Source organism: Aplidium turbinatum, chromosome 9, assembly GCF_918807975.1.
Source record: "Aplidium turbinatum chromosome 9, kaAplTurb1.1, whole genome shotgun sequence".
Taxonomy (NCBI): domain Eukaryota; kingdom Metazoa; phylum Chordata; class Ascidiacea; order Aplousobranchia; family Polyclinidae; genus Aplidium; species Aplidium turbinatum.
The window spans coordinates 7436260-7508348 of record NC_137480.1 but is presented as its reverse complement, the minus strand read 5'-3'; the positions used below and the strand labels follow the sequence as shown (position 1 = coordinate 7508348).

The window sequence follows — 72089 nt, the reverse complement described above, 5'->3', positions numbered from 1 at the left end:
GGCTTTTATTGAAAGCTGGGTACATTTAGCAGAAACGTTCTTCTGTATTTACTTTTTTCTGAATATATGCACATGAAATGGCTCTTATCTTCAAATACCTTATAGCATATCACATGTTGTATAATACGGTACTGAAATTGCTTAGATCCAAAACAAATATCATTCTTATCACAGGTGACTTGTTTATTCTTGCCACTAACCTAGGCTACCATACCCTAAAAACTTTAATGCCTGCATAAAATTATGAAAGCTTTGCCTTGGAATGAAATAATGTTGAATAAAAATAATTGAACACCTGATCCTCAAAACGCTTTACACTGCTTATGTTTACAATTACAATGTTTTCACCTTGGTTGAAAGAACAAGTAATGTTGCCAGATAAAACATAAAAATGGTGAACAACAATAATGACTAAATGTTACCAGATGACCAAATCTGAATGGAAATTAATAATTTCTAGTTTTGGATTCATCTTCAAATTTTATCTGCGCGGTGAAGTTCAAACAGTCAAAATTTTGCGCGGTACGGGGGTATTACCGCGTCGTGACCATACTCCATTGCCAGTATTTTTTTTATTAGAAGTTGGTAATTTTCTAATAACAAAGTTTTGGCTTTCATTTCTAGCAAAGGCTTAGCCTAGCTAAGAAATGATAGACCTGTGTTTGCGGTTACTTACACTTGTGTTGTTTTCTAAACTGGTGAGAAAGTCTATTGAAGTGAACCACATTTCCATATCGGTGCAGTGAAAATATACGCAATATTATAGGTCTGCTTGATGGTAGAGGGCCCAAAATTATTCTGGCCCCGGGGCCCACAAAGGGCTTAACACAGCACTGGGTATGATGTTCAACGGCTTTAGTTATTTCTACATCAGCAGATAGGCCTAAAACTAAACACTTTACCAAAATAAGCGACCCTCATTGACCAAATCCCGAACACTGATATATAAAATAGTTTAAAAACTCATAAGTTAGCCTACCCATGGCCTCATTGAATAAAAGTTTTATCGTAAGTTATGCCAGGCCTATACGTTTACCTCGCATGCAATGCCTCCGTTCAATCCGCTGACATGACTGTAAGACGCTTTATAACATGACATGACTGTACTTCTGCTTGTTATGCTTTAAGAGTCTTGAAGCTAGAGAGACATAAAGGAAACAGCTGCACATGATTTATCGTTTGTTTTGCGGATGGCTGATTGAGGTTTATCCGAGGCCCGGATTTTTACAATGGTAAACAGTTGTGGTAAACCGCTATGTCTTCACCTAAATGTTCTTTACTGTAGGTGTTTTTTACTTTTTGATTCTTTACAAAATGAACAATATTTTTTTTGAGAGCAATTGACGAGCTCAATAAGTCTCTCAAACAACGAAATCTATTAGGATTGCTTTTCTGGTAAAGTTAAGAAAAGTAAGTTAACAAAATAACCAAGAGCTGAGAACAACTCACGTCAGCGGTCAGCCTAACAGTTTAAGTGCTTTATACAAATTTACACAAGTTGCAATTTTTTAAAAGCATTGTTGTGCAATAGTTAGTGATGGACACATTATTACAACACAGTACGCTTATGATGCCATTTCAACTTGTAACCTAGCTAGCTCCCAACAGTAGACTACGTTAATTAGATCCAAATTCCATTGAATAGACGTTCTTCAATACATTCTGGAAAATCCCGGAAAAACGTAGGCCTAGTAGAGGAGAGTGGGGTTAGTTGTAAAATCATCATTTTTGCAACTCTCGATAACTTATTAAAATATTTACTGTGCCACTATGTGATGTAGTTTATGAAAACACATAGCCTATTCCATGTTAGTTTCGATTTGTTGAGTCATGGTATGCCTGTTTGCAGCGGCGCGGGAACTATTCTTCTCTAGGGGGGGGAGGGGGCTGAAGCTGCCGTAGTGTTGTGAGCTTCTGGGGGGCTTCGCCCCTCAGATCCCCCTTTTGTGGGAGAGCATTTAAATTTGGTAGTAGGTATTATCGGCCCCCTCCTGTGTGCAATAAGACGCCAAAAACAAACACATTGTAAGTTGTAAGAAACGAAAAACGGCAACAACAAAAGCAGCTGTTCAGGAAATTAAAATGAAAACGAACAAATTAGAAAGTGATGTGAAAACGACAGTTTGTGGAAATGAGTTCTCACACGCTTCCGAAGATTGCTTTTCGCTCAGGTTTATCTCTATGAGCTGTGTCATGAGTTTTTTGACATCGACAGTGTTCAAAATGTTTTGGTGGACATGCATCAACGCAAGACGAGTAGGCTAAGTCTTTTTGTGTTATTGAGCTTCTCAACCACGTTTTCAGGTGCCATAGAGCAGAAAAGGAACGTTCTGATGATGCAGCTGAAACCGGGAGGCAAAGGCAGAGCTCCACAAGTTTTCACGTCTCTTTGAAAAGATCTAGTCTTCGAGGATTTAGTTGCGATAGTATCTCAGCAACCTTTTTAACGGAGTTTGCGGTTTTTCCACTTACAACATCGCTGAGCAAGGTAAGTTCCGTTTTTAGGCGATCTTTTCAGATGGCATCGGGTAAGTTGATCTCAGTACCGTATCAGATCTTTCCTCGCCGTTTACACAGCTCAGAAGGGCCTTCTCTCGGCTGCTGTAGCCTAAGCAGATTCACTTGGTCGGATCTTCGATCAAGCTCAGCTTGAACCAAATCAAGGGCTTCGATGTATTGCCGTTTCCACGCTCCTTCTCCCGCAGACGACAAAACCATCCGATTCCTCTGTGTTTAGAAATGTTGCTAGAGTTTTGCTCACTTGGGGATTCTTTGGCGTCTTTAGGTTACTGGCAGACGCAAAGACGTTCGCTGCTTCCACAAGCATGAAAACGGATTAATCTTTTCTGAGATTTTTTATCCGTTCGCGGAAAATGGTGATGATCCAAAGATGAAGAAGCAGAGATCTTTTTGTTTTGGAGCTGTCTTGCGACGGCTTCTGCAAACTAAAAAACTTCACCTCTGCAGGTAATCGCAAAATAAAGCCACATCATGCGTGCTTATTTTACCAAGCTGAATATCTATGCACGCGCGTCCCCTTTCATTGCACTATCTTCTGTCATGTGGGTCAGACATTGCAACAGCCAAACAGGGTAGGGTAGTAGGCCTAGCACTAACAACATGAGCAAGGGCACAAGCAAAAACGCACCAACGAGTAGGAAACAAACCCAGCAAATTGCAGGCAACTTCATCGGAACCAAAAAGCGACATGAACGAAGATTTACGTTTAGACCAAGGGTCACCAATTGGCGGCCTGCGGGCCGCATGCACCCCGCCACGCTATTATGTGCGGCCCGCAAAAGGTATCAGCGTACAAGTATAACCAAAAATACTTTTCTTGAGGAGTTATTTTCGCTTTGCATACAATTCCACCGACCGACCAATCAGATTGTAGTTCTAGGTGGGGGTCGCTTAAAGTTATTGCAATGCGATGTCCATCCACATTGTCCCAGTAATTGATTCTGTTTTCGAATTTCGAAATTGTCTGTGAGCTTAGTAGGGTTGCTTATTTTAAGTTTGTAAATGTCATGTAAACATTAGTGTGCATTTCACAGTTATTGTGTTTCATGAACAGTGTTCCCTTTATGCAAGTTTTTGTTGGCAAAATAGGTCGTCGGTGTAAAATATCATATATATAAATTTAAATACTTTTTCTGGTTGTGTTATGAAAATATTTAGCTTAGTAGCCTACTGCAAAATGTTGTTAATCAACAATTCTTGCCATGCTGATAAGCACCGCAAGTGACAGTTGTCTAATAATCAAAGAAGGACGGTTTTATAGACTCTCACAAAAAGGATGAAAAACCAACTCATTGCTTTTTTAGAGGGAATACTGTTCATGAGTTACAATAAAAACGTTTTTCCGGTGATTTCCACAAGCGTTTGTTTCATGGTATACCTGGTTTCTTTCTTCCTGTTATTGGAGCCTATTTTTCGCTGATATGTTTGCAAGTCACTATTGTTGCCTGTATAGCGATGTATCAACCATTTCCTTGTTTACTGAAACTGTTAATTGCAAGATATCTTTTGTGAAGCGAAGTGACAACACCATACTCTTGCTTGGCGATAAATATTCTGATGAAACCGCTCGCCTCGCTATCAGTGCGCAAAACAAGTGACCTCGTTTATTAGGCGTTGTTAAAGAAGTAAACTGTGTTGTAGGAGCTTGGCCTGGCAGTAGCGTTGTTTGACTAATTTTGTTGCTGCGGTATTCTAAGATAAATAGTAACAACATGTAACGCTGGATACTGGGTACGAAATGCGTTCTTTTCTAGCATAAGAGTCAACTTACCTAAAATTTTATTAGTGCGGCCCGCCACAGCTCTCCTTAGTGCCAAAGTGGCCCGCATGCAAAAATTGTTGGTGACCCCTGGTTTAGACGATCGATTCACGAATTACAACTACAACACCTTGAACGAAGTTTAAGGCATCTGCAATAAGCCTCACCTATTTTACAACGTCTTGTAAAGTCAAATCGAGAGCATGCCTACTGCAGTGAATGTATAACGATCCAGGGCATAATGCTTTAAGTTTGGCCCGCACTCCGTTATAACAACCAGATCTCTTGCTGTTTTATGCTAAAAAGTGGATATTGCAGAATGATGTTCAATAAACGATGGACCGCCGTGTTAGTAAGGAGGGTGGCTGGTAGCCTACCGCTACTGCGAGGTATTATAGCTCCCTGTGAGGCTGTGATTGGCGACTCTTATTGCGAATGATGAGCGCGACCACACGTAACAGGAACTCGATTCACCGAAGCAATTATTGCTCGAATAATTTTCTGAAAATATGTTATGTACCTTAAATTTTTAGAATTTTCTAGGGGGGGTGAAGCAATTTTAAAAAATTCCATGGGGGCTGAATTAGCTCTAGGGGGCGCTGAAACCCCTTGAGCACCCCTACTTCCCGCGCCCTTGCCTGACAATTTATTTGTGTTCTCTTAATTCGAAGTGAAATTTTTTGGCGTCTTGGGAAGCATCGTATGCGTCGATGTCGTTAAAGATAGACAAAAGTTTTTTGTGTGTAGCCTACCAGCTGTAAGTGTTCTACAACACTCAAAAATAAACAAATTTTAGTCAAATGCACCATGCTTGAGTATTTTAGGAAAACTGTTTGCATATGCTAATGAGGCTGATTGAAAAATGGTTGATAGGGTTAGTTCGAAAATGTTTTGATAGAAGTATGACTGCAGTATGATATGAGTAGCCTATGTCGTCGTGGTATGACATTAAGTAGCCTAGTGTAGTGATCCATTATTTCGTCACATAGGCTAAGTTTCCCTTTCTTTTACGAAAGTGAACTACTTTAACCAGTGCTGTACTCGTAAAAAAAGCACAGGGTATAGCCTACTGTCTCAGATTTGATAAAATGATAAATAGTTACACTACTTGCAAAATACTAATCTTTATTCTAGCATAACATGAACAGTGCTGTGTTTGTAAAAAAAAGCACAGAGTATACTGTCAGATTTTCCAAAATGATCAATAATAATATACAACTTGCAAAATAGGGGAGGTAGGGGACCTATGGACCCAAGGGACCTATGGAACCATTGCAATATTTCGCCATCTAGTCTCCGTTTTGTTGCGCTATTTATGTTGTGGAACCGAGATGTCTCTCTTTCTTGTCAGCACGTGTTAGTTTAGCTAGCAGCAGCGAAAGTTACCTCTTCATCGTTAAAACGTTTTTTTAGGGCATGAAAGGCAAATAAACAATATCTCTTATATTTTGAAGTTTAGCAATCACAACAAGAATTTTCAGAAAGCTTTTGTAGTTATATCGAAAGCTTATTTGAGCTGTTTACAGGTACTAACAAGGTTATAGCTGCTAGTCTGCTCGTTAGTGCTAATCTGAGTGTACAATTGAAAATGGCTGCCTGGGGACCTATGGTCCACCATGGGGTGGGGACCTATGGGGCAGTGGTCCATAGGTCCCTGACTAAGGCGATGTTGCTTGTTGTTTATTTGTTGACTTTGTTTGTTCAGATATATCAATAAATTATTGTGTGTGCCCTTATAAATACTTCTCAACAATGCAAACTTTAAAAAAAAGTAAGAACATGAGAAGATTGTTTACTGACGAGCAACTAAAATTAGCTGTGAAAGATGTTATCGATATACGTCAAACTCTTAGAGGTGCTGTAGCTGTTTATGGTGTGCCCAAAACGACTCTCTCAAGATACATCCGACAAGCAAGAGAGCATGGTACAGAAGAAATTTTCAAGCAAAGCATGGTAACTAAACAAGTAAATGTCACCAAAGCATATTAACGAAACTAGCTAACATTATTGCGGATCTATCATAATTTTAGCATAAAGTAAAAGCAAAATTATCACACAGTTGTAACGCTAAAAGACTTTAATAGCGTGAGCTTTCTCCTATATACCATTTTAGAATAAAGAATTAAAGACCTACTGAATTTTTAAAACCGATATTTATTTTTAGATTTTCACTGAAGAGGAAGAACAGACGTTATTGAAATACATCACGCAATCTTCAAAGATGTTCTACGGCCTTTCTAAAATCAAAACCAGGCAATTAGCTTTCAAATTTGCAGTGAGGAAACAGCGATTCCTAAAAGTTGGGAGGTTCACCAGGCTGCCGGTGAAGACTGGCTTCGTGGATTCAGAAAAAGAGCTGGAAACATAAGTCTTCGACATCCTGAATCAACAAGCTTAGCTCGTACTATGGGGTTCAACAGAATTGCTGTAAATGCGTTCTTTGAAAACTTAAAAGAAGTATTGTTCCGTGGTCTTAGCTCTGTTCCTCCTCAAAGTATTTTTAATTTAGATGAAACTGGCATGTCCACTGTTGTGAGCTCTGGTAAAGTTCTTGCAGAGAAAGGCATGAAGCAAGTCAGCCGAATTTCTTCTGCTGAACGTGGCGTTAATGTGACCATGTGCTGCTGCATTAGCGCTACAGGACATGCTCTTCCTCCTGTCTACATATTTCCCAGGGTTCATTTTCAAGATCGTATGTTGAAAGGTGCTCCTCCGGGAAGCCTTGGATTGGCATGTAACTCCGGATGAATGAATAGCGAATTATTTCCACAAGCTTTAGCTAATTTTATTAAACATATGAACATCTCAAAAAGCAAACCTGGAGTGCTTTTAATGGATAACCATGTTAGCCATATTTCTCTAGAAGCTATTGACATTGCCAAAGAAAACGAGTTGTCGTTGCTTACTTTCCCACCGCATTGTAGCCACAAGCTGCAGCCTCTGGATGTTTGTGTGTACGGCCCTTTTAAAAAATATTATGGCTCTTTTATCGACTCGTAGTTGAGCCAGTACAGTGGACGCCCAGTTACTATTTACGAGACAGCCGAACTGTCTGGGCAAGCTTTTGCCAGAGCTTTCTCAATTCAAAACATTGTTTCTTCTTTTAGAGCTACGGGAATATATCCTTTCAATCCAGACATTTTCCCAGATGATGTTTTTTTGCCTTCAGTTGTCACTGACATTCCACTTGAAGAAGGAACTCCTGCTAATAATTTATCCGATGGCATTTGGGCAACCGATGTTGAAATTGATGATGAAACTCTCCTAACGTCTATTCTGCCTTATCCGAGAGTGGCATCCACAGCAAAGCGAAGTACCAGAACGAAATCAAAAACAGCCATCATCACTGACACTCCAGAGAAAGAAAGGATTTCATCACTGCGAAAGAAAAAAGTACCAGTGTCTTCCAATCGAGCCAAAGTGTCAGTGCTTACTAAACGGGCACAACAGCTCTCTTCCAGTAGCGACAGTGATCTGGCCATGTCTCTCCATTCCGACACTGAATATGATGAGGAATCATCAAACGCTGAAGACAGCGATTACCAGGAAAGGCAAACTGCAGAAGATTGTGGCCAAGAGTCGCTTACAGATCTTGTAAAAGTTGGCGATCACATCATCGTGAAGGTATTCACAAACGGAAAACGACACCAAAATTTTATAGCGGTTATTACAGATGGACGAGATGATGATGGTGATTTTGATGTCAAATATATGAAGCGCTCTCAGAAGATTACGGGTGTTTTTTTGTTTCCAGAGGAAGATGACCTGGCATCAGTAAAAGGTGCTGACATCGTCCGTATTCTGTCTGCGCCAATACCTTGTGATGCTACAAAGCGTTTGTCTGGAATTTTTAAGTTTGAAGGAAATCTTACACATTATGGATTGTAAATCTGTAACTGACAAATACTCTTCTCTGCCTTGCTCTTCTTGCTATGAGCTAAACGCATCAAGACGTGTTCCCCTTAAGACCATCAGCACTCTTGATAACGCACCATGGCCGATCTTCATAGCAACTGTCCATACAAATCTTAAATAGCCTATATCAGCTAAAGCTATGTGGGCTAATAAAGCTATAGCCCAAATTTATTTGTTTTTTAACATTTTCTTTTTTTTTATTTTCTTTTTATATCTTAAATTTTTCTGAAGGTGTTGCGACCGTGCCAAATTTTTTTTTTAACTCAATAACTTACTTCGGTCACAAGCACGTTTTTAACGTTCGCGTTTTGTCGCTTCTACCTTTTTCTCGACCTTTGCTATGTTGACGTGTATTGTGTTGATATGATGGTCAGAAATAAAAACAACTGAACTGAACTGAACTCTTCACTTTTGATTTTATTTTGTGCATTTATTGTCCAGTAATTACAACCTATTGTCGCAAAATCTCTATACGCTCTAATAAACAGAAGAAACAGTGATATTAAAAGTAAAAATCAAGTTAATTGTACAGCACCTTTAACAATATTTTTCTAAAAACGCGTGTTCCATAGGTCCCCGACCATGTCCCATAGGTCCCCATCTGTGGGGACCTATGGAACACTTGAGTCACGTTTTAAATACATAAAAAAATATAACAACTAGTTATTGAAATCTTCTTATTTTTCGCAGTTAGGTAGAGCGTGGACTGCAGTATTAGAAAAACACTGCTTTGGCCAACGTGTGCTGACATGTATCGCTAAATTTCAAAAAATCTGAATTTGGTTCCATAGGTCCCCTACCTCCCCTACTAACCTTTATTGTACCATAACTTGAATTATCAACATCAAAGTTGGACGAGAGGAAGGCCTACAAAACTGTATATTTTTCTATGAATACATTCCAAACAGCCTGCCGAGAGGAATCTAATCTTTATCCTCTTTACAAATTTGGGATCTAGTCTCCTTAGCTGATCGGTGGTTTAGCAGCCAGGATCTTACCTATTTTTAGCGGTAAATTGAGGCTTGAGCCACAGGTGGTCCATTGCAAATTGCAATTAATAAACATCAAACAGCTCACATTATCAATGAGCAAAGATGCTTTTAAACCTGTGATAATATTGTTCATTAAACTGAAACCACGTTCACACTCTGCTGTCGAACAAGGTAAAGTTGAAATAGCTGTCATTTTTCATATTGCAAGTTAGCAATATCAACCATTAGCTGACCATTGTCAGTGTCAGCATTAGCGCGAAGTCTCATTTGCATTCTGCTAACAATGCTCTGAATGAATTGATTCGCGTTAATTGGCACCATTTTAGAATTCTGTAGTAGGCCTAGTTGTCAAGAACCAGCAAGGATAGCATACGCATTCTCTTTGGAAAACCAGAGGGTATACTAAAATTGCTCGAAAAAGCAGAGGGTATACTGCGTATACCGCCGTATAGCGTCGAATACAGCACTGACTTTAACTTAAATTTATTTTCTAGTGTTTCTGTAATTTTCCATGTAGCCTAAACTGCTCCCGAAGTAATAGAAAAAAGGGAACAGAAAATAAAATGATTTGTTCGCATTTGGCGAAAGCTCAATCAGGCCAAATCAAGCTGAGCTCAGTGAGACCAGTTCAGCTCTCAGAAAACATTAAATTGATTGCACGTTTTAACGTCCGCGTTTTGTCGCTTCTACCTTTTTCTAGACCTCTGCTATGTTTGTCATATAGTGTTTTTTCGTTGTGATGGTCAGAAATAAAAACAAACTGAACTGAACTGAACTTTACCCTTTATGTGCTTTGTTGCCACATGGCTACATTATATTAATTGACACGCTTTATTAATTTTTTTTCTTCCAAGTCAAAGTTTTTGCCTGAAACAGACAAAGTTGACATATGGCTACATGACGCATACACGGTTTCCCGCCAAGTCCGCCATTACGCTTTCATTTCAGTTCGTTTCTGTCAGCAGCTCGTGGTACAAGCTTGTAGTCTAATTTAGCTGTTTGTTTTTATCTATTTTTAAAGGTTTCAATAAAGCACTGAAGGTGAGTAAATGTTGTTATTGATTACACAGGCCAACAAAAAAATTTTGGCACAAAAGGTGAGAGCCATTTTAGAGTATTTCAGGGCTCCTGATTCCGAAAATGCACTTAGTTTTTTCGAATTGGCTCTAGTTTTCGAGATATTTGACAATGAAAATAGTTTTTGAGTGAACCTAACACGTTAGATGTAATAAAAATGTATTTTGTTTGGAAATGTTATGTAGCCAATTGGCAACAATGGGCTTTTTGTGAAGTTTGCAAATTTTTCATCTACAAAAACTTTTCTAAATGAAAAGCATTATTAAGGTATACAAAAGCTTTTTTTGCTCGAATTCGAAATGTCGAGGTATATAAAGAGGGCCATGTGACACAATAGGCGTGACATCGTGGAATTATTTGCAATGAAAATGACAAAAAATCCTTTGGCTAAAGTGCATTCAGTGGCAAAAATTATCATTTCATCATCGGTTTGTTTTGTAAAGACCTCAGCCTATTTATGAAAGATAGAGATTTTGATCCGCTAAAGATTCTAGGTCGTTACTTCCCTTTTCATAAGTTTGTTGAATGAGTGTTTAAACGATGCTCCTGCTTCGTGTACCTCAATATCTCACATCAATTTTCTCATTCATTGCAATATATTTTTATTCTAAAACATGCCATTGCCAACAAATATTTTCTACAAAAGAAGAACAATTTCTACTGTTATTCCACCACCAGGAGATGTTTCCGATGACAATGTGTCTGAATCAGAGGATGAAGAGTTCATTCCACCGGTCGATAGTCTTATAGCTAATGATGATGTTTCAGAAAGTGAAGAGGATAGTAGTGATAATGATGCAAAACCACAACCCAGCACATCGACAGGTGATAGATCACACTCCACCAACAATCAAGGTGGCAACCGGAGGTCAAATTGGAACCAATATTTTTGGACATCTAATGACCATGACATCGTAGACAGATCGGATATCAATATACAGCATAGCGTTCCAGAAAAGGTCTTTGATTCAATGCACTATTTTAGCAATTTGTTTGGAGATGACACAATTGCGATGATAGTCGAGCAAACAAATTTGTACTCTGTACAGTGTAATGGTACTTCCATTAATACAAATGCTATGGAAATGAAAACATTTTTAGGTATGTTGATCAAAATGGGCGTGTATAAATTTACAGCATATCGTGATTACTGGAATCAACTTTCTCGACTGGATGATGTTGCAGGACGCATGGGTTTGAAGCGATTTGAACAAATTCGTAGGCACATCCATTTCACCGACAACTCAGTGCTTAACCCAGAGGATCGATATGCCAAAGTCAGACCAATTTTAGATGCGGTGCGACAAAATATTTTGAAAATTGAACCAGAGTTGGATTATTCTGTAGATGAGGCCATGATTCCATATAAAGGTAAACGAGCTGGTAATTTGCGACAGTAGCCTACATAAAAAAACAAACCAAAAAAGTGGGGGTTCAAATTTTTTGTTGGAGCCGGTGTTTCTGGAATTGTATACGATCTCCTTCCATATGCTGGCTCATCCACGTTTTGGAATGTGAACTTTGAAGAGGAAGAACAAAAATTAAGCAAATCAGCTCAATTTGTCACTGTACTTTGCAAGACAATTCCTGATGGACTACACTCTGCGGTATTCTTTGACAATTTTTTTAGCTCCTTGGAATTGATGGAGTATCTAAAGTCAAAAAAATTAGAGACTCTTGGCACAATGAGAAATAACCGGTAACGAGATTGTAAACTAAAAAGCGAGAAGGTGCTGAAAAAAGAAGGCCGTGGATCATATGACTGCCAGAGCCAGACTGACGAAAGAACAGGACTGACAGTTGTGAAGTGGGTTGACAGCAAAATTGTCACTATGGCCAGCTCATTCATGGGTGTTCAGCCTCTTAGCACCGCCAACAGGTATGAAAAAAAACAGAAAACCTCTGTAGATGTGCGTATACCAGCTGTAATAAAACATTACAACAAGCACATGGGTGGAGTAGATCTTGGAGATATGCTGATATCACTTTATCGAACACCGTTCAAAGCCAAGCGATATTATCTTCGTATATTTGCTCATATCCTGGATGTTTGTATCTGCAATGCCTGGCTATTAGCACGTCGCGATGCCACCATACTCGATGAAAGATACAAAAAAAACATTGAAACAATTCAGGCATAAAATTGCTGCAAGTTTATTCCTTAAAGACCGAGCACAAAAAAGAGGTCGCCCATCTTCAATTAGCTTGGCAATACCAAACAAAATCAGGAGGCCTATATGGCTATGCGGCCACAAGAAGATGTTTGTTTCGATGAAGTAGCCCACTGGCCGATCCACACCGACAAAGGAAGTTGCCGAAACTGCACTAGCGGATGGTCAAGAATGAAGTGCAGCAAATGCGAGGTGGTGCTGTGTTGGACAAATCAAGGGAATTGCTTTCTGGACTTTCACTCAGTCAAAGAACACTCATGAAATTGTGTGACCTTGCATCAGGTTTTTTCAGGGATGGACCATGGCTAGTTTAACTTATGACGCATTACATGTGTTCAAACCAATACCTTTCGAGTGCTTTTATTGAAAACAACATTTGTTTCACCTAAAAATATAGTCGTCTCTATTTACTGTAGGCTATATAAAAAAAATCAATTCGAATTGCATGAAATTTTTTTATTTTATTTGGAGGATAGTGGATACCCATATTGTTTTGAACAATGCTATCGAATGCCCCCCACAAATGAGTTTGCAAATAAACAAGAAAAATAATATTATTTGTGCTGGCAATTTCTGAAAGAAGTGAGACAAGTTTCTAGCAGGTAGTAATTACTTTTGTTTTTTCAAATGTGGGTATAGGCTACATTATGACAAAATCTCGCAATGTAGCCATATGGCAACAACTTGTAATAAAAAAAAAAAAAAAATTCTAAAAAAAAATGTAAAAAAGCTATCCACATCTTCAACTAATATCGAATTCGCAAAACATATTTTTTCATTGACTAGGTATAAGAGTGCTACATAAAGGGTTAAAATGTAATAATTCGTGATAATGTTTTAGCCTACTGTTCTGCAATTTCACTATTCTGTAATGTTTAAATTCAATTTGTGTTTTAAACCTACAATATTATATGAACACCTTTTGATAACTTAAAATTATAATTCGAATAACAATTGTGTGGAAATTAGTTCATGGAGTCAGATAGCTAAATTAGATAAGTTAGATAGAATATTTATCAGGTAGTCAGACAACCTTAATATTAAAATTCATATAAATAAACAAACCATTCTCATACTTAAATATAATTAAATAATTAAGCGTTGAATCAACATAAAATCATCATCATCATCAACAGTATCATAGCCGATGCGGCCTTTGATGAACTAGATGCTCAGTTCGTAAATTTTTCTAGTGTTCCCTTTGTCGCGCAGTGTCCCAAAGTGTTCTTGGTTGGCTGATTGATGTATTGAAATTGGATATAAATGTTGTTCGTTGTCTGCCACGAGCACGTTTCCCGAGAAGGCGGCCGCTTAGACAGAGATTTTCGAAATCTTCATTTCTGATAATGTGACCGAGAAATTTGAGTTGCCTTTGAGTTATGTTGTTCAATGGTTCCTTGTCTTGATGTACCTGGTTTAAAACTTCTGCATTTGTGATGTGATCAGTATATGAAATCCTGAGCATTCTCCTGTAAAACCACATTTCAGCTGCTTCATTGTTACGCCTAGTTTCTGTGTTGAAGGTCCATGTTTCACAACCATATTGGAGAACAGACCACACTAACACTTTGAGAAGTCGCACCTTCAGAAGAATAGAAAGCTTGCGATCCAATAGAATAGGTCGTAGTCTATTAAAAGCGTCTTTAGCTAGGCCTATTCTTCTTCGTATCTCTCTCTTACATCGTGCGTCCGCTGTCAAGAGACAACATAAAATAGATCTGGGTAAAACAATAATTTATTGTAAATGTGTGAAAACCTTAAAATGTAAACATGTCAAACTCTTTGCAAGTTTTTGCGTTTTTTAATGTTTTATTTCTTTGTGATTTACACATTTTTTTGATTGTCTCAATTTGTTGTTTAGTTTGTCCCAATTTTTTTTTTCATAAATTTGTTGATCAGATCTCCTCAAATGAGGAAATTCCCTCACAAGTAGATTTGCAGTTCCGCTCGCACTCATCGCTGACCACGATTTGGCTATAGGCCTACCAGTGATGTAGCTACGCGTAGCCTATACAAAAAATATTGACGCCGTCAGCGTAAACGTTTGAAAAACCATACGCCGTATGCGTCAAAATAACTTGTAAAAAAAGTTGGCGGTGTCAGCGCATACACAAGCGTAAACTCATTGTGTTTGCTAGGCGCCAAACATTCACACGGTATAAACCACTCGAAACAAACAAGTTTTATTTTTTATTTCCACGAAGAAACACAAGCATCTGAAAGTGTTCATCTTTTTTAACAACTTTGATAGGTGGCAAGTGGCCATTTTTCGAATTTGTTTGATAAAAAAAAGCAAACAACAAACAACAGCAAAGACATTAAAAAGTATACGTTCACACTATACGTTAAAAACCGCGAAAACTTTACGGCGTAGCCTCAAGCGACAACTATCCAAAAAAAATGTGGCCGTAAGCGTTAGAGTAAACAAAAAGTCTACGGCGTAAAATTTGCGGCGTAGGCTATACGTACATCTCTGCTATATACCTACGACAATCACAAAGCAATGTAGTGTTACAATGAACGTCTAGGATTGTTTAAAACAACAGATCAAATAGTACGCCAATGTTTTTTTGAAAATCTATAAATCAACATGTTGCATATGGGTGTTTTTTTTGCTGAGACTTTTCGGTCATTTGTACGAAATGACTTGAAAAAATTCGGTCATTTTTTCTGATGAAAATATTTCCTTTCAAGTAGCTGATACAAACCAAAATTTGCACTTCCTGCCTCAGGGCCGGATTTAGCTGATGGGGGGCCCGGGGCACTTTTAGATCGGGGGGCCCCCCTGCAAAAACTTTTTCAAGCCTACGGCGCGAAAAACCACCTCTGCGTCTACAGTAGCATCAATCCAGCACTGCACAGCATTTTGCAGAAACTTCAAAGGCTGAAAGGAAGAAAAAATAACACAAAATCACATTTTTTCCACGTAGGGGGGGCCTTCAAAAGTCGGGGGGCCCGGGGCACCTGCCCCCCCTAAATCCGGGCCTGTCCTGCCTAGCTACAACATTAAGTTTCGCTGAGAAATGTTGTCGTGTTTCTCAGCGAAACTTTAAAACAGCGTTGTCGTGTCATTTTGACCGAATTGACTATATATTTTTTCGGACATTTTGACCGAATTGACTACCGTATATTTTTTTCGGACATTTTGCTAAAAAATCGGTCAATGACCGAAAAAAACCCAGGTGTTGCATTCGTATAGAAATGGTTGAAAATTGCAAAAAAGTCACATAAATATGAAATCCTGTTGAAAATATGAGCAAGAAAACTGAAAATGTAAAAAAAGAAGACATTTGAGCATTTTTGGGTGTCCTCGGAGGACTATTTATTTTTCTTCAAAAAAGAGAACAAATCCTCTTAAAAGAGGACATATGGTAGCGCTATACGTTTTACAACATCCGAAAATTAAATAGGCTACTAATGATGAATTATTTTACAAAACCGTAACCTAGTTTGTAAACGCTTCACAAAAAATTGTTGGGGAAAATTTACTATTATAAAATTTATTAGTAGGCTACTATTAGACGTAAAACGTTTGTAAAAGAAAATTGTCGGGTTTACGTATTTACAAATTAATAAACTGCATTTATTGTCTGTCTTTGTGGTTGCCGGTCAGCTTAGAGCACTATGCAAACTACGCGTTTATGGTACAGTATTTGCATAGTATTATGTTTCCCGCGAATTTCTCACAAGGTCTTTGTTTTTATCGTGATATTTTTGTGCCTTTTCTGACCTAAACTTGAAGTCACTGTGCAGTACAAATATTGTCAAAGCCACATCGCTTTTTAGACTCGGTCTTCATTGAAAATCTTTTGTGTGGTGCATCATTTCAAGTAGTGTCTTCCCATGAACTGTTACACAAACCACTAAGAACCAGGTTGATTATATACTAGAGCCGTTGAGTGGCTGTTATTGTATGCGTGAAATTATTAGATGCAGGCCCGTAACTAGGGGGGGCGAAGCCCCCCCTGCAAAAACGTTGGCACCCCCTGGAAAAAATTATGTTAAATTAGCTCTGTTCGCTGACTTTTCAGTTTTACACTCAATTTTCTTGTGTTTAATTGTAAACATTGTGTGTTTAAGGGTGTGGTAGAATCAGTGGCGTAGCCAGGGGGGGGGTTGCACCCCCCCTTTGTCACACGTGTGACGTCACGATATTGAGATTGATGCTTAGTCTAAAAAAAAATTGCCTAATTTTATACAAAACTGTATTAAAAGAGCGAGTTTTGCCAATACCAAACATCTCAGCCAGGAATTAGCAACAAGAAAACATAGAGACTTAGCTTTATTTCCGAAAAATGCCGAAAAAAACATGATCTTATCCTTTTGCTATGCCACCGGACAGCACCATTTTACAGGAATATTTATACCCACATTTTTGTTGAAAATGCTCTCAGAATGCACCAAATTCAAAGTAATTTTTCAAAATTTTCTGGGGGAGGTCCCCCCAGACCCCTCGCTGCTGGTGTCGCCTTTGGCGAAGACGCTGTCGGGCTTCGCCCGCCGCCCGTCAACATCCCCCCTTTTTTTTCTAAATTCCTGGCTACGCCACTGACTGTTTCTATGATAAACTAGTCTAATGTAAACGTTGTATTAGGCCTACGATTAATGTTCTTGCGTGAATATACCCACATTGTGTACAAACGTCGTTTTCGTACATGATTTGGAAGGTAAAAGTTGGGCCCCCTCTAGAATACTTTTTGCCCCCCCTGCTGCTCCAAGCTAGTTACGGGCCTGATTAGATGTCTGACTAAATTCATGCCAAAGTCGAGCAAATGCTGATTTCGGGAACCCTGCCGTTATTTACGGTATTTTTTGTTGATAAGTTTAGGCAGCATTTTTCCAAGATAATTGAAGACGTCGAAATTGTTTGTCACTTTGATTTAGCTTTGTCTGCATTGTTTATTCATTCTTTGATCCATTAGTTTGTCCCACTTTTGGTATAATTGGACAGTTTATAAATGACGGGTCTTCACAATAGCCGGCCTCTTGTACATTGGAGCAACGTATTCAGATGTTGAATCAATGATCAAGAAAGCTGATTTGTTGTTTGTCTTATGTGACGCCGAACATTATGCCTCGTCTACACTACAAAATATTTTGTGGGGTAGACGAGGCATTATCATCTTTATTTTGCGCTCTTTGAAACAACACACAGTGCACGGTGAAACAAATATGCAGGACATAACAAGTAGGCTACATTAAACAGCGAAGGGACATGTGGTCATCGAGTTAGGCTCCATTTACATTACACGTAGCAGCTATCTCATAATTTTGAGTGTATCTCACAATTACTGTTTTTCTCCGGCTTCTCCCAAAAGCATTTGCAGTGATACTTTTCTTCAATTGCATGTTTTGTCAATGAGAGCATTTCCATAGAACGTTTATTTCGAAACCAGGTTTTCGTGTCTTTACCCAAGGGAAGATTTTTATTGTAACGTTTTTATTCGTCAATGGATATTTGCGGGTTGAAACAACTGTTTTAAATAGTTTGTGGCCTACATAGCCTAGTATTTTGATTGTAGATTGCTATTCTTTGCAGAGCTGATAACGCAAAAAACGCTTGCTATTATTGTTTCTAATTAACAACTTTGTGATCACTAGCTTTTCTATTGTAGCATAAGAAATAACGCGTTTTGTGTTATTGAGGTCAAACCACAGTATGGAAAAGTAGACGATGCGCCTCACGGCATGCGCATATTGATGCACGAAGCAATTATGAGCTTATGGCTTGTTATCGCAATGTAATCCATATCACGCTTTGCTGGAAGTTAGCTAGAAATAGCAAAAATTCACCAAAATCTAGAATTTACAAGAAAACTACACAACTTTTAGCATTAAATTTAATATCATCAGATCCACCTGGCAATTTTGGGAAAAGTAAAAAAAAAACAAGTGCATGGAGAAATATGAGGGGAGGGCAAATCTGGCCTCCCTTTGAGGAGCAAAGTGTTAATTATCTTGCCACGTCCTAATTACATTATTCATCTCTGCTTGGCATACACCTCCACTTTCCACTTAATTCCATTCTCTTCTTGGACGCCTTGAGGAACATCAGGAAACCTTCAAGACACAATAAGTTTCAACTTCCTGTGGGCAACAATGAGAAGCGCATTATTGCAAAGCAGAATCGATAACGTGCTAGATATAGGTTACATACTATTGAGAATTCTCAACGCACCATTGAAAACCGTATAAACTGGAATGGACGCTTTGGTTTACGCCGATTGAGCACTTTACTGGAGACACCTTGTTGTTGCATCGCATAAAGCTCACTGCTTGAAGTTCGATAGCCTCGTGGTCATAGTGTATACCAGTGATTCCCAACGGCTCTTAGAGCCGCTTGCGCACCGCGGCTCTTAGAGCCGCATGCGGCTCCAAGCTAGCCTTCTTGCGGCTCTCATTGACCCCTGAAAATTCCACAAAAAAAAAAATCTAATTATAATAATTAGGGCGATTACTTTTTGATTTGTCAAAATTATTTACTAAGTCAAAATTGTTAACAAACTGCATTGTCGTGGTGTCATAGAGGTTGCACTGTCAGTGAACTTTTCATCTTACACCTTGTAGCCTACTTTATAGGCCTACTGTTGTGAATGGCCCATTGTCGGCTTATTGTGAATCATAAACCATTAAGTGAAATAATTAGGTTGATATGGTGTGGTGCTCAACACACCTCAAAACGTGTAAAATTTCTGGTAGGTCCTTTAAAACAGACTGAGAAAAGCAGTAAGTTATTGCCGCTATAAAACTGTGATAGGATAATCAGCAATTCGCTTAAGTTTTAGTACATTCAACCAAAAATTATGTCAGATCAGCCTTCAAAAAAAAGCACGTACTCTTCAGCAGGAGAATCGGGTCTTTCAAAGCGCTTGGGAAGAAAAGTATTTTCAAATTGAGGTAGACAACAAAGCGCATTGCCTTCTATGTCCTGTGGTGATAAGTAGTGTAAAATCTTTACATTGAGAGGCACTACAAAACTCATTCTACAAAATATGATTGCTACCAAGGAGAATCAAGGAAAAGAAAGTTGGAATCTCTTAAGTCGGCACGGAATAAGCAAACAAGGATGTTCAAGGTTAGTAATAAATCTGAAGGAAAACGCAGCTTGCAGGTGGTGTTACAACACATTTCCCAACGCTATCTGACCATCGAACCAATGGATCATTTGAAGCATACAGCAGACTTACCAGTAACTTGATTGATGAGTTCAACCGCCGCATTAACGGAATGAATTTATTTTTGCCAATGGTGAACATGTTTGCAAATCCTATTGCAGTTAATGTGGTCACTGCTTCTGATAATTTTCGATTGGAGTTGCCAGACATGCAGTCAGATATCGAGCTCAAACAATTATTTTAAAGTGAAGACCTACCGTACTTGAATTTTGGAGTCGATCGAGTTCCAGAGGGAAAGTATCCCAACTTGAAAACCAATGCCCAGAAAAACGCCTCTGTATTTGCATCAACTTACGTATGTGAAGCACTTTTCAGGAAAATGATCAGAATCAAAAATAAATATCGCAATCGGTTGACCGATGACCACCTCAAGCAGCTACTGCATCCTCTGCATTTGCGCTTCGCTTTGACAAACTTGGCTCAAAGCCAATGCCAAGTTGGACATTAAATTGATTTGCGTTATTTTTCTTGTCAGTGTTGCTATTCGTTGGTAGCTTTCATGCTTTAAAATTTTCGTTATAATTACTTGAATGTTTTCATGCGGCTCCATATGTACTCTGAAGTTTCAAATTCGGCTCCGACACCAAAAAAGGTTGGGAACCACTGGTGTATACTGTATGGTCATTCCCCTAAACACGAATTTTTTTTCTGAAACACGAAATATTTTTCATCACCCACTCTTTAATTCTGAAGATATATTTTTTTGGTGGTAATCCACTTCTAGCTACTTGCGTCTACCTTACAAAACAATTTATTTCAGGCGAAAATTCCATCAACTTCGGAAATACGGAAGAAAATCGTGATATAGGAGAAGGATTTTCGTGGAAGGGGAAAAATCCCTAATGCGTAAATGCGCAGTTGGGAAAATTCGTGGATACAACAAATCTTTCAATTGCACGTTTATTTTGGAATTAATTTGCTTCCATTTGACATGGTTAGCTCCTGCATACCTACTGATTATTTTCACATAGTTTCATCCGAAAAAAAAAAAAACCTTGGCGTAATGGATCCCGAAAACAATGTTGGTCTGTAGGAAAATATATATAAATTACCACGTATCCGCAATTTTCCTGATTCTTATTTATTTAGTGAAAAAATATCAATCCAAACATTTTAAAGACTTGAGAACACAATAGCAGTGATGACATTACCCATCAATTGATTGATTGAATCTTTATCTTCGGACTGAGAAAGCTTCTAGCAGAGCTTAATCCTGGCAGTTTCGCATACTTGTAGGTAGAAGCTTTGAATCACTGACGCAGGCCCGGTCGCCGAGATTGACAGAGTGAAGTTTCCGATTGTTGAAGTCTTGTTGCAGGGAATTGCCAGGTGAAGGTAGTGTAAATTTACAGCTAAGCGATGAGCCTCTTGATGTGTCCGATTCCAGTGATAACGCGACAACCTCATCCTTTGATACAGCATCTGATGATTCCGATTCTGACAGCTGGTTCTATCAAACAGACTTTGTGTTGCTCGCAGTATCCCAATTGTGAAATTGAAATAAATCTCGATATTGAAAAGATATCGTATCGAAAATTTGATATATCGCCCAACACTAATTTCCACGTGTTTGGGAGGTTCTTGCCTTGGAAGACGATCAAGGATGGAAGAGTTTCACCGGCAGCACTGCAAGAGGCTAACACTGTTGTGTCAGCACGACCTGGACCGGAGGAGACCTTGGCATATCCACAGCCTATATTAATATACTTGCATATATCAGGCATGTACTATGTTCCTGTTCCTGACAAATAAACCATTGATTGATTGACATTTGTAAATTTGCCTCCGGGGTCATTGCATTATAATTCATCCAGAAAATTGAAATTTTGGAACCATAGAATTTAGAATTGTCCCATTTTTTCACAGTTTAAAATGCTTGAAATTCTGAGTTACTTGGCACAAATTTTGTCAAAATTGGTTGAGCGGTTTTTGTTTTATCGCTATTTTAATGTTTGACCACCAGGTGGCGATTTTTTTAGTGAACCGCATAAAAATGCTCATATCTTGGGACCTAGTTGTCCAATCTTCATAAAATTGGTATCTATCCCCCCATTTTCAGGAGTGGGCTTTCCAAAAATGAAGGTTAAAATGAGCTAGGAATTATACTTTTTGTGATATAAACATTTGTAGTGCTTCAATTGCATGGCCGATTTCGCCATGCGGCCACATGTTTTTTTTAAAATTTTAATGATCATTGTTATTAGCATAGATGATATATTCCAAAAATATCTTTTTAATCACTTACAATTCACAACCTCATAATAAAAATTGTGCACAAAAATGCAAAATTTTATAAATAGTCAAAAACATTGGATTTTAATTTTTGTTATTAGCCCATACTGGGCGGTCCGCGCTCCCCCTCCCCCCCTTACTACGCCACTGTATGTCAAGCAAAGCATAGTAGTATAATATATACATTATTACACAAAGTGAAGGAGTCAAGACATAAAGATGAAGGAGTTTAATACATTGAAAGGATGTAATGAGCTTGTCCGATGTAGGAAATAATTATATCATTTTCCAAACATGTCTCGCTGCTACTGATAGGACAGTTTGCATAGTACAATTGCGTTACTTTAATTTGTCAGAAGTTACATTAAAGAACAGCGACAGTCTTAATAGTAAAGTGAGGTATATGCAACAATCTGAGCAAGTATGTACATTGTACAACACCCCACCGGTACATAACATTGCAAAATAAAGTCACACTCGCACTATTCTGAGGATATAACTACAAGTCTATAGGGTAAGGTCGGGGCCTATGAGCATATAGGGTTCTATGATCCACCCCTTTATTTTTTTAAATAAAAAGTTTTTTTCCACTCCGTTTCAGTCGAGATCTTTTCCTCATGCTTAAATGCATTTCTCACAATTCCCAGGACAATCTCCTCTGAGAATTCGAAGCGAAAGGAGAGTTTCTTTGTTTTTATGTTGAAAAAGTAAATTTTGAGGGGTTCGGAAATTTTACTATAACTTCCTAGTTTTTCAACAGATATTCAAATGGTTTAATTTGGTGAGAAGTAGTGTCCTTTTTAAAGGAATAATGAAAGAAGTGCACTATTAAAGTTAATAGTTTAGAGTCAATAAACGTGAACTTGTCAATATGGAGAGTTGGAACCTATGAGCCACCTTGTGTGCTGATCCTATGAGGCCGGCTCATAGGATCCTAGTTGGTGGAAATTCAGATCACAATTAGTTAATTGTTAGAAAGTTGTTTATTTATTTTTTATATTTAAGCTAGTTAAGATTATAGTAAATTGTTTATGTGTATTTTTCAATTTTTGTTTAACAGTTTAAGATACGTTTGTACAGTAGGCTATATCTTTACATAAGAAATTTCAAAAATTAGTTCACAAAACTGACCATCATGCCTCGAACAACTGCTAAAAAAACTCATCGTGGTAAATCGCTGTTCCAGTTTCTTCTGTAGTCCACCCATCACTACTGGGTCAACAAAAAAAGTGAAGGGAATTAGAAAAATTTCGATTGACTTTTCTGCTTTTGACCTTGTGTAAATAGCCTGAATTAATAGCCTATATTCGATGGATCGATTTTGTAAGCTTGTGATCATAAAAATGATGGCACGGTTGTGGCATGCTTAATTTGTTTTATATTTTCTAGGCCTATATGATCTGTCACTTATAAAAAAAATGTAGGCCTAATGTGATTATTAGAAATTCTTATCTTTTTATTTAAAAGTTGTGGAAATCTTCCAGTTTCATGATCACTTAAGCCTTTATTTTCAACTTATCACGTCCAATTATCTTGTAAATGTGTTGTTGTGTATTCATGTAAATGTATTCATCAATGTATTCATGTAAATACGTTTATTCTTTTGATTGTACTGGTGGCTCATAGGACCCCACGCGTTGGATCCTATGAGCCACTTCAACAAATTTACATTTTTTGCTCCACATTAAAAATCTGAAAAGATACGAATTTTCTTTTTGGTGATTCAACAGGTTATATCACAAGTTATGCTAGCATGAAATATGAGTTGAAAATATTCAGAAATAAAAAAGTTATGGGGCTAAATCAAAAAGGGGGATCATAGGCCCCGACCTTCCCCTACACTTCTGCTATCATTTCTGAATTGGAATATATAGGCTTTGTCTGCACTGATCATTGTAAAATTACATACATACATCATTGTAAGATTATTAGTGCCAAGAAGTGTACAAAACATTAAAGATAGTTTTAAGTGACTTTCTGCAATAAAATACAATTAAAAAGGATTCAATAAACCTATAGTTTTGCATGCATAACTAGTGCAGTAGTGCATCCCATTTTGCATTTAACATTATGTGACACTGGACAAAATATGCTCACTGCAGAGCCATTACAACATGTGAGGGGCAACAATCGGAATGAATAAAAACGCAAGAACAAGGGCCGCCGCCATGCATGTAAATAAACCGACAACCACGGTTTCTACCATGTAGCTAAACATGTGAGAGGCAACATAAATTACTATCCAATTGAACACGGGTTGTCATGCATGCGAATAAACTTTTAACCACGGCTTCTAGCATGTATTGTACAGTAACTAAGCTCTGTGAGAGGAAGCAAAAATATAAATACAATACAACAACCCTAAATAAATTACAATACAACATAAATACAATACAACATAAATGAACAAAGGTTTTTTGCACACTTGGACACATAGAACAGCATGCCATTATTGTAACATTAGTCAAGACCTAGACGGCAATTTCAGGCAATCAAACCCAACATAATAGAAGCCAATCAATGCTCATCTTGAATGCAAATGAAGCGACGATTCACAGTTTCCATGTTTGGAGCCGAAAATGTGTATATTCTGCCAGTTGTAGTGGAAACTGTCCAAAATCATCAGGATTGAAGAAATTCAGGACCAGGCACTGTGCTTCCACGCTGGAATCTTTGTTGAGTATTTCTTACTGGCACCAGTTCCTCAGCTTTTATATAGAAGAAAGTTACACTTGTTATAGCTTCAGAGCAGTATTGATAGGCAGCTGCAGCAGCAGTCAAAATTTGGTTAGCAGCTGGTCTGCCTAGGCTTTCGTTACTCAGCTTCCTTTTTACTATTCCATCAATCCCGTCACATGGAAATTTACCATGACTTGTGGCAAAAAATGACCACTCTTGAACAAAGATTCCAGCGTGGAAGCACTGTGCCAGAGTGTGCCTGGTACTCGTAGATACCATTAATTACTTAAGTTCAAGTTGTATTGGTTCTTTCAGTTTTAAGCGCGTATCAGATGATTCACAATTTGCTAGCAGCCTAGTACACATTGTTTCTTCGATGCAGCCCCAATGATAAACATCCAAGATGTAAGTGTCATGTCTTATGTAGCATGTGTTTATGACGGACAGTGGTGGGTTGGGCTTGCTGAAATTGTGGACAAAGAAAAGAATGATGTTCTAGTCAATTTTATGCATCCTTGTGGCCCCTCTCCATCTTTCGATTGGCCTGGCCGTGAAGATAAGTGTTGCATGCACATTTCTTCAATCATGATGATTTTGGACAGTCCTTCCACTACAACTGGCAGAATATACACATTTTCGGCTCCAAACATGGAAACTTTAAATCGTTGCTTCATTTGCATTCAAGAAGAGCATTGATTGGCTTCTATTATGTTGGGTTTGATTGCCTGAAATTGCTGTCTAGGTCTTGACTAATGTTAGAATAATGGCATGCTGTTCTACGAGGTCCGGCTAAAAAGAAACGAGACTGGTGAATTTTAAAGTTTATTAAAACCCATAGCAAGTGAAGTTCACTTTGAATACGAAGTACAACTATAATGTGACCTCTAACGGTCACCTTCAAAATATTCGCCATTGGCTTCCATGCACTTTGTCATTCTTCTTGACCATGTCCTGAAGCATTCTTCAAATTCCCTTTTTTCTATTGATTTGATGTGTGCTGATTGGTGAATTCACAGTTTTCCATTGCCGGCTCTGTCTTTTTGTCTCAGGATCGTATTGAAAAATCCACGATTCGTCTCCTGTGATGACCCTTTCTAATATTGTTTCATCTGCATCAATTTGTTCAAGAATGTCTTGACACACGTTCAGACGACGAGCTTTCTACTCTTGTGTCAAGAGCCGTGGAACCATTTTGGCACACACTTTTCGCATGCCCAACTTTTCTACCAAAATGCTTCGGACTGTTTCTTTGTCAAGACCAAGTTCGCCAGCCATAATTCGAATAGTGAGCCGGGGGTCACTGCGAACCAACTGACGAACCTTTTCGATGTTTGCATCTGTCTTAGAAGTGGAAGGTTTTCCTGATTTGAGATCATCATCCACATCCTCCCTTCCCTCCACAAATCGCTTGTGCCATTCAAACACTCTTGCTCTCGACATGCAAGAATCACCATAAGCCTCACGCAGCATCTTCAAAGTCTCTGTTGCTGTTTTTCCAAGTTTAACACAAAATTTGATGTTGATTCTTTGTTCAGTTGTCATTTTGCAAAATTGAAAACAAAATCACTTTATTCAATAAAAAAGTGTAATGGAAATTGTTAACAGATACTTTACCACCTTCACTTCACTCTCCCTAAAAACAAACGCAACAATGTCATTGTGACAACACATCTGTTGAACACTCAACAGATGTTATGAAACTCTGTGAAAGCATTGATTCGAGTGAGACTTTTGTATTACGCAGTCTGTGGTGTCAGTCTCGTTTCTTTTTAGCCGGACCTCGTATGTGTCCAAGTGTGCAACAACCTTTGTTCATTTATGTTTTATTGTATTTATATTTTTGCTTCCTCTCACAGAGCTTAGTTACTGTACAATACATGCTAGAAACCGTGGTTTAAAGTTTATTCGCATGCATGACAACCCGTGTTCAATTGTATAGTAATTTATGTTGCCTCTCACATGTTTAGCTACATGGTAGAAACCGTGGTTGTCGGTTTATTTATATGCATGGCGGCCCTTGTTCTTGCATTTTTATTCATTCCGATTGTTGCCCCTCACATGTTGTAATGGCTCTGCAGTGAGCATATTTTGTCCAGTGTCACATAATGTTAAATGCAAAATGGGATGCACTACTGCACTAGTTATGCATATGCAAAACTATAGGTTTATTGAATCCTTTTTAATTGTATTTTATTGCAGAAAGTCAATTAAAACTATCTTTAATGTTTCGTACACTTCTTGGCACTAATAATCTTACAATGATGTATGTATGTAATTTTACAATGATCAGTGCAGACAAAGCCTATATATTCCAATTCAGAAATGATAGCAGAAGTGTATAGCCTTGTAGTTATATCCTCACAATAGTGTGACTTTATTTTGTAATATACTTTCTTTCTCAGATTGTTATGTATTTCTTAGATTGTTGCATATAACTCACTTTACTATTAAGACTGTCGCTGTTCTTTAATGTAACTTCTGACAAATTAAAGTAACACAATTGTACTATGCACACTGTCCTACCAGTAGCAGCAAGACATGTTTGGAAAATGATATAATTATTTCCCACATCGGACAAGCTCATTACATCCTTTCGATGTATTAAACTCCTTCGTCTTTATGTCTTGACTCCTTTACTTTGTATACTAGTGTTAGTGTATTATACTACTGTCCTATGCTTTGCTTGACATACAGTGGCGTAGTAAGGGGGGGGGGGGAGCGCGGACCGCCCAGTATGGGCTGATGAATTGTTAGTGATTAAAGTGGAATTATTGAAATAGGAGTCAGTTATCTACGTCAATATTAGCCTTGAGAAGAAAGCTTGACTACAGTTCTGCTCATAAAATAGTTGTAATACAAGTAGTGGTAATGAAATCTAAAGTCTTATCCCAAAATTCAAAAAAAAAAAAAATCCAATGTTTTTGACTATTTATAAAATTCTGCATTTTTGTGCACAATTTTTATTATGAGGTTGGGAATTGTAAGTGATTCAAAAGATATTTTTGGAATATAACATCTATGCTAATAATAATCATCAAAAAAATTTTGAAAAAAATGTGTGGCCGCATGGCGAAATCGGCCATGCTATCGAAGCACTACAAATGTTTATATCACAAAAAGTACAACTCCTAGCTCATTTTAACCTTCATTTTTGGAGAGCCCACCCCTGAAAATGGGGGTCTGCTACTATTCGGTGAGTCCGATTCGGTGAGAGCCTTTTTCGGTGAAATCCTTTTTCGGTGAGAGCCCTATTCGGTGAGTTTTTTTTTTTAAATTATTGCGCGCCGTAGCCTAATTATCATTGCCGTTATAGGGTTAGGGGATAGAGGTTAGGGGTTGGGGGTTTTTGGGGTTGGGGATTTTTGTGTTTTTTTTTGAATTTTTGTTTGAAAATTATCGGGTACCGTAGCCTAATTAAAACCCCAAACCCCCTAACCCAAAAACCCCTAACCCAAACCCCCAAAAAACCCAAACCCCCAAAAACCGCAAACCCCAACCCCCAAAAACCCCCACCCCCAAAAACCCCCAAACCGCCAACCCCAAAAACCCCCAACCCCCCCAAACCCCAACCCCAAAAACCCCCAACCCCAAAAACCCCCAACCCCAAAAACTCCTAACCCCAAACACCCAACCTCCAAACCCCAACCCCAAAAACCCCCAACCTCAAAAACCCCCAACCCCAAAAACCCCCAACCCCAAAAACACCCAACCCCAAAAACCCCCAACCCCCTAACCTCTATCCCCTAACCCTATCCCCTAACCCTATAACGGCAATGATAATTAGGCTACGGCACGCAATAATTTTAAAAAAAAAACTCACCGAATAGGGCTCTCACCGAAAAAGGCTCTCACCGAATCGGGCCATTCCGGAAAATGAGGGGATAGATACCAATTTTATGAAGATTAGGCAACTAGGTCCCAAAATATGAGCATTTTTGTGCGGCTCATTAAAAAAATCGCCACCTGGTGGTCAAGCATTAAAATAGCGATAAAACAAAAACCGCTCGACCAATTTTGACAAAATTTGTGCCAATTAACTCAGAATTTCAAGCATTTTAAACTGTGAAAAAATGAGACAATTCTAAATTCTATGGTTCCATGGCCTGGATGAATTATAATGAAATAACCCTCCGGCTCTGAACACCCCCACACTAGCCTGTATAATATACATGTTTAAATAAGTTTCTACATTCTCTAATGCATATATCTGAATTATATTTGCATCCTAGGCAAAGGCTAACTCTTCATTACACTTCCATACCTTTTCCATGACCAGATCAAAACGGATATAGACGCTCTTGCGCAATGGTAAAATTGCTCGAATGCGCGATAATTACTATCGCCATCTAGCGGTTGCTGTTTTGAACTTTTATTTGCCACATGGCGCTAGAGTATTATTTTCCGATTTCATTGATGTTTCAATGGCAATTCTAGGTTCACCAGAAAAGATTTAACAGCAAAGTTAGTGCAGATGCTCAGAAAGTTTTCAATTTTATTAGGGGAAGGGTTTTGGTACTAGGTCAAACATTTGCTGATTGCTGAAATCTGAAAAGTGGTTTTGGTCTAATTTTTAGTGCAGAAATAGGGATAGCAATCTTCTTGCCTGTGCCATTTCAGTTTTTGAGTTTGAACAAATATTAGCCTGTTTATTTTGAAATTCGTGTTTGCGGTAATTTTACCAAAAATTCGTGTTTGGGGGAATCACTTATATATACCATTATACCTACTGCACTGATGAGGTCATTTAGGTCGAAACAGTGTGCCACTGTCTGCAATTAAACATTAGAATGCATTGTTTAAAAACATTTTAGCCAACAAGGAAAGTGCATAATCTTTCATATCTTTTTTTCAAAAGCGTAACCTCGAATATTTTGCTGGCAACCCTGAAAGTGTACCTGGTATTTTTTGTTTGACAAACTGAAGGCAGAGAGCAGAAGTTATAGCAACGTGACATCCTGAATTTATGCTAAAAGTTCTCAACCTTTCCACTATTGTTATCCCTAACCTTGTCAAAGCCAAATTTTATCCCCACTAGCTAGATGACGAGTTTCTAAGAGAAAGAAGTACACTCCCTTCTCTAACTATAGACAGACAAAACAAAGTAGCTTCAACGGGTTTAACATGTTTTATTACACAAACAGACCTAACATAAATAAAACAAAGTCAAACCTTTTCGACACGTATTTGTGTTTTCATCAGGAATTACTTTAAATCTACAATATACATCAATAAAACATGTTAAAGACGTTGAGTTATATTTTTTGTCTGTCTATGATTCAACAAAGCAAACTCTCTATCAAACCTTTATCATTCTTTAACTATTATAAAATAAATACACAACTAAGTTACATAACTGCAGACAGTGCACACCGTTTCGGCTTTCCGGCCTCCTCAGTGCAGTAGGTACACTGGGTAATGGGTATAGCCATGGAGATATATAACTCCGTGTGACGTTTTCCCATTTGTAGAACCTAAGCTCCAAAAATGGTACTACCGCCAACCTTGCCAATGTGCTCAAACTGCAAGCAGTGAGCTTTGGGCAATGCACACTAATGCACAGCAAGGTGCCTCCAGTAAAGTGCTCAATCGGCATACGCCACGAGCGTCCATAACTGCAGACAGTGCACACCGTTTCAAATGCTTTTTTAGATGAAAATGATACTCAGTAAAACTTACAAAAACATGGTGTTTGCGTGAAGAGAAGCAGATAACTTTGGATTGTGCATAAGTACAGAGCTAAGTTACTTTTTCTGGAATAATCATTGTAGAATAAAAATATATCTAAAATTATAATATTAGTTATAATTATATATAGGCTAATACATAAAATTAAATTATCATTATATAAAATTATTATAATAATTATAAATCTAGAATTTATTGTAATATTAATAATTTATTTTCTTGTGAAGTTAAGCAAAAGCTGAAATCTGCTTACTTTTCAATAGGCATAGAAATAAACTCGTTTCCAAGAACAGGAAAGAAAGTGTCACATTTGAAATCCGCAAATATCCGAGTCAAGAAAATACTTCCACAATATGGCGAGTCTTTAATTAACTGAAAAACAAAATTTCTGAAAAAACATTTTTCGCTGGTCCTGAATCTATATGAATTTTTTCTGAACAATTTTCCCCTCTTAATGGCACCACTAGCTGGTTTAAATGGACCACCCTCCCACCAAAAATAGGGTTTATGATTATACGTTTTAATTTTTTTACAATCTTCAAGTGTTTAGCGAAAGGTTGATTATTTTTTTTAGTTTTTAAAATGTAGCAGTTTTTCTAAATTAAATTTAGCGAAATGCAGTGGCGGTGGAAGGGCAGTCTGATGACATATTTTTTTTGGTTAAATCTGTTCTTGAAGTGACACCATTTTTCAACAGCACAACTTGAATTTGCAAAGTAATGAGGTAATGATGCACCCTAACATGCACGGATTGCACGCATGCATTACAAGTTACCTTACTAACATCATCAAAGAATACCTGGTATATATAGGAACCGCCAACATTAAAAACTTCATGTATTTTGCCCTTCCATTCATTGGACTGCAACAATTCCACCAACTCCTTCAGTGAAGACACAACAGCATCCTACACATTAAGAGACTAGAGTTCAATTAAAACAAATGAACATGACCTTACAAGTTGCAGAAGTTGACCAATCTTGGACACTTCCCTGGAATTAACAAGTATTCCGGTGAGACTGCTTTTAACTTATGGGAATTGGAAAATGATTGATACCAAATGTTACATAAGATTCGGCTGTGTGTCGGCTGTATAGTTGAGTGGTGAGAGCCCTGGGACAGCACTCAAAAGGACGCTGGTTCGACACCGCTCAAGAGCATGTGGCTGTGTCTTTGGCAGGTCGCTTAAAGGCGTGCCTGAAGTGGACACGAAGATTGGCTTCCTTGCCTTCCCATTCACTTAATCTAAATCTTCAACCAGCCGACGCAAGCCTGGATATGACAACAACATGTCACTTATATATTTTTTAAAACATAATTGATGTTTTAAAGATGAAGGACACCAATAACACACTGCTGTTTTCATTTCAATCGGCCAAGTATTCCTTTCCAACCAATATTCTTTTATATGATTTACTTTATGTACATTGTCAAAAAAGTATAGTGTAAACTTACTGCTCCATCACACTTTCTATCTGATGTGCGGCTGAGTACAAAATTGTAACGATTCTTTAATGGGTGATTTGAAGGTGACAGAGAGTCCCAAGTTTTACGTCCCATTATAATTGCATTTTGTTTGCCTTTAGGAGGATTTCCGACAGTCAAGTTGGCAAAATGCTTGTATTCGTTTCTGAAAAAAACAAATTGACATAGCTAGTTAGCTACGGTACTCAACAAAGTCTTGTACTTGCAATTGTGATAAGCTTTGTTAATTAAACCAAATAACTTAGCATTTACGATATAACAAGACAACCTTAAGTTTATAAATCTAACATTGACAAGGAATAAGAAAATTAGATGTGCCAAATTGATGTCAGACAACAACTACTTCACACAGCTATCTACACATCGTAACAATATTTCTCAAAAAATACAGATAGACATTATAATAGGTTATGTAATATGTATGATTTCACACAACCAAACTTGAGTGCCTTTGCATGTTAGGCTTCTGCTAGTAGTTTTAATAAACCGGTGCTAAAGCTATTGCAGCATGTGGTTTTTCACTCGTTTCGATTTCGAACCCCATAGCCACTCGCCCACTCTATTGTGTATTACATTTACTTCCTTTTTATTTATAGCCATCACACTGCTAGTCGTACTGTGTTATAGAGGTCAGTGCTCGTGTTTCGATAACTTCCATGCCTGTATGTGAATATATAAGTTGCTTCCATTGGTCTGTTGTAGTTCATCTGTGATGGCAGTGTGCTGTATGATGTCACAATGAGTTTTGAAAAATATTTTGAGCCAGTCTGCACTCTATGTATTGAATGCTCTTGACATTATAGTAGGGTCAATATGCTGACCAAGACGAAAAAAATTGCAAGAAAACGTTTTTTGGTGTTTTCCAATAGTTTTGGTTCAGAGAACAACATATCAAAAGTTTTCCAAAATTCGAGCGTCACAAAGGGTCTAAATATTACGTAATTCAAGATGGCCGCCATTTTACCGAAATACTCGTGTATAGGTACCAAATCCAAAAAAACACTGATTCTTAACCAATAAAAATGGCAAATTTAACTACAAACTGCATTACTCCCGTAATCTTAACAGTTAACACCAGGGGTTCCCAACCTTTTTTACACCGTGGCCCCCTTTGAAAAGTTTGAAAAATCAATGGTCCCCCTATTTTTATCAACCTTTTGAAAAAATTAAGAAACGTCATTTTAATTAAAAAACTTGTTTATACAGTAACCGGTACCGGTACTTAGAATGATAAAATGATATAAATACAACACACAATAAATATGATAATACATTAATTAGTTATTAGGCCTACATATGCAGTTAATGTGATGGTTGAGCTTGTTTTTGCTGTGACATTGTCTTAATTTCTGGTTTGGTGGTGGAAAGAGCAAGCCGCAGGTCATATTGAATATCCTTGTTGAAAACCCACAGATTTGGGCAAAATGTACTAGTATTTTTATTAAATTTTTATTTATTTTTTTTGTTATATAGTGTTGGAGTGGACTTAGAGATAATAAATTAAAAAAATTATTATTTTTCAAATGTTTCCAAGGCCCCCTTGAAAATAGGATCATGGCCCCCAGGTTGGGAACCCCTGGTTAACACAGCACTCTAACGTTCACTTTTGACTTCATCTATTACATCATCATGACGTTTTCACCTATTTAGGCTACACGAATATTTACAATTTTAAAGTATTTGGAGATATATAATAGTAAAAGAATACGTGTGCGAAAGATTGACTTACAGAAAACTTAATCAGTTTGCCTCATCTCCGATGACATCAATATGCCAATGTCTTCATTTATATGTTGTTTATTCACACTTTTCCATCACTAAATACGTTCAAAGAAGACTTTGATATACCAGAACTCACGAAACTATCTTATCAGGAGTGAGTTATAAATCAGTCATCAGTATCTTCTAGAATATGGGTGCATTGTTAATATTTGCACAGTTGTCGTCCTGGTAAGAACCACATGCCCTTGTACACTCAAGTTTATACTTCTTACAATCGCACCTGAGTGTATTGCACCCAGTTGAACAATTACAGTGAACCATTTTTAGTAGAACGTCAGGAGCAGGGTTTTTGTCCGTCATCACTGGTAATAGCTTATCCCCTTGAATTTTCCAATCCCATTTTTCAGCGTCCATTTGAGTACTTAGGCCCATCCATGCCATCACTTGCAAGTGGCAGCGTAATGAATGGTACTTCAATGCATATTCTGTCGGCGGCAACTGCTCAGGCGTAACAAATGTGCTTGATGTCACAACTTTTTTGCAAAGATAGCCATCACGTAATAATGCAAGCGAGTCAGATGTTGTCCCATTAAATAGTGATACTAAAGCCTTACATTCAGCACTTTCTACACCTTGTTCAGAGTGTGGTGCACAAAAAATATTTGAGCATGATCGCAATACAGAGTCTCCCTTGATAACTTTTTGAAACACTGATTTTTTTCCAACACCAAAGATTCTGGAAGATGTAGCACATTCTGTAAATGCATGAACAAACAACAGGTCAGTGCAGACCAAATTCCAAAGTAAATTTTTCAGAACTCTGATGTTGTGGATAGTTGGCTTCCCATTGTCTGATCGGAAGTGCAGATCTTTACAGTCTACATCACCATAGTAGAGAAGCAGAATGAGGAGATCTGTATCCTCTCCAATGAGCGTGGTGTTTCTCAGTTTAGATGAATCCACCGTTGCTCGTACTATGTCTACATCTGCATCCCCTTCTGCTTTCACAACATAACAGTCACACTATTTTAGTCGAGTTGATATCATATCAACGAGTGACTGCTTGTTGGTATCATTTGACAGGAAGTCTTGCTTCACCCAACAAATTTGGTAGATTCGGTCACATTGACTTTCTAGCAGCAGATGTCTTCCGTCTTTGGTGTGCGTTATTCTTTGTACTGGGCCCTCCATAAATTATACATCGCAAACGACAGTTGCTTTACCATACAACCCAGTTGTGAAAGATACGTAATCATCCACAATTGAACTATATGTGCATCCTTCTGTCCATTTCAGTCGATGTAAGAGAGGACCCCCATCTAGGAGGACATAGTGCTCTGTCTTTGATGCAGTCCGAAGAACAGCACTTTCCACAGAAGCGGCATAGTTCCGTATTGCTTCCAGCAGGGCAGGTTTGTCTGGCTTGCGTATTAGATTTTGAGCTTCAAACAAAGATGGTGAGTATGGGCAGAGTTCGTACTGCATCACTTCATCCAAGCTTAGGTCTCCAGACTGCGACGCAACCATAAACCTCTGAAACAGGAGTGATGGTTCTATCAATCGCTCATCTGCAACCTTGATTGCCTTCGCAGATGCCAATGTTTTCACCTTTGTGTTCCGTCTATGTGAATACGAAAATATCAACTGGCCATCCATTTTGGCAACAATTTCCATACCAATAGCAAAAAGGTTGTGTACATTCATGTCAGCGCCAGCGTTCATCCCAGTAATGATATTGCGCAGTGTGATCTCATCTTTAAATGGCCTATAGAGTTCGAGTGTAGTAGCCAGTTTAGTCCGTTCTACTGTGTCCCTTGAAATTCTTGCTGAAGTTTCCTCTTTGGCTGTTTACTGCTTGTATATCTCATATCACAAAACTCTTGGCATAGCACAGTTGGCAGATGATACAGGAGACGACATCGTCCAGATGGTCCGCTGATGTTCCGTCATTCCACTGCCTCATGTAAGCCCCACAGTACTTTTGAGTGATCTCATTAGCGTCTGTTCGATCACCAAGTCGCAACCTAGTCCAGCCCACAATTTGTCACTTCGCCGAATGACATGGTATTCTTGCATGAACATCTGAAACACATCAAGGTGTTCAATCTCTAAGAGAGTAATCGTTTGGAGATATAGGTAAGTTGACTTCAGATAATTTGGGTGGACCGCGGCAGCAAATATTGGCAGAGAGTCGGATATGGTATGGAGATGCATTTCCCATGATCCAGTGCGATCGGCCTCGATAATTTCTCGGACAATTCCGAACATCCGCTGATAGTTCAACCAAAGCTTGCTAGTTTTCGAAATTTCAGACAACGCGTATTTCTTTGCGGAAACTGAACAAGCAAGCATATCCGTGCACGCTGATCTGGATAATGTGGCGACATCTATAATACCTTCCACAGTTTGTATAATTGCTCAAGTTTAAGCAGGCAAATCTCAAACTCTGGGTCACATTCAATGATCTCTGAGATAATTTGGTTGGTGAGACACTATGGTCTACTAGGAGATGTCCTCAAAGCGCACGCTGCACAGCCTTTCCCTTCATCATGTGTACCACAGCATTCTCGTCATAGATTGTTTCTAGGACTTCCTTCAGTCCACTTCCCTCCATCAATGTCCTGATGGTACCCAACATATTCATGAGGGGTATGGAAACTACCAAGTAACAAGATAATTTCTTTTAGTGGACTTGAGTCTTCAACTTCATTAACAATTTCAGAAGCCTTCCAAAATAATGGCTGATCAAAAGTTACAACAGGTGGAATGTTGTGCCTTGTTGCGAGCTTACAGGTGAAGTCAAGTGTGGCTAGAATACATGTTTTGTCGCCGGGGTACATATCGATCATTGGTAGGAAGAGAACAGATGGTTGACCTGGATGTTCACGCCTACTGTACATTGTGTTGATCATTCCTTAATAGCTAATCTTCTATAGCATTATATAATTTCACGTTTCCACAGTGTAGCTACCTGTCTTGTTCAACTTCACTAAATTACAAGTTTTGTTCCATATTTTAGTGTCTCAGACCTCTAAAAAGCAGTTTTTTGGAAATATTTCTATTTCTGAAGAAGATAGATAAGACTTCACTCTTACAACAGATAGAAACTTTGCATTTCTGCATCTTTTAAGACCAGTTTCACCTTTCTACCATAATTGGTTCAAAAGTTACGGCAATTTTATAAATTTGACCTTTTCGTGACCTTTATCGGCCCCGAGCTCGACCAGTTTAGCGGGCAACACCCCCAAACCAGTTTTAGGCTATTTTCCAGGTTTTTGGAGGGGGATTTTTTTAGAAAAAAAAATTTTTCAGTCCACCCTAGTAACAATCGCTCAGTGAAACTGCTTGCTTAGAGGCGGCTATCTCTTACAGGCATCATGACATAATAATGACGTCATAATATTAATTGTAACACAAGCAAAATCTATCTATATTCTATTATAATGGAAAAATAACAACACTAGACACTTATTTTATGAATTCATTGTCAACAAATTATAAATAAACAGCTATGTTGGTTCACAATTGACAGTCCAGAGAGATTTTTTACCTGCAATAGGCCACTTTTTGTGACGTCATATTTCAGACTTTGTGATGCTCAAATCTTGGAAAACTTTTCATATGTTGTTCTATTGAGGTTAAGCCAAAGGAAAAACCAATAAAACGTTTTCTTGCAATTTTTTTTGGGTCAGTCCATATATTTCCTATTTTGACCCTACTATTAAGAGATGGTGCAGCTCAGATTACAATATTGATCTCCAACTGGTCAAAGACATGAGGGCAGTAGAATTCTCTCTGAAGTGCATGCCAATGTATACGGTATCAGTTAAAGTGTCAGGCATCCATCTGCACAAAACAATCGCTTCACCAGTGGTAATCATCAAGATGACAACACCTCTTTATGTAAATTTTAAAGCATTTTATTGTTTTACGAGAAGCTTTTAAAGTTTAAGGAGTTTTAGATGTACTGAAGAACAGGTAAACCAAATTTCTAAAACTGCTATTTTAACAGGTGATAATAATCAGTTCTGCATAAAGGTTAACAAAAGTGTTTAACCAAGAATACTATACACTAAGTTTAAAAAATATCAACATACTGTACCGCAAATGCCATGGAAGTGCACCTTTGTATCCAATTCCCCAGTTGTTACAACAAGCAGCAACACTGTGTATTTTAATATTTTCAAGAACCATATCGAAAAAATTCCATTGATAAATAATAAACTATCAATATGCCAGATAACAAAATTTTGGAAACAATTATTTTAAGAATTTGCGATATTTATGACAGCATGTAGGGGGGTATGTTAAAATTAAAAAAATTTCAGTACCCCCAAAATTATGCCACTGGGTGTAAAAAAATATATTATAAAAAAAAATTTCGGTGGCCCCTCCGGGAACTTCCCGCTACCGGGGGGTCTAACAAGCGATTTTTAAAATGCATGGGATTTGACACTTAACTTTTGAACCGATGGCCATAGAAAGCTCGGACTAGTCTCAAAAGTTTTGTCTTGAAAAGTTAAGATAGGAACAAAACAGTTTCAGAAGTGTCAGGTGTATAGTTTGGCCCGTACAAGCCCATTTTGGCCCAAAATGACCCATTTAGCCTACCGCGATGGATGGTGCAAAATCGAAAATTTGGCAATAATTGGCCTTAATGAGTTGGAAATAGGCCTAAAATTTTAGATTAATAAGCTATGATAACGTTGCAATATTTTTGCATGAGTCATATATGCCTGACTTGACTGTGCTTCAGGCACACCATTTCCCGCAAACATCAGAGTGTGTTATTTCTTTTTCGTCAATTGATATGTTTAAATCGACTTTACCTAAACCAATAATTCTCAGCTCAATTGATGTTTGCTTGCAAGAACACTGTAATAACAAAGTTAAGAGCTTGCTTGCTCTAATCCTTCAACCTTTTGCAAAAGGCTTGACAACTCAAAAAGGGTCTCTGTTTGGTTTTGGTCCTGCTGCAAATGAGGACACAGGATCGCTGTTGAAAATTGGATCGGCAAGTGAGGATGACCTACAGAAACTGGATAATCTGCCAGTTCACAACCTAGGTGAAGAACGTAGTGCCAGATTAGTGAACTACAACATAAATATTTATGGTAAAAGAAATCTTGATCAGTCTCCAGAAGTGTAGTTCTCAATAAAAGCACGGATTTACTTGAAAATATTCAGAAGATTGACAAAAAGAAATGGGAAAAACCAGTACAAACAAGACAGCAAAAAAATTAGACTGCAATGGAATGAAAAGATGAAAGCTTATGAAGAAAAAGGTTACTCTGAAAAAGAAGCTCTTAATATCAGAGCAGAGCAAAGTAAACTTGCTGATTTAGATTTCCTGAAAGTGCAAAATCCACCAGGGCCTTTCACCACTTCTGAGGAAGTGAGTGCTTACCTTCAAAGCGATGCTGTAACACAGTGGCGTAGCCAAGGGGGGGTTTTGGGGGTTACAACCCCCCCCCCCCCCTTTGGCACGCGTGTGACATCACGATATTGAGAATGATGCTTTCAGTCTAAAAAAAATGCCTAATTTTAAACAAAATTGCATTAAAAGAGTGAGTTTTGCCAATACAAAACATTTAAACATCTCAGCCAGGAATTAGCAACAAGAAAACACAGAGACTTAGCTTTCTTTCCGAAAAATGCCGAAGAAAACATGATCTTATCCTTTTGCTATGCTACCGGACAGCACCATTTTACAGGAATATTCGTACCCACATTTTTGTTGAAAATGCTCTCAGAATGCACCAAATTCAAAGTAATTTTTCAAGATTTTCTGGGGGAGACCCCCCGCCGTTGGGTGGTCAAACCCCCCCCCTTTCAAAATTCCTGGCTACGCTACTGCTGTAACAGATCACATAAAGAACAAAAGACTTTGCACTGAAGTTCGCTATGCAAAGAAGACATGCCTCGTCCCTAAAATCAAGTGCTTCAATATTCCGACTGAAAGGAGACTATAAAAATTCCAGATTTGAAGACTACGCCAACAACCTTATCAGCTAGTTAGATAATTCACGTTCATGTGCAACTATACTATAACAATGTCAGACCTCCAAAGTGTACTTTCTGCTATGTATTTGCTCACAGAGGCAAATTCAAGCTCCACACCAAATGACCAGGAATCTGATTCTGCAGCACCAGCCTATTAAAGGGGCAGACAACCCCATTTTCAAATGCAAATTGAGAGTTGAAATACATAAAGGGGATATTCAAAAACACGTTGCACTTGTTTTTATGAAAAAGTACCCATTTGTTCTCGCGCAATCTTAAAACAAAGTTTTGGTTTTGCAATTCGAACACACGCCGCCTCAACTGTTGTCAAAATAAAATATTTGCTTACGTGACGTCATAACCAGACTTTGGCAAAAACATTTTGCTGGTTTAAGGTGTTGAGTGCAGCTGCAGATAAGGTTTGAAGCGTTGCAGCAGTAGATAAGATTATCACAAGTAAAAATTTTAGCTCAGATTTAGTTTATTGTAGCTTTGATACTAGATTACATCATTTTAGAGACCATACTACACATTTACACTAGGCCTTGCACTGTTTGCAGGAAACAAGCAAATGCGATTATTTTGCTTCAGTGCTACAGAATGGTTTTGATGGGATTTAGTAACAAGAGGTTTAGACAGTCAAGGGTTGTAGGGGCTTAAATTTATTTATTTTTCATCTTTAGTCATGTTTGTGTACTATCAGACATGTTTGTAGGCCTATCAGACAGGCTAAACTAATATGCCTAGCCTACCTCAATATACGGTACATGCTTTCCCAGTGCCATACCTTACTTGAATAGATTAAGCTAAACCTGTTACAGTTTTATACTCATCATGACAAGTCGATGTGTTGTGTATGACTGTTCAGTGTTCATCTGGTGGTTCTTCATACAAGAAAATTGAAATGGGACAAGTTTGTAAACACCACAAGAGTATGGCCAGGAGCAACAGAGACCAGCATAAGAATGCCGACTCCATTTCAAGGAAACAGATTTTCAAAATCTTCAATTTAACATGGGACTTGCCACACAGCATTAAACCGCAATGCATGCCCTTCAATTTTTTTCAAAAAAATCCATTTCAACAACTCTGCAACCTTTGGAGTCAAGGTCCAGTGGGGAGACAACTCCACAACAAAATTCCAATCCATCCATACGACCGGCTGTCAGGAAACGTCAAGTTCTTGAAGTAATTTTGAGTTAACAATAATGTTACTACATGTTTGTTATAAAGTACCATACCGTACATAAATTGGGGAATGGGGAGTACTGTACGGATGCAACCTAGTTCGTACCCTGAACAGTTCGGACCCTCAGTTCGTACCCTAAAAAGATCGAAAGAAAAAATTAAAAAAAGCGGAAGTCGCTGATCGCAGTTTCCGCAAACATTTTAAAATTTTCCCCCTGAAAAGATCGAGAGAAAGATAGCACAAAGTCGTAGTCGCTGATCGCAGTTTCCGCTAACCTTAACCAGCATAGGCTAATCTATGCTCTAACCCTAACCCTCGCTGATCGCAGTTTCCGCAAACATTTTCCGTAGATTCCGCTGACCGCAGTTTCCGCTAACCTTTACCCTAACTCTAACCATAGATTAATCTATGCTCTAACCCTAACCCTCGCTGATCGCAGTTTCCGAAAACATTTTTCCGCAGTTTCCGCTAACTTTTACCCTAACCCTAACTATAGAGCAATCTATGCTCTAACCCTAACCCTCGCTGATCGCAGTTTCCGCAAACATTTTTCCGCAGTTTCCGCTAACCTTTACCCGAACTATAGAGCAATCTATGCTCTAACCCTAACCCTCGCTGATCACAGTTTCCGCAAACATTTTTCAGCAGTTTTGCTAATTGCAGTTTCGGCTAACCCTAACTCTAATCATCGAGTAATCTATGCTCTGCTCTAACCCTCGCTGATCGCAGTTTCCGCAAATATTTTTCCGCAGTTCCGCGGTTTCCGCTAACCCTAACCTTCGAGTTTGTTTGCGGAAACTCCGATCAGCGACTTCGGCTTTTTTTAATTTTTTCTCTCGATCTTTTCAGGGTACGAACTGAGGGTCCGAACTGTTCAGGGTACGAATTAGGTTGCACCCGTACTGTACCATCCTTGAGAAATTGTTTTTCATATAATTTAGAATATCTTCCGGCTAAGCCTATTACATTTTAGTTGCTGCCTGCTGGCATAGCGATTCCTATCCTAGCTACATGTAATTTTAAAATGACCCATCTATAACTCACCAGGTATATTAACAAAAACAAGTCCTTGACAAACTGGTGTTTATTTCATTTACTGGCTAGCACGATATGCAACGGTAATGTAACAGTACATAAATGTGAGTTTTCTTTATTAGCCTACTGTCTTGTAATCTTGAGTTGTATTGTGCTGTTTTGTAATGTGCTTTTTGTGTTCATAGTTGTCCTGGTATTCTGATGGGTCAAGCCAAACAAAAATCGTTATTTGTTATGCCGCAACACAATACAACATATCGGATTTTCGTGTTTGTTTGTCAAAAGGATGCCATGAAGCCAAGGAGTGTGGCAAAAGGTAAGAAATTTTAACTCTATAATAAACTAACATATGAAATAACGGGTGGCGATGATGTCGTCCCCTCATACATCATACATTGCTTGCTGCTTTTGAGAATCATGCTGCCAAAATGAGTTTCATTTGTAAAACTGCTTGTGTCTTGGTTGGTTTTGAATCTTTATCCTCGGACTGGCAAAGCCTTGATTGGTTATTCCTGGTAGTTTCGCATACTTGTGGAGGCTCTTGACACAGGGCTGGTTACCGAGATTAGCAAAGTTGAAGTTTTTCGATTGTTGAAGTGTTGTTGCCGGAGAATTCACTAGGTGCCACTGAATGGGAAGCAGTCCTGAAAGTGCGTTGCTCAAGCGCACACTCCGAGAGTCGAACTTGAGCCGGGCGCGTAACCACTGAGCTAACGGGGCGGGATGGGAAGGCCTATTATTGGTCAACATTTTTGTTACGGATTTGTTATAATAGATGTAATAAAAGATAAGTTTTTATTGGCTTGTGAGTGCAAACATCCTTTTGGTCTGCATTTCTTTTATACTATGCATAGATAACTTGTAACTGCATTTCTTTTATATACCGCGAATTTTTGGTAAAATTACCCCAATCACGAATTTCAAAATAAACAGGCTAATATTTGTTCAAACTCAAAAACTGAAATGGCACAGGCAAGAAGATTGCTATCCCTATATCTGCACTAAAAATTAGGCCAAAACCGCTTTTCAGATTTTAGCAATCAGCAAATGTTTGGCCTAGTCCCAAAACCCTTTCCCTAAAAAAATTAAAACTTTCTGACCGTCTGCACTAACTTTGCTGTTAAATCTCTTCTAGTGAACCTACAATGACCATTGAAAGATTAATGAAATCAGAAAAGAATACTCTACCACCTTGCGGCAAATAAAGTTCGAAACAGCAACCACTACATAGCGATAGCAAGAAGCGCGGTTAGAGCAATTTTACCACTGCGCAATAGCGACCATGCTTTTTTCCAGGGATGCCAGGTTGGCATTTGTAATGCCAAATTTCATAAATTTGAAATTTTTTTATGTTGTTTGGCATGAAAAAAATCCTGTTAGGCATTTTTTCAAAATTGTTTTTCTGAAGAATACGGTACTCTCAAGAATGAAGATAGCTAGGTTGTGCAATAGCAGCAAGTGTAGGCTGAGCTTTTTTGCAGTTTTACCCATTTTTTACCAATTCCATTATTTATTAATGAAGAAACCTTTGATTTTGCTCCGATTTGCCTATTTGGCATTTTTTTTAGGTCATTTGGCATTTTTTGTTTAGTTGTTTGGCATTTTTTCCATAAGTGGACCTGGCAACCCTTCTTTTGTCATATCCGTTTTCTTCTTCGTCGTATGAGCTGTTCTTCCTGACTATATAAATATATCCGTTTTGATCAGGTCATAGAAAAAGTGAGGAAGTTGCATGCATGCACGAATAAATGCTTTGGGAGGAATTGTTTTACAAAGAATTAACTTTACGAAGAATTGTTTTACGAAAAGTTGCTTACGAACAATTGCTTTACGAAGAACTGTTTACGAAGAAAACGTCGGACACCGTTTTTGATTGATTGCTTGATTTTGATTGATTGTTTTTGATTGATTGATTTTGATTGATTGTTTTTCTTATGCTGTGTTGTTCATTTTAATTTCTTTAATAAATTTCTTTTTTCCACTGTTGCGTTGTGTAGTGGCGTCCGCCCGATAGCTCTGTTGGTTAGCGCGTGACTTCTGGAACGAAGAAGCTTCAAGATCAAGCGGTGCTGGTTCGACTCTCGGGATGTGCGCTTGAGCAACGCACGTCGCACGTTCACGACTTCTCTCCATTCAGCGGCAACTACTGGATGGAATAATTCCCAGCAACATGACTTCAACAATCGGAAACTTCTCTCTGCCAATCTCGGTGACCGGGCCTGTGTCAGTGATTCAAAGCCTCTGCAAGTATGCGAAACTGCCAGGATTAAGCTCTGCAAGAAGCTTTCCCAGTCCGAGGATAAACATTCAATCAATCAATTGATGAGTAATGTTAACTCTGCTATTGTGTTCTCAAGTCTTTAAAATCTTTGGATTGATATTTTTTCACTAAATAAATAAAAATTAGGAAAATTGCGGATCCGAGGAAATTTATGCATATTTTCCTACCGACCAACATCGTTTTCGGGATCCATTACGCCAAGGTTTGTTCTTTTTTTCAAATGAAACTATGTGAAAATAATCAGTAGGTATGCAGGAGCTAACCATGTCAAATGGAAGCAAATTTATTACGAAATAAACGTGCAATTGAAAGATTTGTTGTATCCACGAATTTCCCCAACTGCGCATTTACGCATTAGGGATTTTTCCCCTTCCTCGAAAATGCTTCCCCCATGTGACGCTTTTGTTCCGTCTATCCGAAGTTGATGGAGTTTTCGCCTGAAATAAATTGTTTTGTAAGGTAGACGCAAGTAGCTAGAAGTGGATTACCACCAAAATAATATATCTTCAGAATTAAAGAGTGGGTGATGAAAAACATTTCGTGCTTCAAAAAAAAAAATCGCGGTTGGGAGATTCACCCATACTATGCATAGACAACTTGTAACTGCTATTCATTCCAACAAGAATAGCAGCAGGTCTACCGCTAGGTTTCGGGTTAGCTATCCGAAAGCAAAGCATAAGGAATGAGGCTATTCTCTAAAAACGATCAAAGAAAACCCCACTTACCATAAGTTATCTATACACCATAATTTTATGAAATTAGCAATATTCCAAAACTGCTACTTTATAATATGTGTACTGTGTAGTTGTAGTATGTGATTACCCAGTCAGCAAAATCAATCATTTTTACATTGATTCAACGTTTTGCAGACGTTGAAACAATGTAAAAATGACGGATTTGACGCAAATTTTGTCATTTTATTATTCATTTATTTGACGCAAAATTCGTCATTTTTACATTGATTCAACGTTTGCAAAACGTTGAATCAATGTAAAAAGGACTGATTTCGTTGACTGGATAAGCATGTGCGTTAAAGTGAAATGTGTGCAGCAATCATTGTGACTACCATACATTTTTATTGATTTAAAATGCATTATCTTTTTTAAAGATCATGCCAAGAGCCTTTTGAAGATTGCATTGTGTGAAAGGGAAACATTGGCAGAACACCGAGAAGAATGGGAAAGCACACCTCTTTCCATGCATTTATGCTTAGACGTTTGCATCCAGATGTTTCTGATGCAATTGCATCTTATTTTTCACGGTTTTCTAACCAAAACCCGTCTTAAATGATGTAGCAAATGCAATACCTAAACGTGGGCAATCATGTTGTATTATATTCATGTAACCAAAAGTTGCTTTTAAATACGTTATAGGCACATTGTCTACAGACAATTTGTTCGGTGGATCTGGGGTTACCTTTGTCATTCAATCCGTGTGCCTCTGCCGTCATGCGTTGTTTCGGCTATTAGGTCGAAATTTTCAAGTGAACATAGAAAATATGTTGGATTTAAATTATCCTGATTTGAAATAAAAAGAAGTCACAATTCAAAGTCTGCTTCAAGAAAAGCTTTGCCGTGTGCATAGAGAGAGTGATTTTTGTACTTGTACACTAAAGTATACCTATCAGAGTTCTTGAGAAAATGTTCCTAGTTCTTTATAAACTAATATGGTGCTTGCCTGAAGCTAGTTGCTTTCGGTGTTCATTTTATCAACTACTAAGCTGCTTAAAATCGACATAAATAGTTCATTGCATTTGCTGGAAACGACACCATAAGCGATCTCTTACTCTGCATTTCAAATGCATCTTGCGTGAACATACGAGCAGCTTGTACCGTTATGACGTCACGTCCGATTATGGTACGGTTCAGTGAGCACGCGTCGCTCTGAAACTAAGGGCTAACTAAAACGGCCCTACAAAGGAAACGCAATGAAATTAAGGAAAAATTTCAACGACAACCACTTATTATACATCTCTAGAGCACTTACAAAGAAAAAAATCGAAAAGTATGGTTTGGGGTTTACTGCCCCTTTAAGTTGGTGAGTTCGTAGCTGCCATCTGGATTGAAGGAAGCGAATAACACTGGTACTTTGCTAACATTGTTGAAGTTGTGAATGATGATGCCTTACTACATACATACTTCAAGAAGGTTGGCAACAGTAGAGATGGAAAAATATGGATTTCCCCTGAAAATCCTAAACTTCTTGGTGTAGCCAAACCAGCAAATGCGCACTTACAACTGCTGCCAAAACAAACCTCAAAAGTGATTTCCAAAGGTTGTTGTTTTTTTTTGCTCCATTCCATCTCCTTAGACCTTCATAAATGTTTTAGCCGAAACAGCCATCAACATAAGGAATGGCGCATTGAAGTGTAGCAGTGCGCATTACATATCGATTTTGGAAATGCATCCGGACGCATTAGATAATGCGTGCCCGCATTAGACAATGCGCACCCGAATTAGATAAAGCAACACGCAGTGTTCAAACCTATAGAAATTTGTTTGTTGGCTGTGTGTAGCACAATAAAATTTGACCTGCTTGTTATTACATCGTATAATTATGTTTCACCATTTACACAAACTTGTTTTTATAGACCACTCCAAGCAAGAATGCAGAATTCCAGCGAAAGATAAAGTGCAAGCAATTTTGTTCTGTTCAGTTTATTAAATGGAAGCGATCACAAGAGTGCAGAGTATCAATATTTATAACTACTAAAACTATTGCAGCGTTCTTTTAGTCAAGATATATACCAGTGGAAGATGCGAGCTATGTTTTTCAAAAATTAAAGATTGTATAGAAAATATACTGAGTGTTTTTTTGAGCAAAGATGTAGTGATGAAAAGTATAGCTTCCTGCTTATGAAACGGCAGTTTATGCGATTCCTTCCAATCGTTGCAGCCAGTGAAGGGTGTCATCGTTGAGGTCTGTCAGGTTAGCATCTCCAGCAGGGCCGAGAGTGGCACAGTGAAAAAGTATAGCTAACCGCGTGCAAACACTTGTCATTTGTTTGTAAATCGAGTGATTCGTACGATTAGCATAAGCTAACACTCTGTAAAGCTCAACCAATATAGGCTGTGAAGCTCAGATGGTTAAAGCGTTAGGTTAGTTTACCCTTTTGTGTTGACCCAGTCTGACTTGCTGCCTTCACATGATATGACAACCATAAAAACAGTCATTTAATTAAGTGTTGAAATTTTAAGCACGAAGACAAACGCAAAGCATAATAGCACAGGAAATAATTTGCGAGTCGGAGACGTAGCCATAAGCAACAGGGAAAAACCATCCATTTCAAAACAGTATTATTTTAGTTACAAGAACAGGCAAGCAGTTAAAAATAAGTTAGAATTGATAGGTTTACTGGGCTACGTCACTGACAGTTAATTATCATTAAATATCAACAAAAAAACATCACTTTTTGAGACCAAAATAGTTTAATTGGGCTGCATTTCGGTCAAATATTGTTGATACAAAATTTTGCGGTCTGCTCTTTTGAAGTCTTGAAAAAATTTTGCCATTTCAGCATCGTCTTCTAATTTCCATTTCGATCCACGCATAGGGACCATCTTTGCTGCGGAGATAGAAAGAAACCGTGACACATATGACAACTGCTGATACTGGCAGAAAGATGAAAAAAATGCAGAAAAGTAAAATGGCATCTTTTGGTATTAGCCTATATTGCATGCATTTAGCACCCCTTACAGTCAGGCCCGTAACTAGCTTGGAGCAGCAGGGGGGGCAAAAAGTATTCTAGAGGGGGCCCAACTTTTACTTTCCGTATCATGTACGAAAACGACGTTTGTACACAATGTGGGTATATTTACGCAAGAACATTAATCGTAGGCCTAATACAACGTTTACATTAAACTAGTTTATCATAGAACCAGTCAGTGGCGTAGCCAGGAATTTTGAAAGGGGGTGGGGGTTGACGGCTGACGGGCAAAGACTGACGGCGTCTTCGCCAAAGGCGACACCCAGCAGCGGGGGGTCTGGGGGGCCTCCCCCAGAAATTTTTGAAAAATTACTTTGAATTTGGTGCATTCTGAAAGCATTTTCAACAAACATGTGGGTATAAATATTCCTGTAAAATGGTGCTGTCCGGTGGCATAGCAAAAGGATAAGATCATGTTTTCTAGGGCATTTTTAGGTAATAAAGCTAAGTCTCTATGTTTTCTTGTTGCTAATTCCTGGCTGAGATATTTGAATGTTTGGTATTGGCAAAACTCGCTCTTTTAATGCAGTTTCGTTTAAAATTAGGCAAACTTTGTTTTAGAGACAACATTCTACCACACCCTTAAACACACAATGTTTACAATTAAATAACACAAGAAAATTGAGTATAAAACTGAAAAGTCAGCGAACAGAGCTAATTAACACAATTTTTTCCAGGGGGTGCCAGCATTTTTGCAGGGGGGGCTTCGCCCCCCCTGCGCCCCCCCTAGTTACGGGCCTGCCTACAGTCTATTCCAGCACCCCCGGTTAAGAAACGCTGCGCTAGACGGTTGATTTAAGGGAAGCTCAGTGCTCCAAACAATACAGCATAGGCTACGGCAGATGCACAACGTTAAAACTACGTATATGTGTATTAAACTCTAATAAGCGGTACAAATTTTTAAGGAAACGCCCAAATTCTAGCCAACGTTTTAAATTCCTCACAAACACAGGTTTCCCAACAGCAAGAAGACGCAAGGAAACATTAGAAAATTAAGCCGCAGGCGCTACACTCTTGTTGGTGTTTTGGTGACGGTTATTATGATTATTCTTGTATTTTTTGTTTTTGTCTTTTTGCATGTATGATAATTAATATGGACTTATTAGTCTGATGCAAATAAAAATTAGTCGGCAGCAGTGGCCGAGTGGTTAGCGCGTTGGGCTCGCAGTCGAGAGCCTGCATGTTCGACTCCAGCCACCCGCACTTGCTGTTGTTTCTCTAGGCAAGAAACTTCACGATAATTGCCTCTACCCAGTGATCGATTTCGAGTAATGGGTAGTACCAAATTTCAGTCATAAGTAGAGTAGACAACCGGAAACAGACATTGCCGTCGGCTGCAGCGTGGGTCAGGTGTACGTCGGAAGGCGTACACCGATGCATAGCGCTCAAGTCCGCTTTCCTGCAATGCAGGATAAAGATAATAAAACAAAACAAAAAAAATAAGAATAATAAATTATCTTCCCTGTGTTGTAAAATGTTGTGAGGTTGTGTAAGGTTTAGGTGCTAACTTTATGCTTATGTTTAGCTATGTTTTATAAAGCCTTTGTTATGGTAATCTTATTAAGTAAATAAAATATGTCACCCTGTTTCATATTTTTTACAATTTGGCAACTCTGATTGAAATGGCGCGAAAATGGAACATTACATCATTACAATACATGCCGAATGCCATGGGCCCATGGATTGGTTAGAGAGGGAATAAACTTTTATTTTGTCTGGTTGCGAAAATAGTATACGTTACAAATATAAACCTGTACAAATATATTTAACAACAGACAGGAAGCAGCGAAAGACTATAATTAGTCATCGAGCTGTTTCCTGAATTGTGACTGCACGAATTTAGAAAAAAGTAAAAAAAGGCAAGGATATGATTAGGCTAAATCATGGCGGTCTGTATACACAGGCCTTGACAACGTACGAACTGGAGGGCTGACTAAAGGCCGATGTATTTTCAATTCTGAAGTTTAAGCTAAATTCACTTTATATTCCTTTTAAATGATAATTTAAATTGCCAAAGTGTTATCACTGAATCCCAAATCACTGCAAATCTCCTAAAATTATGTTGACAAAATGACAATATTTTCCGATATACTGGTGTTGCCAGACGCTTTTTGGATTTCCAGTACAAGTGCCAAAGTCTATTCCGTTATTTGAATGGTAAAAACAGCACAAATATCAACTGAAACTATCAACTTATACTCGCGATATTCACTACTAACAGATCGGTCTTCAGTCAAATTTTAAGCTGCACGTTGCCATGGCCTGTGTATAAAGGTCGCCATGGGCTAAATATACCGTACATAGCCTTCTACATTTTTTTCTTAGTTTTACAAGAAAACAAAAACATGCATACAATTTTATTAAGTTATTAACACTTGCAACCAGGGCGATTTAAACTTTACCAAATTCATGATGTGAAAAGTTTCTCAAGCTTTTAAATTATGAAGTCTCAAGACAATTAATAGAAAGTGTGATGTCATAAAGGAATGACTCAGAGAGGGAAGAAGTTACATAAAACAGGATAGAGTGGAGAAAAGTTATGGTATGTTTCCCATACTCATAAAGAAATTTTGGGAAACATGTGGTAACTGGTAGAAGAAGTTGCCCTGCGTAAACTGCCCAGGGTTGCCAGATTGGCCTTTTTACGGCCAAATGTCAGAAATTTGGCCTTTTTGAAAAGTGTTTGGCTGGACAATTTTTGTTTGGCCGCTTGGCCTTTTTTTGGCCTTTTTTAGTTTCCCGATTGGCATTTGTTTGGCCTTTTTTTCTTTTGGTTTTCATAGTTCTTTTGGTTATCCCTAGCAACAGTGAAAAGTTTTGGTGTAGCGTTTTACATCATGCCCATTTCAAAGACCTTGCTAGCTATGCTTTAACATGTCTCTGCATCCCTGTCAGTAATGCAGTAGTAGAGAGGATTTTTTTATTACTTACTGCAGTGAAAATAAACACGAAACAAAATGCAGACTGAGATTTTGGAAACGATTTTGCGAATACAAACGGACAGGCTGCTGAATGGAAAATGTTACACAAACTTTGATGGCAGTGCCATAATGATAAGGCGTTTCACATCTGATATTGTTTATGGTGAAACTAGCAGTAACGAAATGGCAGAGGCGCTAGCTTTCCTATAATAAGGAGTGTTCATTGTGGAAAGATGTTGGACATAAATGCAATTGATTTCTTTGATTTTGCAGTGTTGGGTGTTTAATGTAGCCTACAAGTAATTATATTGGGTATAAATATTGTATATATATACTATTTCATATTGCATTAAGTGATATGCCAATATTAACTCCTTCTCACTAGTCACCTAGGTCTCACTGGTGGACGTTAATGGCTTTTTAGTCTACAGGATGACGCTTAGCCTAATGTTGTATGCATATTTCAGTTGTATTGTAATTGTTTCCATACCTATCTGTTTGTATTTTATGGATTGCATTTTTTCAGGAATTTTACTAAGCGATTCTTCTTGTTTGTTTGTTTTGTTTTGTTTGTTTATCTTTATCCTGCATTGCGGGAAAGCGGACTTGAGCGCTATGCATCGGTGTACGCCTTCCGACATACACCTGACCCACGCTGCAGCCGACGGCAATGTTTGTTTCCGGTTGTCTACTATACTTATGACTTAAATTTGGTACTACCCATTACTCGAAATCGATCACTAGGTAGAGGCAATTATCGTTAAGTTTCTTGCCCAGAGAAACAACAGCAAGTGCGGTGGTTGGAGTCGAACATGCAGGCTGTCGACTGCGAGCCCAACGCGCTAACCACTCGGCCACGGCTGCCGATTCTCGCGATCGGCTTCTTTAACAGATAACATGTAGAACAATAGAAACTGGGTAAATATTATCTAATTTGTTGTTGAAAGTAAGTGCAAAAACACCACTGATTTCAACAAAGAGAACAAAACCTCAGGTTTGGCCTTTTTTTCTATACTTTGGCCTTTTTTGGGGATGCATTTGGCCTTTTTTGTTTTATCAATCTGGCAACCCTGAAACTGCCTCTACATTCTACAAGTACGGTACCGTATGCGAAACTACCAGGAATAACCAATCAAGGCTTTGTCAGTCCGAGGATAAAGATTCAAAACCAACCAACCAACTTGTACCACTGGCATCTTTATGATGAGCTAACGCATCAAGAGTGCTCCCCTCAATACCATCAACACTTTTGATAACCCCCAAGGTCGATTAATATAGCAACTGTCTTGTGTTTTTTTTTTACTCATATGATGATGGATATGTGCCTCATCTGATACAGACGTTGGCGATCATAATCTTCCAAACTTCTCTGTCATTTGCCATTCGTATAAAATCGTTCGTTTTGACTGTTTTGTTTGTGGCCCATTGATTCAAGCTGTGTAAATAAGTTAATCTTTGTCGACTTCTGCTTCTTTTTTCCTACATCATCCCCAATAGTGCTAATTTTTCCAAATCTCCATGTCTGTGAATATGACCTACCATACAAATTGCATCTGGCGGCTTCTAACTGTTACACATTGTGCTATATCCAGAAATCCAAGCCATGTGGTGCATCAGTAGCTGAAGTAGGGTGCAACCTATTTCGTTCCCTGAACACTTCGTACCCTCATTTTGTACCCTGAAAAGATCGAAAAAAAAATACGACAGAGCCGAAATCGCTGATCGGATTTGCCGCAAACATTTCAAAATTTCTTTAGATCTTTTCAGGGGACGAAATAGGTAGCAGGCCTAGAAATTAGATTTTGTTGACAGCAGACAAACGTGTTCACCGCGGACAAATTAAGTCTCGCGATGGACACACCAGTTTTAACGTCGATCGTCATGCTTAATTACTTTATCTTAAACTACGGTATATCTACGGTTTAGAAGACTTTTAAAATCTCAGCAAAGTCACTCTGAAAGGCTTTGAACAGACCAACGACCTGCGCTTGAAGAGTCAAACGTTTCACTAAGCTCATGCTCATCCAAAGTTTTTCTGCTTGAATGGAGGCTAAGGGATACAGTATTAACATTTTCTAAATGCGCGTTAGAATGCGCAGCAAATTATATTCTTGCAACAATTGTTCGTGCTATGCAATAACGTCAGGGTTAGAAATGTTCAAGCTAAGAGTAAGAATTTAACCTATTTCGTCCCCAGAACACTTCGTACCCCGATTTGGATGCAACCTAGTTCGTACCCTGAAAAGATCGAGAGAAAAAATTAAAACAAGCCGAAGTCGCTGATCGCAGTTTCCTCAAACAAACAAAAACTCTTAGGATCATTACTGGAAATTTTAAAATGTTTGCGGAAACTGCGGTAAAACGGTTCTATTTTTTCTCTCGATCTTTTCAGTTTGTTTGTTTACGGAATCTCCGATCAGCGACTTCGGCTTTTTTTAATTTTTTTCTCTCGATCGTTTCCTAACCCTAACCCCTTTTAAAATGTTTGCGGAAACTGCGATCAGCGACTTCGGTAAACTCTTAGGATCATTTACCAGAAATTTTTAAAAGTTTGCGGAAAAACGGAAACTGCGATCGGCGACTTCGGCTTTGTTCTATTTTTTTCTCTCGATCTTTTCAGTTTGTTTGTTTGTGGAAACTCCAATCAGCGACTTCGGCTGTTTTTAATTTTTTCTTCTCGATCTTTTCCTAACCCTAACCCTTTTAAAATGTTTGCTGAAACTGCAATCAGCGACTTCAGCAAACTCTTAGGATCATTACCGGAAATTTTAAAATGTTTGCGGAAAAACGGAAACTCCAATCAGTGACTTCGGCTTTGTTCTATTTTTTTCTCTCGATCTTTTCAGGGAGAAAATTTTAAAATGTTTGCGGAAACTGCAATCAGCGACTTCAGCTTTTTTTAGTTTTTCTCTCGCTCATTTCAGGGTACGAACTGTTCAAGGTACGAACTAGGTTGCAACCCCACCCCCGATTTCAGGGGATAAAATAGGATGCAGATCTGTTGAAATACACCCACAAACTACAATTTTGATACTAATTTGTTTTCTGAGCAACATTATTAACCATGCAGTAATAACAAGCTAAAAGGGAGGTTCAAAGTATAGCTGACCCCCTCCCCCGTCAATGTTTTGCATGAAACCACAAAGATTTAAGCAGGCCTATGGCGATGCTTGTTCAGTAACCTTATTTGAGCTGTTTTGGCCTGTCTTAACACTCTAACACTAACCTTTCAATATAGCACTGCATATGTTGGTGGTAAACGCAACGCCAAATCTTTCACTTTTGGCAAAAATAAAGTATTTTTGTTATCATATCTCAAAAATTTGATGTGATAGTAAAAATCTGAGTTCAGATTCAGCACCCCAAAATTACCTGAAATCAGTTGTCAAAGTCCAAACCGCAGAATTTTATTTTTTTTTGTAGACCAGTGTAATTACTCATTGGGGACGACATTGGCATTGACGCTCGAGCTGAAATCCAACAGCCTGCTGCAAATGAAGCTTTTTCTGGCGGCTTAAATAATCGCGCGTGCCGATGTATAAGGGGACGACATCGTCGCCACCCGGCACTGGTAACCGCAGTTGGAAACCACTGGTAAAGCCTGTATTGTAAATACATTGTAGTATCATGCATCAATATAATTGCAACCTGTAAAACAAGGCAAGATCATCACAGATACCTCAGCCAATTTAAGTGACATGGTGCTTGACTTTATATTGTGTAGGCTAGTCTATTGTTCAGAAATTAAGTTATTGACTGTGACGCATCTGGCTTGCTCAACCAATCTTTAAATGGAAAATATTAAAATCCACAGTATTGTTGCTTGTTGCAATAATTGGGGAATTGGAAATAATGGCAAACTTCCATGGCATTTACGGTATATTAGGCTATTTATGTATTTACGATGTAAAGTTGTATTCTCACTTCTATGTAATGATTTCAGAAGTTTTACGCAGGTCAATTTTGTGAATTGGTAGCTCACTTGATTGTAGCATTTGAGTTAGATCATGATCATGTAAATTCTAAAGGATTTATATTTAACCTTTTTAATTTTTTGTTTCAACTTTCTGTGATTAATTTTGGTGCTGTTTCTAGTTTGTGCATTCAAATTCATATCAATCAAACTTTTATTGACTAATTGACCATCTTTCTGTGCCCTTGTATTAAATATTGTGATTAAGTTGCTTTGCAGAACAGAGCACAAATATTTTTCGCTTTTAACTATTGGGAATCAACCAAAAGGCAAACAAAATGCAGTTTTAATGGGTCGAAAAACATGGGAATCTATTCCTTCAAAATATCGTCCTTTAAAGCGACGTTACAATTTTGTGTTCAGTCGCACACCAGATAAACAATTTGAAGGAGCGGTAAGTTGATTGTTTAGGTGAATCAAAATTTTTAAAAATCTTGTTATTTTTCTAAGTAATGCGATTTTTTAGCTCTCGCGATTGCAATTTTATAAAATCACAATACAGTAAGATTATACCTATAGAGTATTGAGTTTAGTTCAGGCCAATCACAAGCACATGGCGGCCATCGGAACTTCGAAATAATGATTTATTGCATCAATAAAGTGTATTGTGATGTCACTTGCATCCTACTTATCGTCAGACATCAGCTGCTTGGTCAATCAATCATTGTAACAGAGGTGGGCACCCGCTACTTTTAAAGTAGCACGCTACCGCTATTTGGACCAAAATAGCGCGCACTACCGCTACCAATTAAAAAAAGTAGCACGCTACCGCTACTCGGACCAAAGTAGCGCGTGCTATCGCTACTTTCGTCTAAAATGACACTAGGAAACACTCTTCAAGTCCCTAGTGACGCACAAATGACCTTGAAAACGAATGTTATCATTCGTTCACACTGTCATTTTAACGTCGTTATAGAAAACACATTCTAAGGGAAATTTATTATAATGCATCTTTCAAAAACACGAGTACTTCAAAATGAGAGTCACTAATAGTCTGGGAGCCTACGACAGAAGATTTCACCCCATAAGGTACAAAAGGTTTGACCCCTTGAAGTTACTGGGGTCAACTATGTCACTCACAAAAAGTATGGAAGATTGACCGCGCCAGGTGGATCTGGTCCCTAGAGCCCCCTAAAAAGCCCAAAAAGGGGGTTAATTTCACCCCATAAGGTACATGGACCAAACTTGGTGAAAACGAAGTTCTATGTCAGGACATCACAAAAATATCAAATCTAACAATATTTTCGAGTGGAAAGGTGATGTAAGACCCCCCCGAAAGTGACCCCCCGGGGGGTTAATTTCACCCCATAAGGTACATGGACCAAAGTTGGTCAAAACGAAGTCTTATGTCAGGACATCACAAAAATATCAAATCTAACAATATTTTCGGGTGGAAAGGTGATGTAAGATGCCTTCAAAGTGACTTCCCTTAATGTGACCCCCTCGGAACGTTTATTTCACCCCATAAGGTACATGGACCAAACTTGGTCAAAATGAAGTCTTATGTCAGGACATCACAAAAATATAAAATCTAACAATATTTTCGGGTGGAAAGGTGATGTAAGATGACTTCAAAGTGACTTCCCTTAATGTGACCCCCTCGGAAGGTGTATTTCACCCCATAAAGTACATGGACCAAACTTGGTCAAAACGAAGTCTTGTGTCAGGACATCACAAAAATATCAAATCTAACAATAGTTTTGGAAGGAAAGATGATGTAAGACTCCCCTAAAGTGACCCCCCAGGGGATTAATTGCACCCCATAAGGTAGGCTACATGGACTAAAGTAGGTTAAATCGAAGTCTTATTTCAAGGCATAACAAAAATATCAAATCTAACAATATTTTCGGGTGGAAAGGTGATGTAAGATGTCATCAAAGTAACCCTAAGAGGGTTTATTTCACCATAGAGTACATGGACCAAACGTGGTCAAAACGAAGTCTTATAGGACACCACAAAATATCAAATCTAACAATACTCTCAGTTGGGAAGATGATAAAAGACCTACCCAAAAGTGAATCTCCTCCTATAATTTAATTTACTTCATCCCTTACTTGAACCAACCTTGGTGTAACGGAAGTGCTATGCCAGGACAGTAGGCTACCAATGGATTAAATCTAAAAATATTTTTATTTAGGTTTTGGTGAAATACATTCACAAGCTGTCGCATGATGCATGAAATGGAACTATAGCCTACTTTACAAAAAGTTTTTGTATAAATCATGTTCAGTCAATCGAAAAAAGGCAACAGGACATGACAATACATGGCTTTGTAACACCAAAAACAGAAAGTACATGAGAAGCATATAGGCTACAGTAGCCAGAAAATTGATCGAAGATCTTGATACGACCACTAAATGTTGAATTAATCGAACAACTGACTATCCAAATCAAAACGTTTCGAAGTGAATCATTTGGAACGTTAATTTAGGCAGTAATGAACATTTTCCAGCTGCTACAATAAATAACCCAATAAACCCAATGTAGTAAATTTTTGTTTAATGCCATTTGCTTCATGTCTCTAATCAGTTATCGTAACTGTTCATTCATAAACAGAGATTGTTTGTGTAAATGTAAACGGTCGTTTCTTTATTCTTCATTGTCACTGCTGTCGCTTTCACTTTTTTCGTCTTATTTGGATAGTCAGTTGTTCTATTAAGTCAACATTTAGTGGTCGTATCAAGATCTTGGATCAATTTTCTGGCTACTGTAGCCACGGCGCCGATCCCTATAGGACAGTGGGGACATGTCCCCACCATCTTTTTACATGTCCCCATCATCTTTTTACATTATTTTTGTAACGTAAAAGGGAAAATATTACCCGAATGTCACAATTTTACCAGTCAAACGTTTAAAATATATTGAAAGGAGGGGACAACATTTTTGTTTTATGCGAGGAAGCCCCAACCGTAGTAGAAATGTTTTATTAAGCAGAGAAACCCTGGTGTAACTCGCAAATTGTATTTAATTTGGTTACCACACAGTGCAGAGTTTTAGAATTACTTTGAAAGAGTCGTACAAGCATGTAGTGCAGTAAGTGTAGCTTGTGTTACTTTTGTATAAGAAAAAAGCTATTTTTTCAGTTATTATTACATTGAGGTTAAGAGCTGCTGAAATGTCTTTACCGGTTTGGCAAAAAAATGTATATAGGAAAATCAGCAGTTGGAAGGCTGGCAGGCAGCTTTTTTTCAATCGAAAAAACTCTTACCCTACCCAATTTTTAAAAGACTTGTCACGTTCCAAATCGTCTTCAGTATGGACATGGCCATGGTTAACCTCCTAAACTTCAAGATCGATCGGTCAGAGTATTTTGCAGTCATTGACAGCTCGCAGCAAAATCTTACTGACTATTTCAAGTCGACCGATCTTGAGCACTACAAAATTCTACAAGAATCACTCTTTAGTGGAAAGCTACAATCACATTTGGTAGACGATTATCTTCAGTTCTTTGACACAGAGTCCCTTGCACAAGATTTTCGAATGATATTCAAGAAGATACCATCCGCTGTTCGGCAAATGTTTCCGCAAGTGGAACTTTTGCTCATATCACCAGCCCGCTCGTGTTCAGCTGAACGCTCATTTTCAACTTTGCGACGTATCAAAACTTTGTTACGATCTACCATGACACAGAAACGGCCAAATCATGCAATGGTCTGCTATGTGCACAATAAAGTTTTGAATTTGATCAACCTTCATTACAAGCCAAGGATCAACCAAGGACTTCGTTTTTAATTCGCCGGAGACTCGTTGCCGAGTTGCAGTGTTTGGACTTCTGCTGTCCAATGCTGACACAGACAATTAAAATACATTGCATTAGACTTGTAGCCTATCTACTGTAGGCCTATTTGTTTGTTTGTTGAACAGACCCCAATATTTCAGCTCGCTTCGCTCGTCTGCCCTTTCTTTCCTAGTAAATGTCCCCACCAATCTTAGAGAGCGATCGGCGCCCATGACTGTAGCCTATATGCTTCTTATGTACTTTCTGTTTTTGGTGTTACAAAGCCATGTATTGTTATGTCCTGTTGCCTTTTTTCGATTGACTGAATATGATTTATACAAAAACTTTTTGTAAAGTAGGCTATAGTTCCATTTCATGCATCATGGGACAGCTTGTGAATGTATTTCACCAAAACCTATATAAAAATATTTTTCGATTTAATCCATTGGTACTGTTCTGGCATAGCACTTCCGTTACACCAAGGTTGGTTCGAGTAAGGAATGAAGTAAATTAAAGTATAGGAGGAGATTCACTTTTGGGTAGGTCTTTTATCATCTTCCCAACTGAGAGTATTGTTAGATTTGATATTTTGTGGTGTCCTAGGACCTATAAGACTTCGTTTGGACCACGTTTGGTCCATGTACTCTATGATGAAATAAACCCTCTGGGGGTTACTTTGATGACATCTTACATCACCTTTCCACCTGAAAATATTGTTAGATTTGATATTTTTGTTATGCCTTGAATAAGACTTCGATTTAACCTACTTTAGTCCATGTAGCCTACCTTATGGTGTGCAATTAACCCCCTGGGGGGTCACTTTGGGGGAGTCTTACATCATCTTTCCTTCCAAAACTATTGTTAGATTTGATATTTTTGTGATGTCCTGACACAAGACTTCGTTTTGACCAAGTTTGGTCCATGTACTTTATGGGGTGAAATAAACCTTCCGAGGGAGTCACATTATTGGAAGTCACTTTGAAGTCATCTTACATCACCTTTCCACCCGAAAATATTGTTAGATTTGATATTTTTGTGATGTCCTGACATAAGACTTCATTTTGACCAAGTTTGGTCTATGTACTTTATGGGGTGAAATAAACCTTCCGAGGGGGTCACATTAAGGGAAGTCACTTTGAAGGCATCTTACATCACCTTTCCACCCGAAAATATTGTTAGATTTGATATTTTTGTGATGTCCTGACATAAGACTTCGTTTTGACCAACTTTGGTCCATGTACCTTATGGGGTGAAATTAACCCCCCGGGGGGTCACTTTCGGGGGGGTCTTACATCACCTTTCCACTCGAAAATATTGTTAGATTTGATATTTTTGTGATGTCCTGACATAAGACTTCGTATTCACCAAGTTTGGTCCATGTACCTTATGGGGTGAAATTAACCCCCTTTTTGGGCTTTTTAGGGGGCTCTAGGGACCAGATCCACCCGGCGCGGTCAATCTTCCATACTTTTTGTGAGTGACATGGTTGACCCCAGTAACTTCAAGGGGTCAAACCTTTTGTACCTTATGGGGTGAAATCTTCTGTCGTAGGCTCTCGGTCTATAAGTCCTGTCCGCTTTGGCTTGAGCACATCTTTTCCAACTGAGAAAAGTCTCTCCACCGCAGCACTGGAAGGAATGAGAGTGTTGTATTTAAGGTTGAATTTAAATTTATGGAAGTCATTGCGGTTGAAATACTCACGTGATCGCAGTTCAAGCAAGCAAAATTTTTTTTCGAGATTGTGAGTGTAGACGAAATGAGCTTAAAAACTAGCGTAAGCAAGAATTTCTAAGCAAGAACACTTCCCGTGTAGACGCAGTGACGCACCTTTAGGCGCAAGTATACCAACTGCATATTTTATATCATATCATGCATATTGCGTCACAGGGGATAATGTTGATGCAAATAGTGGAATAGTTTCACAGTGTATGTACAATTGTACATTAATGTAACCATAGGCGCCGACTTTTCAAAAAACCTTGGGGGGGCGAGAAAGGTGATGACGTCATAACCATAACGCTATTTTTCTAGTTTGATTAAGCTTACTGTCTTGTTTATTCGAATTTATTAGAACCGCTGCTTGAAACGATTGGTTTTAAGCATGCAGTACGCCCAGTCGCTCAGTTGTCAAAATTTTGATATTGTTAGCTCATAATAATTGGAACAGTTGGAAAACAAGCCGATTCATTTCCTTTTCTTGCGAGTGAATAACAACGATCAAGACAGTGAAGTTATCGAAATAAAACGCAAAAATCATGATTTCAAGCAGAGTGGAAACCCGTTATTAGTTTAATTAACTTTGTTTCACTCCTTTTGCCAATTACTTACCTTCAAAGCGTTAGCAACGGCAAAGTGTTTTCTGTTTTTTATCGAAAGTCTTTATAATCTTTTATCGAATATAATACCGTACCGTATATACTCGAGTATAGGTTAGGGTGGTCCAAAAAAACTTTTTTTGTAAATGTTAATGTCTCACCCTAAAATATTGTTACCATTGATGAGAAAATGATATATGTGAATTTTCATAAAGATTGGTTGATATTTAGGGGTTGCTACCGGGGTTCAAAGTTTTGTCGTTTGCCCCCATTTTAACGTTTCGAGAGGATATGATATGATACGGTACAGTAAAAAATACGGTACAGTGCCATTGTATATTGCAATAAAAATACAGTTTAATAATTACTCTATGGTCTGTTTATAAACTCATGTGTCTGTATTACGAATTATACTAACTGGTGTACATGTACGAAATGTGCGACTTTGTATAAGGTAAAGGTGAGTCCCATACTTGAATACAAGCATCGAGGGATGAGGTTCTCATTATACTAAGCCTTCGGCACTAACGAGAGTAGGGTGGCCAGTTCCTTTCTCTCGGCCGCCTTTACTTCAGCAACTACGCCCACCCAATATATTATACCCTGGGTAGAGGTGGGCGTGGGCGGTGTTTGTCAACAACCAGTATAAGCCGGGAGTCAAACCAGGATTGCATAATTGGAAAGCGAGCGCGTCACCGCTGCGACTTTGTATACTTGTGTTTAAAATTCAGAGACTAAATTGGACATTCATTAACAGCTTTAGAATACAACGAATAAACTACATACAGGAATTATTGCGCGAGGGTCTTTCTACTGCAGTCTGGATATCGCTGACGGTGATCGGCGACGACACGCAAAAGATACTGTTTTTGTTCTTCGTCACATGTGTGTAATGTGTTGTATTCCGTGATCAACGCCACTCCACGCTCGGCAATGTCCCAACCGGGGTGCCAATTGCAATGCTCAAGGGTGCCGCGAGATATTTTAACTTTAACCCGTTAAGTGTGGAATTTATTTATTTATTTTAACTCTAATCCACAATAAGCCTTTGTTTTCTCGCCCAGGAATAACAGCGTGAAAGAGATTTTGAATCGTTGCTGTTTTTTCCATAAAAACGTTTGAAACGCATCATTATTGCCAGGTTTCATGATTTTATTTTGCGTTTCACGGCGCACAAAGTCAAATTGCAGTGATGGATTATCGGATTGTGTGACCCAGCACGATTATAAAATTGCACGATTGTTTGCGAACCACTATAAAATAGAAACTTTTGCATGGGGGATACCATACCTGCGCATACAAACACGATAGCCTACATAGCTAATCGAGAAAAGGCTAAGTTATAATTGATTTATTCTTTATACCAGGGCTCCGCAACCTTTATTTACTCACGGCACACTTAAAAACTCTTTAAAATTTTGCGGCACAATTCGGCCGACACATTTTCAAAATGTAAAAAATAACTATCATCTTTTTAATGAGATATTTGCGCTTGTTTCTTGCTTTAATAAAGTTAACAATTTGGATACAGTCATTCATTGTTTCTGTCAGCTCCCTTGTAAAATGTTTGATCATCATTCATCAAGGCTTCCCTGTGTAAGCAGCAATACATAAGTTGAATGGCTGGATTTTGACGTTTTACCCATGCAGCTAAACTTCTTCCTTCGCCCACCATTGCTGAAGCACCATCTGTGCAAACGTTGATGCAGTTATTCCAATGGATACCATGGGTTATGAAAAACTCGTTGGTCACTCTAAAAATTTCCTGGCCAGTCGTTCGTTCCTGGCTGGAAGTTCTTTGCAAAATAATTAGGCTACTCGTTTGTTATGGACTCGCCATTGACAAAACGTTGGCTACTAAACTTAATAGCTGTGCTTTCAATATTACGAAATTTTTCATTACACACTGCTAACTGACAATTCAAAATGACCTAGCCTGACTTCTAAAAACGCACTACCACGTTAACCAGCCTTTTTTAAAACTAGGGCAGCCTTCCCATTGCGAAAACTTCAATGTGAGGCAAAAAAATCATAAATGCACTGTGGGAAGTCTAGCTAGAGTTTGAGTTGTCTTGCAGTGGTAAAGCGAGAATTTTTAAAACATAAAAACTCCTTTCTTTTCAAAAAGTATGTTCTGATGATAGTTATCCCGCGGCACACCGGTTGCGGAGCACTGCTTTATACTTATATGAATATATTTTGTGAATTGCTTTGCGATTACAATTGGGTCTCCAAATTAGTGGATTTTCCGTACAAACGAACATTAAAACTAAAAAAACGAGAACGACTGCTTATAGTCGAGGAAGAAATGTGGGTGGCTTTGTCGAATGTGCCTCGAGATATTAAGGGACTTGTGCAAGAAGTCAAGCCCAAATTTCACACTAAATTTTGAATAAATACATTTATTTATGCGCGCTATACTGTACAACTCATTCTGTGCTATTTCATACAGTTACTTGAAATACAGAAATCTCATAAAATTGACCCAGTTTTGCCAGGATGCCGCAAACTATTTATCTCTTCGATAGGGTGCCGCAAGGTCAAAAAGGTTGGGAACCACTGCTCTAAACCCTTGACAGCCTGTTTTAACCTAAAAGGAGGACTTTCTGATGATTACCCTTTTAGGGTGAAACAGGCTGTCAAGGGTTTAGACAGTGGTTCTCAACCTTTTCTGAGTCATGCCCCCCCAGACTGTGGCTCTAAAAGACCATGGCCCCCTTGAGCAAAATAAAAATGTATTTGTTTAAAGAACAATGAAACGAAATCAATAAAAACAGTTAACGAATGATTAAATGATTTAATGCTTTCTTTTTCGTAATAGACTACGCTAGTAAATCAAGCGTATCCTTAATTGTTACGTTACAATCACAAAAGATGATGCAACATGCAGTGAGATAGAACATATGATGAAAAAACATGCTTTTAGCTAGCTTTACGATACTAACACCTACATGAGTGTTTTTTGTGTCACAATTCTGTTATAATTCATCAATATGTACATGTTATAATTTATTAATGAAGCTTTTTATCGTGGCTCCCCTGAGAACGCTCTGTGGTCCCCTTGGGGGGCCGAAGGCCACGGTTGAGAACCCCTGGTTTAGAGGGTAATAACTATGTATGTACTATGTATATTAGTTTACATCATGTACATTTGTACATGTAGTTTATTTACTGTCTTCTAAAGCTGTTATTGATTGTCAAATTTAGTCTCTGAACTTTAAACACAAGTATACAAAGTCGCACATTTTGTATATATATGTAGACCAGTTAGTATAATTCGTAATACAGACGTACATGAGTTTATAAACAGACTATATAGAGTAATTATTAAACTGTATTTTTCTTGCAATATGCCATGGCACTGTACCATATTTTTTACTGTACCGTATCATATCATATCTGTATCACATCCTCTTAAAACGTTAAAATGGGGGCAAACGACAAAACTTTGAACCCCGGTAGCAACCCCTAAATATCAACCAATCTTTATGAAAATTCACATATATCATTTTCTCATCAATGGTAACAATATTTTAGGGTGAGACATTAACATTTACAAAAAAAGTTTTTTTTGGACCACCCTAGTATAGGTCGAGATGTTCGAAAGTGATTTTCACCTTCAAAAGACAGATTCAACTTATACACGGATTTTGCCGCGGACAAGCTGTTGTCTGCGGCAAAATCATTACCGACGTAGATTACGGAGTGTGAAATGACGTCGGCAGAAGTAAAAGTTTTGAATATATATGTTTATTTGCAGTGATTCAAACTTAACTTTTAAATTTAATGATTTCTTGTCAATTCTAAACTTTATACACTTGTTGAGCAATATGCAAAGCTCACGAGACAAAACAGAAAGAGCTGTTTTAAGAGATCACTTTTAATTTTTGCGTGTAGGATGGTAGTCGTTCTTATTACGTAACATTCCATGATTGTTGAAGTTGATGTCAAACCTTAGCGACCGCATAAAACAATGATGTCAGGTTGGCTAGGTGATAATAGCGGTAAGAGAGGTCGATAATGCAAGCAATATCTGCGACCAAGACCATTAAACATCTTTTCTTTTATAGGTTTTCGATTTAATTCTCAGTTCTCACACATTGCAAACAAAACAATGCGTTCTGTTGAATCATAATTGATCTCACAGCAGCATAGGCGCCAACTTTTCAAAAAACCTTGGGGGGCGAGAAAGGTGATGACGTCATAAGTTCATAACCATAACGCTATTTCACTCAATTAAAATAATCTTTGATTAAGATTACTGTCTTGTTTATATTGACACCTAGGTTGCAAACCAAATTTATTAGAACCGCTGCTTGAAACGATTAGTTTTACGCATGCAGTGCGCCTAGTCGTAAAAATTTTGATATTGTTAGCTCATAATTGGAACAGTTGGAAAACAAGCCGATTCATTTCCTTTTCATGCAAGTGAATAACAACGATCAAGACAGTGAAGTTATCGAAATAAAACGCAAAAAAAAATCATGATCTCAAGCAGAGTGGAAACCCGCTATCAGTTTTATTAACCTCGTTTCGCTCGGTTTGCTAACTACTTACCTTCAAAGCGTTGACAACGGCGAAATGTTTTTTATCGAATACCGTAGTGCAATTTTCTTTTGACTTTGAAGTTGTTCCGCGCGCGCGGGAAGATATGCAGTGTGTGACTGTGAGCATGCGCAATTGCGCATCTCAGTAGTACTTCACGTTCCAGAGAAAGCCATGCGATCAGCTGCTGTTTTGCGGGCAAGAGCAACGTAGGTTATTTTTCGCTGTCTGCATTCTTTAAGTCCGTTTAAATGATCTAAATCTCCTTCGCAAAGTATTTTATCTTTGAAACACCACTTGTAATAACCATTTTTGTTGCCCCTCAACCATAAATTTACGGGGAGCGCCGGCCCCCCGGAAGTCGGCGCCTATAAATGTAACTTATGATGAAACTATAACAAACTCAAATGTAAGGAGAAAATTTTGCCGCATGCAGCCATCGCGAAATCCCACGATTAAACATGCGAATAGATACCTATTAACATAGGCGCCTAAGCCGTGGGGGCCAGGCCCCCACGCATATTTCTGAGTGGGAGCAACTTTTTATGCTGTATTGATACATAAAACAATAGATGAACTAGCGATCGGCAGCAGAAAAACATTTTTAAATGCAAACCGGAACAGCTTTGCAATAAATAATCACTAGAACGAGTAGCGATGCTACAATCCCACCCCAGACAAAAAAATCTGTCATTTTTACATTGATTCAACGTCTGCAGACGTTAAACCACTGTAAAAATGACAGATTTGTTGCCTGAGACATAGCCAAAATCTACCAATGTCATCAGATGTGGAATGCACCCAAAAACAACATAGTTTGCTATGTAGAAGCAGCCATTGGCGTAATTTTTAAAAAAAAATTGACGAACTTAGGGGTGCTCTATGCTATCTTATGAAAATTGTCAATATAGGCTAATCAATTGAAAACCTGACCGATAGAAAATGTTAAAACAAATGACTCAATCTAATAGTAAATTCAACCATGTTTAGCCTACGTCATGAAACGTCGAATCAACATAAAAGAAGATAATTTTGTCGTATGTGTAATCGAATAGACTGCAGCGGTATGGTAAACGATCAGATAGAAATGAAAACAAGTATTAGGCTACATGCAAGGCGAAAGTGATCTTACATTAAATATTGAAATATATTCGACTTTAATTGCTTTAATTTGTTCACGTCTGCCTTATAATGCGGCTTGCTATAAATTAATCACATCCAAATTTGTTTCTGCTGGTCGTTGTCTTGGAAACAAACTCCGTGACAAGTTCTTCCATGTTTAATTTCTCCGCCAATTCGCGATGACTACTTATAACGGCCAAATTGTTCAGTCGTTGTTGCGTTTGAGTGCTGCGAGGGTAGGTCTTCAAGCGTCGTAATAACGAAAAGGAACGTTCGGCTTCACAGGAAGAAGTCGGCATAACAATGTAAGTTACCAAAGCTCAGGGTTGATCTCTAAGTGGTCTAAACTGGTTTTGACCACTAAGCGGTTTAAACCTGGTTTTAACCGGTGAAAACTAGGTTTAAACCGGTCAAAACCCAGAAAAACATTTTTATTATATGTAGTGAATGGTCGGCCACCTGGGCTATGGGCTATTTAGGAAATATATATAAAAGCAGTTGTGAGTTGTGACCATTTTGATATGCAGGCATCGAAATAGCTGGCGGCCATGGCCGCCTGAACTTTCATTAATGGCTGCCAATACCGACCTGTCAGGCAGCCACAGATGGCTGCCTGTAAAGTTCGTACAAAAGATTACATTTATCTTGAATTTTTCTTTTGTTTCAGCGCCGCCAAAAACAAGACATCAAACAGCGTTAAGACTACTACCTTAATTACATGTCGTGCTACGTCTTATGTGCTACGCAACGGGAGGGCAAATGTTGCGCAAATTTTATGGCAAATGTTTTTCATAAAAAAAAAATTTGTTGGAATAAATTCTTGTACTTCAGTTGGCTGAGCAAATGGTTCATCGTTCTACCAAGCATTTTTTGGTTCATCAGAAACTTATCTTTAGAATTTGAATTTTCTCATTAATTAAAATAACCAACTGATTGAAATATCAAAAACAAACTGAGAAATTGAATATTTTTTGTTCCAAATCCAGCATTTAGGTTATGTTGATCAAAACAAAATATAGTTGAACATCATTACTAATAACATAGAGGGTAATATTTTTAATTCAATTGAAAAGCAACTTGATTCATACACTAAAGGGGTTTTGACCAGTAATAGGTGGTCAAAACTGCCCGGTTTAAACCAGGTTTTAACCGGTTTTAACCGGGCGGTTTAAACCGCCCCAATTTAAACCGATCAACCCTGCCAAAGCTGCATATATATTTGGCATTATATCGACCATTGACGGCTGTGCAATGAATTTCTGACGTAGCGTATTCACTGTCACAACATCACCATCACGTTTGCAACAAGCGAACCACTGCTTGCATTCACGCGCAAATCCTTGCGTTTTCAGTCACCATCATAAAATTTGCTTACTTTTGTAACATCGGCTTCTTTCATTGTGGGATTCTCTAGCAGCTCTCGTAGCAAGTCTGCCATTCGGTATGATGAAGAAGGGAAACGGCTAACGATTGCATCTGACGCCGTTTGCAGAATGTTTTTATAGACGTTTGAGTAGAAAACAGCAATTTTCTTCAAGCCAGACAAATTGTTTTCTCTCGAACGGCACTTCTTGACGCAGTGCGCGTGTTTGTGCTTAATTGTTACGCAATAGTACAATCATGTCTGCCTTTGATATGTGTGGCGCTGCGTGCCACACACAAATGTAAAACACTGAAAATATTGCGCTTTGGTGAAACGACTTTCAAGAAAGAAAAAAAAAACGGTCTTTAGCAATGCAAATTTCCATTTGAATCGGTGTATTTTGTATGCAAACCAGGGCCCAGGGGTGCTCTCTCATTTATGTTGTTACCTCAGATTTTTATTTTGGGGTGCTTAAGCACCCTTCGCACCCCTGAAATGACGCCTATGGAAGCAGCGTGTGTTTAGCTTAATGCGCTTGCAAACAGACTCGATGTCTCTTTCGAAAGTCGAAACCTCTGCAGAGAATTGTCGCGGCAGTGAATCGCTCGCTGTGAAAATGAACTTGAAGTCTCGGCCCGAGGTTACCACTAACCAACGCAACAAGGGCTGGTACAAACCGCATTGCGCACACACGGCATAATCAACACAACAACGGACTCGCGCAAACTGCATGGCGCACACAGGACCGTTGCCATAGAAACCCGATCAAAGGCGGGAATATGCGCATCTTTTGTTTCCTCTGCAACACGAAAACGGGCGTATCACAGCGAATTGAAACTTGAAAGCTGGTCAGCCATAAGTTGCGATATTGTAGTGAAAGGGGAGCAATGTCAAGTAGGGTGGAGTGAAAAAAGTTTTTTTTCAAATCTAAAAAAACGGGGTTCTTAAATCCCGACAAATGACCTAAAACTTCATTAAAAATTGACTTTAGGGAGTTGCCCCCATTTTCCAGCCGGCAACCCCCCAATTTATGTGCGCGAGGGGGTAAAATTGCCTATCTCGGTAACCACTGGTTGTAGAGTCATGATATATAGCTCAAAAGCTGCCAAAACATCATGTTTCTATCTGTCCTAAGAAGAAAGTTTGCTCTATTTACGATACAAAACGAGTTACAGCCAAAAAACCAAAATATACACACATTTTTGTTAAAATTCAGCATTTTTTCTGACAAATTGTGATCTGTCATAAGTTTTTTGAAAAAAAAATCTGATATGTTGTACAAGATATAATAACACACTGATAATACCGAATGTGAAAGATGCAGGAAGGAACTACGGCAAGAAGAGCAACAAAATTTCAGTATAGTGAATGGTCTATACTTTGATGGACGTAAAGATACAAACAAACGGTTGTGCAAGGTCCAAACGAAAAGCACTACAGATCTGTTCAATTGGAAGAACACTATACTGCAGTTGGCGAGCCGGGGAGTTATTACCTCACCCACTTTTCTCCTGAAGATGGCAAGGGCAGAACCATAGCTTAACATCTATTCAATTCATTACAAGGTACAGAATTGCAAAATAAACTGGCAGTTGTTGGTACTGATGGCACTGTATCAATGACAGGAAAACACAACGGATACATTCGAGGCCTGGAAGAGTTGCTGAATAAGCCACTTCAATGGATAGTATGTCTGCTACATAGGCTACTAATGAATTGCCTTTGGGACATGTGTTTGCAGGTCTCGATGGTGCTACAAGTGGCCCAGACACATTTGCAGGTCCAATTGGAAAAAACTACATGGAACTGTATCCTGTTGGCCAGTTACTCAATTCAAAGAGCTCTCGCCACCACTTTTGGCCTTTTCAAACCTCCCATCTGAAGTTGTGAATGACTTAAGTACGGACCAGTTCTATGCTTATAAAATGTGCTGGGCAATTATTGAAGGAAACGTTGATGATGATCTGGCTTATTTGGAGGTTGGACCAGTTGTGCATTCAAGATGGCTAACTTTGGAATGCAGAATTTTACGTTATTTTGTGACAGTGGATGAACCGCCTTTGAACCTGGAGATTCTGGTTCGTTTTTGCCTTGAAGTATATTTTCCGACTTGGTTTGAAATCAAGCTAAACAACCATATAACAAATGGATCCATAAACTTTTTCAACTTGATTCAATGAGTTTTGAATTTTTCTGACCAAAACATTCGGGAAATTGCTTTGAATGTGGTGACAAGAAACGGTTATTTTGCACACCCCGAAAATATTCTGATTGCAATGCTGGGGGATGATAATGAAGACATACGAAATAAGGGTGTGACCAAGGTGCTTGCAATTCGCAAACATGCCGCTGAAACAAATTCACTTATGGACATTGAAAGTCATAGCAGTTCCAACCCATTGAACTGCAGACCAATTCGTTTGTTCTGTGTTCCAAAGTTGAACTTGGAAGCAAAGGCATACCACGAGTTAGTTGATATTGAACCTTATCAACAACTTTCTCCAGCAATTGAGCACTTAACCGATGCAGAGTTGGAAGAATGCCGCGAGAAGCCTCTGATTTTGTTTTATCCATGCCACAATCAAACAGTGGAACGACATGTGAAGCTCGTAACAGAAGCATCAGCACAAGTTTCAGGATTTGAAAGATGAGATGGACTCATTCGCCAAAAAGTTAAGTGTCGTAAACTGATGAAAAAATTTGACACAAAAATGCATTTTAAATAAGTCGTTTTAATTCAATTGACATACCTATTCAATTTTTTTTTGTGATTATTGTGCCATCAGAAGGCCTGAATTGTCATTTTAAAAACAGAACCTTTTAGGATTAGCAAAGCTCACACTTGAAATATTTCAACTGAGGAATTACAAATCGACGAAGTTATGAAAAGACGTTAAGTTTGGGGACGACTGGGATATGAGTTTACCACTCTTCGAGTCTCCAGCCACCCAAATATATGTCAAACACAATCTGCCTCCAGCCGTTATCAAACTCGTGCTTTGCCGCTGCAGTATTGAAAACTAGGAGCAGTTCCGCTCGGCCATGTTGCTAACATGTCACACCAGGCAAAGCAACTTGTTTTTGCAAAATGAATATGAGTTCTTTGAAGTTCATCACCAAACACTTGTGATATTTTTGCACTGCTGCAATTAACATAATGCTTAATGTGAGTGCTTCATTATGATGTTTTGAACTGATGTTAAAAGGACTGTGTTGTGAATAATTTTGGATTATGGGCCCAATCTTCGGTATTATCAGTGTGTTACTATATCTTGTGCAACATATCAGATTTTTTTTTCAAAAAACTTATGACAGATCACAATTTGTCAGAAAAAATGCTGAATTTTAACAAAATGTGTGTATATTTTGGTTTTTTGGCTATAACTCGTTTTGTATCGTAAATAGAGCAAACTTTCTTCTTAGGACAAATAGAAACATGATGTTTTGGCAGCTTTTGAGCTATATATCATGACTCTACAACCATTGGTTACCGAGATAGGCAATTTTACCCCCTCGCACACGGAAATTGGGGGGTTGCCGGCTGGAAAATGGGGGCAACCCCCTAAAGTCAATTTTTAATGAAGTTTTAGGTCATTTGTCGGGATTTAAGAACCCCGTTTTTTTCGATTTAAACAAAAAACTTTTTTCACTCCACCCTAATGTCAAGTCGAAAACTTAATCAAACGTCTCTCTCCGTAACTATTTTTCAAGGGCTGTTTACGGATGTCAGCAACTTTTAAATTTATTCAAGGTAACGTGCTGTTGAATTGATGTAAACATGAATGATTTTGCTTTCAAAAGGTATATTTTCAAGCGTATGATCGAGTTAGTATTTTCATTCCATTTACAGTATATGTACCTTTTAGTAAACCTTTTCGTCTCTTGTTTCATGCTAATAAATCTAGTTCGTTGCTAAACTTTATGTTGTGCTTAGCTTGAAGAGTCGCAGTCCATCAACCGCTAGCCAACGCAGACGCATGGCATGTGTTTTGGTCGAGTTTTGTTTATAATAATTAACGGTAGGTCAAACGTAGCGATAACTCCGAGTGTGGCAATAAAAGCAATCCTAGTGTGACGACATAATTACGTCATCCATTGCGTGACATTTCGCTGAATTTACGTTGCTGCTGATGAAACGCGCTTTCGCCCTCACGGCCAAAAAAATAGTTAGGCGCCTATGCCTATTAATGTGCTTCCCAACTCCCAAGACACTGAGATACCGTAAGTAGAAGTTATCCCATTCTTAGAGGCTGGCTGGTATAGCAGTCCTCAAACCTATCGTCCCCCATGACAAAGTAAGCAGATTGTTTTAATAACAACTAACAAGCATTTTATGTTTGGTTTAAATTTAAGTTCTTTTTTCCTGTAGTGGAATTATCTCTAACTTTTATTTGTTCGAATAGGATGCTGTAGTTTCGTCATTGGAAGAACTGATCATTTTGTTGAGATCAAATGAATGGAAAGACAAAGTTAATGATGTTTTCAATACGGGTGGATCAAGCATTT

General features: G+C 38.3%; 3 protein-coding genes and 1 pseudogene across 6 annotated transcripts in view; 2 read left to right on the top strand and 2 right to left on the bottom strand.

Annotated features, from left to right (window-relative positions):
- Positions 1 to 14597: 14597 nt before the first annotated feature.
- LOC145777522 (dihydrofolate reductase-like) lies at positions 14598 to 37627 on the bottom strand. 4 transcript variants are annotated; one of them, XR_014290328.1, is made up of 6 exons: positions 37515 to 37627; positions 31661 to 31835; positions 31005 to 31112; positions 30459 to 30577; positions 18613 to 18841; positions 14598 to 18494 (listed from the first exon to the last, which is right to left on the bottom strand). XR_014290328.1 is itself a non-coding variant. In XM_082588921.1 (6 exons), the coding sequence occupies exons 1-5, from the start codon at positions 37604 to 37606 to the stop codon at positions 18416 to 18418; spliced, it is 573 nt and encodes a 190-aa protein (XP_082445047.1). In that variant the 5' UTR covers positions 37607 to 37627; the 3' UTR covers positions 14598 to 15318; positions 18411 to 18415. The 4 variants fall into 4 exon arrangements, 3 of the variants coding, with proteins under 3 accessions (XP_082445047.1, XP_082445046.1, XP_082445049.1); XM_082588921.1 differs by lacking the exon at positions 18613 to 18841 and having other exon boundaries at positions 14598 to 15318; positions 18411 to 18494; XM_082588920.1 differs by lacking the exon at positions 18613 to 18841.
- Positions 25319 to 26264, bottom strand: LOC145777739 (protein GVQW3 pseudogene; annotated as a pseudogene).
- A 2576-nt stretch (positions 37628 to 40203) lies between the features above and the next one.
- Positions 40204 to 45678, top strand: LOC145777603 (uncharacterized). Its single transcript, XM_082589028.1, has 3 exons — positions 40204 to 40603; positions 41825 to 41955; positions 45029 to 45678. The coding sequence occupies exons 1-3, from the start codon at positions 40272 to 40274 to the stop codon at positions 45208 to 45210; spliced, it is 645 nt and encodes a 214-aa protein (XP_082445154.1). The 5' UTR covers positions 40204 to 40271; the 3' UTR covers positions 45211 to 45678.
- An 8597-nt stretch (positions 45679 to 54275) lies between these two features.
- LOC145777682 (dihydrofolate reductase-like) overlaps positions 54276 to 72089 on the top strand; it is a 24534-nt gene continuing 6720 nt past the window's right edge. The window contains exons 1-3 of the mRNA XM_082589119.1: positions 54276 to 54424; positions 54740 to 54914; positions 71987 to 72089. The exon at positions 71987 to 72089 is cut by the window's right edge and continues 5 nt beyond it. Of these exons, the coding sequence (XP_082445245.1) occupies positions 54339 to 54424; positions 54740 to 54914; positions 71987 to 72089 (364 nt within the window). The 5' untranslated portion in view covers positions 54276 to 54338. The remainder of the gene's footprint in view (positions 54425 to 54739; positions 54915 to 71986) is intronic.

Excerpts from the sequence above, each read along its gene's own strand:
- LOC145777522 (XM_082588920.1), bottom strand. The coding sequence starts at position 37,606 with ATGGTTCTTGAAAATATTAAAATACACAGTGTTGCTGCTTGTTGTAAC. Across the intron at positions 31,836-37,514 it reads GCACTTCCATGGCATTTGCG|AAACGAATACAAGCATTTTG; the intron begins GTACAGTATGTT and ends TGTTTTTTTCAG. Across the intron at positions 18,495-30,458 it reads ATTTCTATGCCTATTGAAAA|GTTTCCTGATGTTCCTCAAG; the intron begins GTAAGCAGATTT and ends TGTGTCTTGAAG.
- LOC145777603 (XM_082589028.1), top strand. The coding sequence starts at position 40,272 with ATGACTGTTCAGTGTTCATCTGGTGGTTCTTCATACAAGAAAATTGAA. Across the intron at positions 40,604-41,824 it reads GGAAACGTCAAGTTCTTGAA|TTGTCCTGGTATTCTGATGG; the intron begins GTAATTTTGAGT and ends TTGTGTTCATAG. Across the intron at positions 41,956-45,028 it reads GCCAAGGAGTGTGGCAAAAG|ATCATGCCAAGAGCCTTTTG; the intron begins GTAAGAAATTTT and ends TCTTTTTTAAAG.